Source organism: Phaethon aethereus, assembly GCF_964289735.1.
Source record: "Phaethon aethereus genome assembly, chromosome: Z".
NCBI classification, from domain to species: domain Eukaryota; kingdom Metazoa; phylum Chordata; class Aves; order Phaethontiformes; family Phaethontidae; genus Phaethon; species Phaethon aethereus.
This window is the reverse complement of record NC_138577.1, coordinates 26,853,415-26,914,362: the sequence shown is the minus strand read 5'-3', so window position 1 is coordinate 26,914,362 and position 60,948 is coordinate 26,853,415. Positions and strand designations below refer to the sequence as shown.

Below are 60,948 nucleotides of genomic sequence, written 5' to 3'. Positions count from 1 at the left end.
GTGCATTCAATCTTCATCACCCTGTGTAAAAAGCAGTGCAACTTTTAGAGACTTTCTGACCGCATTTCAAGTCCATCCTGATAGCGTTTTAACACAGCAGTGGAAGAGGAGAAAGGAATGCACACTTGTTTAACAGAAATTATACTGTTTCTATGAACAGTCCAATCCTAAAAGAAGCTTAAGGACATTTCAAACTACATTGCTGGTAAATCTTATCTGCTCATGTAATTCCTAAATCACTCTATCCTCAAATTCTGCTAATATCAAGTCTGGTCTTTATAATGATACTCAGGTGCTGATCCTAAATGCCAGCACAAGGAAACAGTATGACAAAATAAGACTGCTGTGATACATGGAATAATGAAAGATGTACTCATTTGCTGAATTCCAAGCAAAATATTTAAGGGCTTCAGACAAGCAGAAAAGGGGACACAGGAAGACTGTAAAGAGAAGTAAGGATAACCACCTCTGAAGACATACCCTGCCTACACGTTTTCACTAAAGACAGAGATTTATTTTCTTTGCAGTGTTAACACCCCAACACGCATAATTCTTTCTTAAACACACTCTTGACTCTTTCCAGTCAAGAAGTCTCAATTTACAGTTTGTTTCAGAAACTTGCCAAGTCACAGTTTAGCATTCTAAACCTGGACTGCTTCCTAAGGTCATGCACAAAGGTACAACTGGCTATAGTACATCTGCAGCTGTGTTATGCTATTATGAAAAACATAAGTAAATGACAGAACAACAGATCTTGAAGAGCTGAAGTTTAGCTCAGTGCTAGGACGCTCACTGATGAATTACTTTAAGCTTCAAACTATTACATTTGCAGTTATTCATACAAAAAGTATAAAAAAATTACTTTACAGAGTGGTTTTTTGATTTGGAGTTTTCCCAGGAAACAGAAACATGTCTGCAATTTTTCCTCTCCCAATTTCTCACTGTTAACCTGTGAATTTCTCTCCTTAAAAAAATAATTGTATATAAATTTCAAATGGTAACACCTATTTGTTCTGATGCGTTAAGTTTAAAAATCACATTTATATGCCAACACACAATATAAAACTTGTGTATTTCTGCTATCTAACAAAGTGTGCAAAAAGCATGACTTCATGTTGTTTTTTACTCCCCATAAACGTCTAATTTTTTTAATTCCAAGAGTCTTCAAGCCATGTTTGAAAGAAAAAAAAATTTAAGCTGATTATGCTTGCTTTCCAATATAAACTATTTTCATTTCCCACTGCTAACATGAAATTGTAATGATGTTCCATGTTTAAGAGAAAGTATAGAATATATGTGTGCTTATCCACAAGTTGCAAGACTTTCTATTAATAAACACCAAGTACAGTATTTAAGATTTCCATTATATTCACATATACAGCAAATATTCAAGTCCATCTTATTTCCTTTATAAAAGCATCTTGATCCAATTTTAATAAAGGTAGTATGCTTAAAAAAATTCAGATATATAGTACATTTGTTTCTGTACACATATGTGCAAGATCTCCTGACAAGAAGAAATACAAATATGGAATCCTATAGCTTCACCATTTACACCTCCTTTGGTGAACACAGCTTTGTATCACATGATGTAGGTACCATCTTTGTAGTATTTCATGGATTCCAGTTGCTGAGTCATTGCAAGGACATCCTGAAATCCTGTACTGAGTCCGGACATGTGTTGAAAATAAGCTTCCTTCTCCACTTGGACAGTTAGGTTGTTTACACCAGCATCTTTCAGAATCGCTGTAACCTGAACAGAACAGTATGGATAACATTAGTATTACCCTTTATATGCATCTCACAGTAACTTGCAATATTCTGGCTCTGAAATCCTGTAGATTAAAAAAATATAATCATAAAGAATTCAATTTTCTGGAAAGCAAAGACTAGCTTCAGAGGGTATGGCTTTGCAACTTCTGCATAACAGGTGATTCTCAGTGTCTTGCATAAGAAAGCAACTTATCTTCTTAAGGAAAGGAAAAACACAAGGCAGACAGATATCAGTAAGGCCGTTATAAACACATGAGTAGCATCCAGATATCCCTACTGTTTTGCAGCATGAAATCCTCCTTTTCTCAGAGCAGATATAGTGCCACTTTCACCAGTGTGGGAAAAAAAAATGCACATAACTTTTTGTTTAGGTTCTTTTTTGTTTGTTTTAGCAGGTGTTTCAACAACTCTATGCAACTAACTGCCAGCTGGCAGGCAGTTAGAAATTAGCGCTGAGTCATTAACTAATGACTATAAAAATAACCACAAACAGCAGCTTCAAACTTCAGTCTATGACTGAAAAAGGGCTACAGAGTGAGAAATTAAGACTTTAGGGTCTAAAAACCTTGCACTTACCTGCTGTACAATCTTCTGTTCCGTCACATCTGATACCACTTGCACATGTATTGTACCTGCCACAACACTTGCAGAGTGACACCAAAAATGAGGATCTCTGTAGGATATGACTCCCTCTATTTTTTGAATCTGTAAATAAATTACATTACAGAATCACAAAATAATGAAGGTTGGGAAAGACGCTTAAAATCATCAAGTGCAACCATCAACGCAACACCACCATGCCCACTAAACCATGTCCCGAAGTGCCATGTCCACACATTTTTTGAACGCTTCCAGTGATGGTGACTCCACAGCCTCCCTGGGCAGCCTGTTCCAATGCCTGACCACTCTCTCGGTGAAGAAATTTTTCGTAATATCCAGTCTAAACCTCCCCTGGTGCAAGTTGAGGCCATTTCCTCTCATCCTATCGCTAGTTACTTGGGAGGAGATACCAACACCCACCTCACAATCCCCTTTCAGGTAGTTGTAGGGAGTGATAAGGTCTCCTCTTAGCCTCCTCTTCTCCAGACTAAACAACCCCAGTTCCCTCAACTGCTACTCGTAGTACTTGTTCCCCAGACCCCTCACCAGCTTCGTTGCCCTTCTCTGAACATGCTCCAGCAACTCCATGTCCTTCTTGTAGTGAGGTGCAGCCTCACCAGTGCCGAGTAGAAGGGCACAATCACTTCCCTACTCCTGCTGGCCACACTATTGCTGACACAGGCCAGGATGCTGTTGGCCTTCTTGGCCACCTGGGCACACTACTGGCTCATGTTCAGCCGGCTGTCAACCAGCACCCCCAGGTCCTTTTCTGCCACGCAGCTCTCCAGCCACTCCTCCCCAAGCCCAAGCGTTGCATGGGGTTGTTGTGACCCAAGTGCAGGACCTGGCACTTGGTCTTGTTAAACCTCATACAGTTGACCTCAGCCCATCGATCCAGCCTGTCCAGACCCCTCTGCAGAGCCCTCCTACCCTCCAGCAGATCAACACTCCCACCCAACTTGGTGTCATCTGCAAACTTACTGAGGGAGCACTCGATCCCCTCATCCAGATAATCGATAAAAATACTGAACAAGACCAGCGGCAAAACTGAGCCCTAGGGAACACTGCGTGTGACCGGCCACCAGCTGGATTTAACTCTGTTCACCAAAACTCTCTGGGCTTGGCCATCCAGGCAGTTTTTTACCCAGGAAAGAGTATGCCTGTCTAAGTCATGAGCCGCCAGTTTCTCCAGGAGAATGCTGTGGGAGATGCTGTCAAAGGCTTTCCTAAATCCAGGTAGACAACATCCACAGCCTTTCCCCTCATCCACTAGGCAGGTCACCAGGTCATAGAAGGAAATCAGGTTGGTCAAGCAGGACCTGCCTTTCATGAACCCGTGCTGGCTGGGCCTGACCCCTTGGTTGTCTTGCACATGCCCCGTGAGCCCCCTCTCCATAATCTTCCCCAGTACCAAGGTCAGGCTGACAGGCCTGTAGTTCCTGGGATCCTCCTTCTGGCCCTTCTTGTAGATGGGGGTCACACTGGCAAGCCTCCAGTCTTCTGGGCCCTCCCCTGTTAACCAGGACTGCTGATAAATGGCTTGTGTGGCTTGGCAAGCTCCTCCGCCAGCTCCCTCAGTACTCTTGGGTGCATCCCATCAGACCCCATAGACTTGTGCATGTCCAGGTGACTTAGCAGGTTGTTAACTGCTTCCTGATGGATTATGGGGAGTTTTTTGTGCTCTGCATCCCTGTTTTCCAGCTCAGGGGGCTGAATACCCTGCGGATACCTGGTCTGGCTATAAAAGACTGAGGCAAAGAAGGCATCAAGCACGTCAGCCTTGTCCTCATCCTTGGTGACAATGTTCCCCCTCTCATCCAGTAAGGGATGGAGATTCTGCTTGCCTCTCTCTTTGTTGTCAATGTATTTGTAGAAGCATTTTTTGTTATCCCTTATGACTGTGGCCAGACTGAGTTCTAGCTGGGCTTTTGCCTTTCTAATTTTGTCTCTGCATGACCTAACAAGATCCTTGTACTCTTCTTGAGTTGCCTGCCCCTTCTTCCAAAGGTGATAAACTCTCTTTTTTTTCCTGAGTTCCAGGAAAAGCTGGGACTTAGCAACATAATTAGCAACAATTAATTTAAGAACACATTTTAAACTTGTGTATGTACAGGGATACTGGTGGCAAATACTTCACAGAGAAACAAAGCTGTATAGCAAAGCAGCTTTCCAGCTAAGCTATATACAGAAATATGTAGTATTGAAAGAAGACTGTTGTGGTTTTTCTTTGTATGAAGAAAATTTGCTCTATCCCAGCTGAAAACAGGATAATCACATTGCTACTATTGTCAAAGACTGGAAGCTAAAAGTCAAACTAAACGGAAAACACAGCAGAGTGCACTGCTAAATAGGATGAGAAAAAAATGATTTACTGTGCAGATTACAGTAACATCAATGGACAGACCAATCAGAAAGTTGGCTGGGCCTGTTAACTCACTATCCAGGATAAGCAGCTATTTAGTTACCAAATAGTAACCAATACCAAGTTCAAAATTTATTGTATTTTGAAATAGATCTTTGTACTGGGGCTGGCTGGGATGGATTTAACTTTTTTCACAGCAGCTGGTAAGGTGCCCTGTTTTGGACTTGTGGCTAAGTTTTGATAACGCACAAAGGGTTTTGGCTGTTTCTGAACAGTACTTGGGCACTGCCAGGGCTTTTCTTTTTTCCCCACTCTGCCCTCATCCCAGTGAGTAGGCTGGGGGTGGGCAAGAAGCTGGGAGAGGATACAGCTGGAACAGCTGATCCAAGCTGGCCAGAGAGCTATTGCATGCCGTATATCATGCTCAGCAATAAATACTGGGGTAGAGGAAGGAAAGGGTTTTTGGCTTCCAAGGTGGCTGCTGCCCAGAGACTGTCTGAGCATCGGTCTGCTTGTGGAAGGTGGTGCAGTAGTCATTTTTTTTTCCTCTCTCTCCTTTGCCTTTTAAACTGCTTTTACATTGCTCCCAGATTTTTCTTGCTTTTGCTTTTCCTGTTCTCTCCCCTGTCCCACTGGCAGTGGTGGTGGTAAAGTAGGGAGTGAACAAGTGGTTGTGTCGATGCCTGGCTGCTGGCTGGGGTCAACCTACAGCAAGCATATTGTTTTACTATGATGTATTTAAAAAAAAATGCTTTTCCTATTATCTTTTAATTAATTTCTCTTTCATTGTTTTCAAGAAGTAGTTTCTTCTTCCTCAGTGTCCCGGAATTGTTTTCTGTCTTCCCTCGTCAAAAAGTGACACCCCACTCTGCACCTGACTTTCCTTTTATTACGCAAGTCTCTCCCAACCAATTTCCATTTATTCTTTGCTTTCTCATGTAGACAAGATCACATCTCCCCCTCTACTAGTTGACAGGGCACTATCAGGATAAGTCTTCCTTGCCGCCTTTAGTTGATGGCTAAAAGAACACATAACTAGTTCTTTTGACAGAGAGGAGTTCTCCACACTGAGGTCTACACTATGATTCTGGGCAAGAACTTCAAATGAGCCAATAGTGAAGATGAAGTACAGCCTCAAAGTAGATACCGTACTGTAGCAGACAGGAAGAGAATGGACTAGAATGAAAAAGTATTTAGAAAAAAACAGCTTTACTTTTGCCATCTCACCTACTATGAACCAGCATGCTCTTCATGATACGGACAAGTAAAACCTTCAACGACAGGCTCAAGATATAATCCTGTAGCCTGGACTGTACACATCAAATTTATAAAGGCCACAAGCTTTTAGGAGTTGCTGCGTTACTTTCTTAGTACTAAGTACCTTTCCCATACCGTTACCATACTTGTCCTAAATCATGAGCTACCCATAAAAGCAAAAAACACTACAAGCATTTTCAGTTGCAAAACAACTTCAATCAGTAGAACTCCTAATCCTATCACACCTCTGCATAATATATATTTAATGAAGTTATCTAAGACAATGGAAGCTGTCAGACTGAACTACTTGAGTTTAATAATTATTAAAAAGTTATAGCTTTGTATGTTTGTATACAAAACATTTAGAATTGTAGTTCTGACCTTTTCTAAAGCAGCATGCAGATCCTTCTCCTGTTCTGGAGGTATTCTCAGCAAAAGCACCTGACAGGCATCTTTCAGTAGTGGGATAACACTAAGAAAAATCAATGTAGCAATAAAAAGAGAGCAGAGCGGATCAGCTATGAGCCATCCAAATTGCTGAATAAATATCGTGGATACGATAACACCAACACTGCCAAGAGTGTCTGCTAACACATGCAGAAACACACCTGAAAATAAAATAAACTGAGTGATTAAGTTGAACAATTCTGTTTAAAATGTACATATATGTCCAGTAACAGAAACACAGTAGGGTTTATTCAATATAAAAAACACTGCTCAAGCTAAACAGAGGCAACTATATGCCTAACTGGGTGCAAAATTAATAAAACCATTTGATTCTGATGTTTAATTACAAATCAATGTAAAAAACCAAAACATTTTTACTCTACAGTGCAATGATCTAGGCAGGCATTTGCAGATTAAACCAAACATGAATAGTCTTTAAATTGTTAGTGGGATTTGTACTATATAGCATAAACATTTAACTCCATATAGGAGGACTGATTGATCCTTAACAAAGGATAAAAAGATTGGTGTAAATGCTTTGGCCTGCTAATGTGGACAGAGCTTAACATATCATTTGGTTTTTCTATGCCAACTCTGCTCCAATTTATAAGACTATCTGCTACTGCTAGGAATAATCCCTTCTATAGCTTTAATGGTGGGTAGCATTCTCAGTGTGCACTCAAAGGACACAGAAAAATAACCTCTAACCATTCGTAAAATTAGTGCTAGTTAAGTGTCAGGATTTGAAAGAATATTGAAATAGTGCAGTGTATAGGCAGACTTCAAAAAAATGCCAGACAACAGAATAGCCAATTGAATTAGGACATAAAATAACCAATGAAACATGAGACTGTTAGCTAAAAAGCTTATGCTCTGACAAGCTTACACAAAAAACTCATTCCATTACAGATTTAAATATATTTATAAATAGATTTAAATAGATTTATAAATATAAAAATTTATAAGCCAGGCAGTTAGTAAATAACCACCTTCTAACTACTAGAGGGAAAATGATAAGAAGTAGCTATGCTGAAATTTCATACATATTACCCTTCTTGGTTAGCTTCTGATTTGAGATTTGAAAGTTTAATCTTTACCACCTTATCTTCTGAATCACAGATAGAAGCACATTCTAGATAGCTGGTCTGCATTTGTTCTTCTGCTTCTTATCCCCTCCCCCAGTGTTTTTACAACCAGCTGTCACATGATACCTAGAAGCACAGTAGTATCTTCATAGATAGAGATCTTGTACTTTCATTTCCAGATGAAAGTCTTTAAGCTAAAGCACGGTCTTTAAGCTCTTTCAATAAGGTTTCCAATGAGTGTTTATTAATGTTAATGAAGACTATAGATTAATGCTTTTTATTGGTCCTTAGGTATTACCCACATCTAAGAAAGCCATGCAAAGAAAAATTTCAAGTTATGTTTCTCAAGTTAAACTCATTAATGAAGAAACTGTTTGAGAAATTGACGTATACTACATCAAATAGCTGTCAGATCACTCCTGCAGATTTTAAGAATGAGGCATTGTATGGGGTCTGATTCTGAAAATCTTCAAAGTCTGCAGGAAATCACATACATCATTTACAATGCAACAATCTGTACTTGCCTCTCATGTTCGTATTCATGCCTCCTCCAGAAGACACGTGGGAATGTCCATGGCTGTGCCCATGGTCACTGTGGGAATGGCCGTGCCCATGGCTGTGGCTGTGCCCATGGTGAGAATGGCTGTGATCGTGTGAGTGACAACCTCCCCGAGAAGACCCATGGGAGTGCGCGTGGCTAAAGGCACAGATACCAACAAGGTTTACGATCAGCCCTCCAACAGAGACTGGCTGTGAGAGAGAGAAAAGTCTTTAACATCACTATGTCTTCCCAGGTATTCAAGTTTATTTTCTAGAACAAGGTAATCAGAAACACTGAGCACCTAACCAAGGAAAACTGTGGAAGCATTAGCATCAAACAGAAGGATTATTCTAAAGTGGATTCCTCACCATATTCCTTTCAGTATACAAGCTGGTTTCAAAGGAGTTCTCTTCCCCTCTCAAAAAAATCCAATTATCCCCAGCCTTCCCTAAAAACTCCACCCAAAAACCACCATCAAAATGCAAAATCTCATATCCACAAATCAGGATAAGAAAACAAATTTAGTTTTAAGATGTGGTGATTGATTTTATTTACTTTCAAAAAGAGATAAAGTAGTTTGAATACAAGACTTGTTTTGCTTTCATCAGAAAAAAAGAAAAAGTATATTGTATCTAGGACACACACACTCCTTTAAAATCGTACTTCAGACAGTAACTACTGCTTTATTGGTTGAGTTGTGCTTTTTATCAGTCTGCCTATTCTTCTACTCTCAAAAAGCTAGCAAAGCTTTAAGAGTAGTAATTCAAGAGTAAAAAAAGCTAATAAAGGAGTTAAGTAAGTCTTACTCAGGGGTTATTAGACCTTTCCTTGGCTATGCAGACTGTGGTCATGTAGAGGGGTAACCCCTCCTACCCTCAAAAAACAAAATCAGTAGTGAAAATGGAGCAAATACTGAACATTAAAATGAAAAAAACCAAAAAAACCCAAAAACCCAACCCTCCCGTCCCCCGGCCTTGATTCCAGCAATGCACATTTCTAATTAGGCCTACACAAAAATCTCTCTCTTTGTTACTGAAGAGAGGAGAGCACAAATTCGTGTGTGTGTGTGTTTGGGAGTAAACAAGTGAAAAATGAAGGCTTGGATTTGCAGAATTCCATAATAAAAAAAATTTAGTTTGAAGAAAATGAGCTATTGCATTTGAAAGAAAGGGATGGAAGCTTGAAAATTTAAGTGGGGAGTCCCTAAAGAGACTGTGGAAGGTAGAGAGACACAAGTATAGTTAAGATTAACTATGCACAGCTTCATGATTGTTTATGCCATAGTAACAAACTCAGCATAATGTTACAAATTCTGGCTGATTTTTGAGGTTTCTCAGAGACTAATACAAAATCTTTTCTGTAATAATTGGCATTGGTATACATAGCAGCAGAACCAAATTCAGTCTTGTACAGATTATTTCCTTAGTACCTTTTATGGCAGAAAGGCCACCGTCTAAAAAGATCGGAGCTGCAACAACTTAGAAAAAAATTCAATTTAACTGTATAATTAAATTATATTCACCCTTATATATTTTCACATCTTAAAACTAGATGTAGTTTCGATTTTAGAACATGTTAAAAAGTCAAGGCACAGTTTCGATCTCTAGTAGGCAACTTTAGTCTCCTTAGCTTTTTTTTTTTTAAATTAAGACAAACATAAATGAACCCCCAACTGCCAAACAGTATTCAAACAGAATGACTAAACTTACAGTTAGCATATTTGTATCTATGTCTGGAGGATCCACTAGTCTGGCCACTGACTCCATGAAGACAAAGAAAGCAATTACCATCAGAAAGAGGCCATTAATAAATCCAGAGAGAATTTCTACACGTCCATACCTGAAAGCAAACATAGGTACTTTTGAGAGTGAAGAACAGGTACTCTGAACAAATTTCAAAGTTATCATAAATAAAGTTATAATACATTTAATGTAGCTTTAAGATTGCTGTGATTTTTTTCCTCACTGACACAAAACCATGCCTTAATTTCTGGGTTATTTATTTCTGACCAAGAAGTAGCTAGTTTGCAACCGTCCAAACACCAACAGTGTAAAGGTACAATAATGTAAGTATTTTTTTATATATAGTGCACATTCAGGGCTTCAAACTGTTAAACTGCTAAGCAATTTAACCATATGAACTTTGATTGTGTCAGCACAATTGAAATCCTCATATAAACACTGACTTTCAACATATCTTTTTGTTTGACATACACATATATATATACACAGTGAGGCATTTTCTACATAATGCTCATGGTGATAAAGTTTTATCTGTGGAGATAAATGGAAATTACATTTCAGACCCTTTTTTGCTGGCCTAAGAGAGGAGTAGCATGAACGCAAACAGAACAGAAAAGAGACATAGCAAAAAATCCACAGAAGCATGCACGATTAAAACATCTCCAACATACCTTTATAGCAGGGCATTTTGAAAATAAGCAAGTACAATAATTTTCAGATAGTCCTTAAAGAACCTAATATACATACCCATAAGAAAATATGCGAGTTGCTTTCCATCTTGTCATCAGAGCTGCAAAAAGCCCCATCACTAACGCAGAACAATCAAAAAGCATGTGAAATCCATCAGAAATAAGACCAAGGCTATTGGTCCACACTCCATAAAAGAGCTCCACAAATGTGAAAGCCTAAAATGAAAGAGAGTTTGATTTTTTCCTCGAACATTAACCTGTAATTTGATGTGTTGGTAGCTAGCAGGGAACTCTTTTTCAGAGGACACTTGATAGTTTTCAAAGGTATTGTTCCAAGTATTTCTAGACCATTTTCTCTCTCCTCAAACAAAAAAAAGTTTCATTTCCAAGTCTATGAAGAGACATTTTTGAGTTTACCCTCCCAAAAGCCTTAGACCTATGAAAATAACCCCCTACAGGAGTAGATTTAAGTTTTCATTTAGAATTTTAAAATTACATTATGCAGAAAAAGTTTTAAGCAGTTTGTCATTAAACAATGTAACAATCTGATCTATTATTAGTGTAAAAGCAACACTGTCTATACATCTGTTCTGTAAAAATTTTCTTCACCAATTAGATGATTGTTTAAACCTTGTGAATTAGTTTTCAGAAGGGTACACACGGAAACATTTTTTATACATACATTTTTCCCTGTATGATTTATTATTATTAATGGGTCTGCCTATAAACTTTCTTTACCATCTTTCATATTCCATAATGGAATTCCTTAGAGTTATTAGGGATACTTCAATTTTCTCCCCCTATTTTCTTAGATAGTTGCCAAAGAATGAAGAGAGAGATCTTTGCAAATGAGGTTCTACCAATGTTGCTTACTGCATGACCTTTTCCTATTTGAGAAAGAGAGAAGCTAGAAGTAAAACCGGCCTACTCCAAAATGACACTACTCAATCCCACACTTACTATTTTGTTGTCTCGATCCTTGAAGTTTCAGCCTCCTAAATTTCAGCTTATCTGCTGGTAACTTTGAGATACCTCAATCTTCAGTATAACATCAGAGAAGTATTTACTTACTGGTATAACAGCTACACACAAAACCAGTGCCACACTGTGACAACAAATCAAAGTGACTTGCCACTTACTGTAAGATTAGCATAAGAATCTTCTATTTTAATGTTCCATCTAATGAAGCTACTTGTATCAAAGGTCAATTTAAAAACAATCAACCATAGGAACCTTTTAAAGAATAACTCTTTTTACTCTACTGTATATGTACTACTGTGATTGCGTCTGAAAAAAACCATGCACTCACCAGATTTAGGCACAAGAAATAGAAGATCTGCCTAGAATCATACTCCTCAAGGATTTGTTTCAGTGACTCCTTAATAAACCGGGGTAACGATTGAGAGCTCTGCTGTAATGCATCACCCATGAAGTTATAGAGAGGAGTGCCTTCAGGTGAATAGCCAATAAGGGTACCCTTCTGCCCTTTCCTGGAGGGGGAGGACAGGATATTGGCAGCTGCAAGGAAAGTATTGAGGTTTTTGTTGCTGTTTCTAAGCTTCATAGCTATTTTATAATGTCTTTTATCAGCAATCAAAGCTTACATGGAATTTGCAGGCAGCAAAGTGATTGTCAACTTCATCCTGAGGTTCATCATTAGATTTCATTGCTATGTAAGATTAGATCATCACTTCCACAACAGAGCAGATCTATTACATTCTCTTTTTTTTGTAGACAGGCAGTAAAAGAGCACAAAGTTACAGGCCGTTTTTATTCAAAAGAATCCATAAAATCTTATCCAAAAGAATTCTGCACACATCTTTCTGATTGGCTTCCCAGTCACACAGACAACAGATCTATTAAAAGATAAATAAGAATACGTACATAAAATGAAGAAGACAGCGCTCACTACCACCCCTCCAGAAAGAACATGCTCTGTGCTTTCATGGTGTGGTGGCTTGTTCATAGCTCGAAGCTGGTCTGTTATTGGATGTGTCCAAAAGTTGCCAAAAAGCAGTGCACTAATGAAAATAAGCAAGGATCCATATCGAGCACATGTGGAAGCTTCCATCTTGACAGAGCATATGGACTCCACGTAGAAATCCAGGATCACAACAAAAAAGATCACTGTCATGAAAGGCATGATGAGAGAAGACCAAGACTCTACTTTACTCTGCAACAAAAAATACATTTCAAACAGGATTGTTCACCATTAGATATGATTGTCTATATACCATTAAATCTAGTTCACTTTCACCACAAATGGTTTCAGCAATCCATCAAAACATAAATACTTTAAAACCAACATTCCAGCTATAGAAAGACGCATTCAGCTAATATGCACTACAGTTATCTTATTTTAAATGCTTTCACGTGTTTAAAAGCAATGCCATATTCAACACCATGTTTGCAATGGTCTACTCCCCTTAAGCATGCAGGCATAATGAACATGTCTTTAAATCATAGTAATCTACTCCTCAGGAATAAAAGAGCCCTGTATTTCTACAGTCATTAATACGTGTGCAATGTTAGTATATGAATCCAGGACATAATATCTGCGCTAGAAAGATGAAGTTAGCTAATAAATAGTTATCAGACAAAAGAGGAAATTAAGGGATCATGTGGATATACGTCAAAACATAAGAGGCAAAATTTCAAACAGAGCTTACTAGAAGAAGAAAGATGGCAACTTTTGTAATTTTAAAGATATTTTAAAGGAAAGATTTAAATTGCACTTCACAAGCAGAAGCATTACAAAAAATGGTTTCTTTTTATACTTGCTATCTTACCTCTGTTGTCAGAGAGAGAACAATGACCCATGGGCACAACAGAAGGACAGAAACAAGATGAGACAAAGCTTGAAGACGCTTGGCTCCACCTACATCTACAGATAGTTTTCGGGAAGCCATGTGAAAACCAACCTTACAGCACAATGCCAGTACCAGAAGCAGTACTCCTCCCTGGAAACAAAGGGATCCCATTAGCATTTATTGAGAGCCAAATACCTCACTCCAAACAAAGTGACACTTACATGAAAAAAGATTAATATGCTTTCCTTAACTTATCAACAAAAACAAAAGACAGGATATTTCCTCTAATTGTTACTCTAGTCAAAAACAGTAATATAGCATACATGGTTATATCTCAGCACTATTCACAACAGCCTAGTATGACCTGATGTTTAAAACTCTCAGTAGTGTTAACTGGCATACACATATTACAGAAGCGAACTGGTAGTGAACAGGGTACAAGGAAAAAGAAAAAACACACAAAACTGGGTTTGCCATCTTCCATTTTTTAAAAAAGAGTTGAAAGTATACATAATCCCCAAAAGTGTCATGTCACCTTGTCCGCTAATCCTTTCATAACCTTTTCATTCACTTACCTTAAATTGCACCATACCACATTTCTTCACAATATTTTCTTTCAAAATTGTTCTATAAATTAATCACGAGATACACACACAGCATCTCATCTCCCTTACATCACACTTGCTTTGTGCCCAGTTAACCAGTCTCTCTAACATTTGATTTATTTTTATATTAATACTTTCTCAGCTGCTCCATTTTTTTCCTGTCCTCAGTGCAGCCAATTTAGCAACAAGACTACGCTAACAGAACAATTCAATCAGCCAGGTCAATTCCATACAGTAAGATTTTGATACTCAGTTATTCATGCCACCAATCATAATGGGACTATACTACTGAGAAGTATCAGAATCTGTGTCTTCAAATACAAGCATCTAATGTAAAGGAAAGATTGGGGAAAGATAAGGAGACAGCAACAAAGCACAGACCCCCCAAGTGAGCAAGGAATATACTGTATGCAAAGCATTACGAACATCCAGAACACCAATGACATAGAGTACTTAATGATAATTTTAATGAGACTTTTTAGGTTACATATTACAGCAAAGTCCTTATTAGCTATACAAGTTGAATATTGTATGGTTTGCCTTGCTGTACTGAAGCTGCTTGTACTCAATCACAGTGAAAAAATTACAGTGCTAGTTCAGTTTCAATATGGGAATATTGAATATTGGAATGTTGAACTTCTTTGTTTTGATTTAGGCTTCGATTAACTCTAGGCTTGTGAAATTCTTACCTACAAAACTTGGATAAATATTAACCTACTAAAATATAAGTTCTTTACCTTGTGATCTGCAACACCCAGGAATGCAATAATTGTATACAGAACATGGGTAAGAGCACTGTCATGATGCCCCTCAGCTAAATAAAGAAAATAATTAAGGAAGAGCTTCATTTGGTGATTATTTAAAAAAAAACCAAAACCTAAGAACAGGTAGATGTAGCAGAAGACCATGGGAAGCAGAATTAAACAAACTGAGCTTTAAGGAGGTTCATCAGATCCTTAAAATTTAGGAAAGATGAAAATATTTCCCCAGAAAATGAATTAGTTAAACATATTTGGAGGAAAAAAAAAGCATTTTAAAACATGAGAACACAGAAACTGTTAAATACCACACAGTAGTCATGATACAGGACTTATGTTAATTTTGGCAACCAGGCTTCAAAAAAATATTCTCAACAGCATTAAAAATTAAATTGATTTTCACTAAAAGCACTTAAACAGTGTCTAAATTATTATCTACATCTTTCCAGTTTCTAAATATTTAAACAAAGAGTAATTGACAAGCACAATCCAGAAAATATTAGAGTAATGACAGATTTTGGGAAAACTACTAGAGAGCACTTTAACAAGTAATTTACTCACTGAAAACTCAGTGGATTCATCAATATTATTCCTGAATATACCATTTGCATCTGCGTTTCCATGTTTTCATCCTTAGTTGATATAGTTTACTTTCACTTTGTTTTTACTGCCCATCCTTAGATGTACCGCTTTTTGTCAGTACACTGCACTATGATGAGAAGTCCTATTGAAAACTTACTTCAGAATCACTTCCAGTTAACTCAGTGGCTTTGAAAGCATGTTAGCTACTTTACATTTGCAGTTTAAAGTCCATTGTCATTGAAGCTACTGCAGGCAATTTCAAATCACTTTTCAGCTTAGCAGATGAAGTGAGATTACTATATTTGCAAAAGCACAAAACAATCTTTCGGATATACCAAAAAGACTGCCAGCCAGGCTGTCGACCATTTACTGCACACACTTAGGCTACAACCATTATGTCTAGAATTTGAAAAAAATGAGAGCTGATCAAAAAAGCTTCTAGCAATCCTAACTTCTGATATGTGCAAATGGGCAGGGACCCTTTAACTACAACTTAAAATGTATAGCTGTGCCCTAAATTACCAACAAAGTAAGCAATGCCATCCATTTGGCTGAATATTAGTGTTTAGATGTCAAGTAAAATCTTATGCGATAATATTCTTGAAAGGTAAGATTCCTATTAATAAAAAGTGCATTCAACTCACATTCTGTCTGCTAGAGTAATAACAGGCACTTACTCTTACACACAGCAAAAAAGGATACGATGTTCTGCTATTTTAGCCATGAGGTCATCATTATCAAAAAGTAGTAAGCAGATGACAGCTATGATGAAAAATGCAGCACCTCTTGTCTGTAAAAAACAGAAACAAAAACACCCCAAAACCCCCAAATATTTTTATAACATTCTGCAACAGGTTAATGTAAAAAAAATCCAGGAAATCAGTCCCCCTCCTTCTCCCCTTCCTGATCAATGTAAGCATATCTTAGTTCAGTAAGAAAAACATGAGGAAAAACCACTCTTTTTTTAAAAAAAAGTGGCCTTGGCAATATAAATTTATATTTATTCAATTTTCAGATTTACCAGATAACTCAGGGCAAATCACCACGGTAACAAGCCAGAAGCCTGTATCTTATGAACTTCACGTGCGATTGCTTCCTTCTTCATTGTGTGTTTCTGCCTACCAGAATGCAGAGCTATTTAACCCTGATGATTTAGTATTTCGTAGCATCAAGGAGCTATAAACAAGATCTAGTGGACAAATTGTAGTATTTTGTCTATGGGAGCTAAAGGCTACAGGACTGTTCAAGGGCTCTGAGAAAGCGAAGCCTCAGTGTTTTCATGAGGAAGGGACAGAGGTCACCATGAAATCTCAGCTCCCAGAGCTTTCACCACACTGACTTAAAACACTGCAGTTTTGGTATTCATCAAACAAAAACACTGAGCTCTACAGCTAAAAACTACCATTACAATTCATCTTCTGAAGCCAAACAGAGCTATCACGTTCTTAGCACCTGACTCCTCTTTGCCACCGTTCACTGCATAAAGTTGAAACATTCAGAGGGCAGGGTTATCACTCCCTTGTTTCTGCTGCCTTAGACATGCAGCTTAACTGCCAAGCATGTCACTAAGATACAGATTGACAAAGAAACTCTCTGAAGCTCTACATTTCCCTTTTTATCTTCTAGTTGAAAAGTCTGATGCTGGATGCCCTAACCATCCCAATTGTGTGGAACCGGGGTAAGGTGTCAGAGGAAATGACTGTGCGATTCACTCTAAGGCCAGCCTAAAAGTAATCAGGGGACTCCAGCAGCAGTTATGAAACAGAGATTCCAAATCCCTTCTGGGCTGCAAGCAGACATTACTGGCTCATGTCCACCTTTTCATCCACCAGTACCCCTAGGTCCTCCTGGGCACGGCCGCTCTCAATCCCTTTGTCCCCCAGCCTGTACTGCCCCGACCTGGGTGCAGGACCCTGTGCTTGGCCTTGTTGAACATCATGAGGTTCACATGGGCCCATTCCTTGAGCTTGTCCAGGTCACTCTGGATGGAATCCTGGACCTCAGGCATGTCAACTGCACTACTCAGCTTGGTGTCATCTGCAAACTTGCTAAGGGTGCACTTGATCCCACTATGTCATTGATGAAGATATTGAGGAGTACTGGTCACAATATGAACACCTGAGGGACACTGTTCATCACCAATCTACATCTGGACATTGAGCCATTGACCACTACCCTCGGGATGCAACCATCCAACCAATTCCTCATCCACCCAACAGTCCACTCATCAAATCCATCTCTCTCCAATTTACAAAAAAGGATGTTGGGTGGGACCATGTCAAAGGCCTTACAGAAGTCCAGACAGATAATATCTGTAGCCCTTCCCTTGTCCACTGATGCAGTCACTCCACCATAGAAGGCGACTAGGTTGGTCAGGCAGGACTTGCCCTTGGTGAAGCCATGCTGGCTGTCTCAAATTGCCTCTCTGTTCTCCATGTGCCTTAGCATAGCTTCCAGGATGATCTGTTCCATGATCTTCCCAGGCACAGAGGTGAGGCTGACAGATCGGTAGTTCCGAGAGTCCTCTGTGCTACTCTTTTAAAAATGGGTGTACTGTTTCCCTTTCTGCAGTCTGCAGGGACTTCACCTGACTGCCAGGACTTTTCAAATATTGTGGAGAGTGGCCTGGCAACTACATCAGCCAACTCCCTCAGGACTCTGGAATGCATCTCATCAGATCCCATAGACTTGGATATGTTCAAGTTCCTCAGGTGTTCTCACACCTGACCTTCTCTTCCAGTGGGAGGGACTTGGCTCCTCCAGTCCCCATCTTGGAGTCCATCCCCTCGAGAGGTGTGGGAAGAGAGACTGCCAGTGAAGACTAAGGCAAAGAAGTCCTTGTGTACCTCAGCCTTCTCCCCATCTGTTGTTACCAGTTTGCCAGTCTTGCTCATCAAGGGGCGTATGCTTTCTTTGACCTTCCTTTTCTGGCTGACATACCTGTAGAAGCCCTTCTTAGTATTCTTTGCATCCTTCGCCAAGTTTGGCTCCAGCCGTGCCTTGGCCTTCTTGACCCCAGCCCTACACAACCAGGCAGTGTCCCTGTACTCTTCCCAGGATGTCTGTCCCTGCTTCCACTGCCTGTGCATTTCCTTCTTGCCCTTTAGTTTGACCAGCAGGTCTCGACTCAGCCATGCTGGCCCCTTGCCTTCTTCCTTTCCTGATTTCTTATACCTGGGGATTAAGAGCTCTTGCGCTCTCCTGAAAGTGTCCTTAGACATCTGCCAGCTCTGTTCTGCTCCCTTGTCCCTGAGGGCAGTTTCCCAGGGAGTCCTATTGACTAACCCCCTGAAGAGCTGGAAGTTTGCTTCCCTCAAGTTCAGGGTACTGACTTTACTCTTTGCCTGCCCCATATCCCTCAGGGCTGCGAACTCCACCAGTGCATGGTCAGTGCAGCCCAGGCTGCCTCCAATGTTGATGTCACCAATTAGCTCACATGCCTTGGTGACCAACAGGTCCAGTATGGCTTCCCCTCTGGTAGGGCTGTCTATTGCCTGGCACAGGAGGTTATCCTCCATGCACTCCAGGAGTCTCCTAGATTGCCCGCAGCTCACTGTGCTACTTTTTCAGCAGCTGTCGGCGTGGTTGAAGTCCCCCAGCAGGACGACAGCCCGCGAGCATGATGCCTCCTATAGCTGGACTAAGAAGCCTTCATCAGTAGACTCCCCTTGATCGGCTGGCCTGTAGTAGGCACCAACCACAAGGTTCCCTTTGTTGCCTGGTTCTCTGATTCTTACCCATAAGCTTCAGAGCTGCTTGTGGCTATTCTTCAGAGACAGCTCTTCACACTTTATCCATTTCTTCATGTAGAGGGCAATGCCTCTGCCCCTCCTTCCTCAGCTGTCCCTTTTGTACAGCATGTAGCCATCTATAGCTGCACTCCAGTCATGGGATTCGTCCCACCAAGTGTCACTAATGGCAATCAGGTAGTAACTTTCCAGCAGCATGGTGGCTTCCAGCTCTTAATGTTTGTGGCCATGCTGTATACATTGGTGTAGAGGCACTTCAGCTGGGCTGTCAGCTGTGTCACCTTCTTAGAAGAACACCCCTTAGTTCCTTTCAGGTCTTTCACTGGCATTTCCCTGTTGGCTCCTATTACCTCCAGAGCCCCTGGCTCTCCTCCATAAGACTTCAAGTATGCTGCAGTATGTAGCCAGCATGTCTCAGAGCAACAGGCTCTAGCCCCCCGTGCCTCTAACCTTGGCATGTTATCCCACAGCTTGTCACAGGCAAGCCTGACATTATCCTCTACCTCCTTTAAGTCTAGTTTAAAGCCCTGTCAATAAGCCCCATGAGCTTGCAAGCAAAGACGCTCTTCCCCCTTTAAGAAAGGTGAATCCCATCTAATGCCAGCAAGACTGGTGTTGTGTAGGCCATCCCATTATTGAAAAACTGAAAATTGTGGCAGTGATACCAATAGACTGGACCTGTCTGTTTCTTCCAATGTCACTGCCCACAACAGGAAGAAGAAAAAACAATCTGTGCTCCAGATTCCCTTACCAACCATCCACAGGCCTTGAAGTCTCTTTTGATCACCCTTGGACTATGAGTTGCAGCTTCATTGCCACCCATAGGGAAGAGCAGAAGTGGGTAACAGCCCAAGGGCCGCACCAGGCTAGGGATCCTAGTGATGTCCTTAACCTGTGCCCCGGGGAGGCAGCAGACTGCCCTAAGGGGAGGGTTTGTCTGGCATATTGGACTCTCTGTTCCCCTGTTCATGTATTTATTACTTCAAGTAGTACATCTTATCACTTCACCACTAATTAAACTAAAAAAAAGCACAGTTTCTATGAACATAGATCCAAAATGCTGTTTGTTCTGGGTAAAGAAGTACTTGGATTTATAGCATTCGGTAATTTCTTCATGTGGTAAAATAAATTTTTAAATACCTTTGCTGGTCCTCCACCTGAGCTTGTGAACAAGACACTAAGGAGTGATAACACAACCACATCACTGTGCTCAAACAGCAACAACGTCCTATAAAAAAGTGAAATAAACACTTATGTCTGCTTACAAGAGGTCTACCTCACAAGCTTGATATATATTATCTCAGCTAAAATTCAATGAGACAGCAGACAAAGATTCATCCTGTGATTTCAACAGCAAGTTCAAACAATTCAAAAGGATAAATTGAAATCCATTTGCCTTCACCAGCAATACATCTATCTGTGGACAGCTAGACAAACCAAAAAAACAAAGAACTTCCTAACTCAAAGAACAGATTAAAATTATTCATTTACAGATTACTTTTAATTGTACTTTGTTCTAGTAACACAAGAAGATACAAACTTGCTCAAGATGGAATTATTATTCCCATTACAATAGCTCCTCTAAACCAAAGTTTCTGGCTCCCAGAGAACAAGAGCCCTGTTCTGTTGTATTACACCCTGTTTATTGAGGTGTTGATGGTCTAGTAGTTTATGCAACCTCAGAACTTCTTAATTGCTGAAAATAAGAAATTCTAACTTGCACACTATCTCCTTCAGATAGCAAAGGCTGACTAACAAGCTATACTGACAGCTTTCCAGAGCAGAATGAAAGTAATAAACGCTGTCAAGGGCCCATGTTACTGGTTCTGTTTGGGAAGACTGCTAGGATCCGGAAAGGCACTACAGTATTTCTTATAGAAATCCTATTATTCTTAGCTATGCCATCTCCTGTTGAAGGATAAAACTTCACCTTCATAAAATATAGCATTTAAGGCTTTACTTTCCTCCCTCTAATGAAAGATGCTTTCTAATACATTAACCTTCGTTTTTGGAAGTATGATGTTATTCTTTTATAGTTACTCAGCACTGCTAACTAACAGCACAAGTTTCACTCAGAGTATATGCACTAATGCTACCCAATTTCAACACAGCATAGGCATATGACCAGATAAAGCAAGTGCCTTGCAATAGATGCATAAATTGATTCTAGTCACCTGGCACAAGAATACAAGCTGCTATAACTAGCTGTTAAACCATGGACTTCAAAAAGTGAAATAAACAATTTGGATTACATAAATGAGACTAGGGAAAGGATGAGAACTACAGTTAGTAGAACAGTCAGTTATCTTGTATCACTCACATCAATAGTTTAAGCACTATCAATAATTTCACTGGCATGTTGTCAAAGAATGAGTGAAGAAAATTACAAGTTCTACAGAAAACTGTATGTAGTTTTTCCCAAGCACAAGAAGTTCACAGAAAAAAGCATAAAGATTCATTTAAAATTTGAAAAAATAAAGAAAGAGGCTGGAATCATGGGCTGCTGGACAGAAAACAAGAAACAAAGGAAGAAGACAGGGAAAGATCACAAAAATTATCTTACAAAGAGAAAACATTCTTTACAGTGAATATATATTTACCTCAGTGGTCCACAAAGAGTAAGGCCAAAAAACCACAAGAGTGAAATGATACATCCCACAACAGCATGCTTAAGAATTTTGATCCACTACAAAAGAAAAGTATTTCATTATCATTTTCTCAACAGCTTAAAAAGAAACACACCATTATTAGCATCCTTTTAGCACAGTAGCTGTAGAAATAGAGATATGCAGATACGCTCTCCAACTTCTGAAAAATTTGGAGTATATCTATCTTCTTACCTATTTTGCCAGGCCAGTAAGGTTTGTTTGGACATATTATGAAGCAGAATAACTTACTTCTTTTCTACCACAGGACTAGATTCTATAGTACAGTCTGACATCTCTTCAACAAAAAGGCTGAAAAAAAGGCTGAAAAAAATGAAGTCCATTGACTTGAGCAGGCGGTCCCCATGTGCCATAAGAAGAGCTGGCAGGGAAGACAACTGGCCTGGCTGAAGAGGGAGATTTTGCTGGGACACAGGGAAAAGAGGAGAGTTTATCACCGCTGGAAGAAGGAGAAGGCAACTCAAGAAGAGTACAAGGATCTCGTAAGGTCATGCAGAGACAAAATTAGAAAGGCAAAAGCCCAGCTAGAACTCAGTCTGGCCACAGTTGTAAAGGATAACAAAAAATGCTTCTACAAATATATTAACAACAAAAAGAGAGCAAAGGAGAATCTCCATCCCCTACTGGATATGGCGGGGAACATTGTCACCAAGGATGAGGAAAAAGCTGAGGTACTTAATGCCTTCTTTGCCTCAGTCTTTAATAGCCAGACCAGGTATCTGCAGGGTATTCAGCCCCCTGAGCTGGAAGACGGGGATGGAGAACACAATAAACTCCCCATAATCCATCAGGAAACAGTTAAGGACTTGTTAGGCCACCAGGAGACCCACAAGTCTGGCAGAGGACCTTGCCAAGCCATACAAGCCATTTATCAGCAGTCTTGGTTAACAGGGGAGGGCGCAGAAGACTGGAGGCTTGCCAGTGTGACCCCCATCTACAAGAAAAGCCGGAAGGAGGAACCCAGGAACTACAGGCCTGTCAGCCCGACCTCTGTACCAGGGAGGATCATGGAGCGGTTCATCTTGAGGGCACTCATGGGGCATGTGCAAGACAACCAAGGGATCAGGCCCAGCCAGCACAGGTTCATGAAAGGCAGGTCCTGCTTGACCAGCCTGATTTCCTTCTATGACCAGGTGACCTGCCTAGTGGATGAGGGAAAGGCTGTGGATGTTGTCTACCTCGACTATAGGAAAGCGTTTGACAGTGTCTCCCACAACATTCCCCTGGAGAAACTGGTGGCTTGTGGCTTAGACAGGAGTACTCTTTGCTGGGTAAAAAACTGGCTGGATGGCCGAGCTCAGAGAGTTGTGGTGAATGGTGTTAAATCCAGCTGGTGACCGGTCACAAGTGGTGTTCTCCAGGGCTTGGTTCTGGGGCCAGTCTTGTTCAACATCTTTATCGATGATCTGGATGAGGGGATCGAGTGCTCCCTCAGTAAGTCTGCAGATGACACCAAGTTGGGTGGGAGTGTTGATCTGCTGGAGGGTAGGAAGGCTCTGCAGAGGGGTCTGGACAGGCTGGATCGATGGGGTAAGGTCAACTGTATGAGGTTTAATAAGGCCAAGTGCTGGGTCCTGCACTTGGGTCACAACAACCCCATGCAACGCTACAGGCTTGGGGAGGAGTGGCTGGAGAGCTGCTCGGCGGAAAGGGACCTGGGGTGCTGGCTGACAGCTGGCTGAATATGCAGTGTGCCCAGGTGGCCAAGAAGGTCAACAGCACCCTGGCCTGTGTCAGCAATAGTGTGGCCAGCAGAAGTAGGGAAGTGATTATACCCCTGTACTCAGCACTGGTGAGGCTGCACCTCGAATACTGTGTTCAGTTTTGGGGCCCTCAGTACAAGGATGGTGAGGTGTTCAAATGTTCCAAAGAAGGGCAACAAAGCTGGTGAGGGGTCTGGAGCACAAGTCTGGTGAGGAGCGGCTGAGGGAACTGGGATTATTCAGTCTGGAGGAGGCTCTCTACAACTACCTGAAAGGGGGTTGTGGAAACATGGGTGCTGGTCTCTTCTCGCAAGTAACTAGTGATAGGATGAGAGGAAATGGCCTCAAGTTGCGACAGGGGAGGTTTAGATTGGATATTATGAAAAATTTCTTCACTGAGAGAGTGGTCAAGCATTGGAACAGGCTGCCCAGGGAGGTGGTGGAGTCACCGTCTCTGGAAGTATTCAAAAAACATGTGGATGTGGCACTTCAGGACATGGTTTAGGCATGGTAGTGTTCAGTTAATGGTTGGACTCGATGATCTTGAAGATCCTTTCCAACGTTAATGATTCTGTGATCTGTCAAAGATGCTGTTTATTTTGTAATCTATTGTATATATCTGACAAATATATCGAACTAGATAAAATATCCAAGATAACAAGACTAAGACCTTAAGTCTTATGCTCACCTTAAATTCTTTCTTCAGGAGGCAGGTTATAATTCAGCTATACAACATTATTAATTTTAAATGCAAGCTTTCGAAGAAAAGTAATTAATTTTGGAAATACATTAAACAAGACAAAGTGCTATGACAAACATCGTATTTTCAAAAGCCAGAATTTAAAAATTTTTAGCAATAAGGAAACCATAAATGGAGAGATTTTTCTGAACACAAATCAAAGATGCAGTTTATTCCTGGTCAAACTTTAAAATTCTGCCACACGTGTCTAATCATGAAAGCAACTGAAATTTGGAACACTTCTGAGGCTATCCTTCAGAGTCTCTCTACTTTGCACATACACTGATTAACACGATGCATGGATGTATGAATCAAGTTTTCGTGCATTCAGTTACATAAAACCAAGATGAATATGGAGCATGTGAAGATAATTTTTTTCTTATAAAACAGCAGGTTCCAACCTGGCCCTACTCTAACATCTTGGGATACAGGGAACTCAAGACAGGTCTGAAGAGCAGTTACACTAGCCCCCTCATCACAACGCACCATGCAGAAAGCACTCTTTTGGCACAGGGGACATGACTGGAGCACTTCGACATTCTGGCAGTCCAGAAATTGCCCTTCTAAACTGTCAATGTCAGCTAAGCAGACTAAGCTCTTTTTGCAAATCCAGTCTTCAAAAGAGACGGTTGTATGGAGCCAAGGATCAATCTTTCCATGACGCTCCCAAAAGGAGCTGAAAAAAGCTAAATATGCTGATTGGTGTTTTCAGCGCACTAGACACAAAGTTAGGTACATGCTTTTGGAAATTGCAACCACATCTTCCAAGTGGAATAACCTTTGTTCTGCTTCCATTTTTGGCAAAAGCAACATTGTCAAGAATATCTACAAAGATGTCGATCACTACTACATATGTCAACTCACCTGATGTTTGGTTACCACTTTTCCAGAAGAAAATGGTTTTTGAAACAAAACCATAAAAAATGCAGACCTGTTAAAAGGAGAAAGTTTTCTCTGTTAGTGTATTATCAGTCAGCTTTTCATTCAAACCAAGTATGTTTGAAGCTCTAAGCAATTAGGTCTCTCATATCAGACTCAGTTTACAAAACAGCTTCCTCTACATTTTTCCTTTTACTGACCACACTCACTGGTTTTACCTTCCCTGCTGCATTACATGTGTCAGATACTAGTAAAAAGGTGACGACAAGTGAACTTCAGTTCTGGTAAACTTTAAATGCAAGTTCTTCAGAGAATGGCTAATGAGAAGTCTACCTGCGATTTACAAAAATCAACTTATGTCAGAAGTTTTGACAAGAAATCATACTATGTTTTTTATTAGCAAGATACATATACCCAAAGGCTTATTCACATAGGGAATGCCCAATACAGAGTCATTAAAAATGGTAAGAAACAGCAGTCATCTTCCTCAACCAGCATCAAGAGTAAGTTATTGGGAAAAAGACTATGGTGCTTGGGAACATGCAAGCAAGAAGCCCAGAAATGTAAAAAAATTTGAAATAAAAGGAAAAAATGAGGTTCCGAATGTTCCAACTCTGCCAAGTTTATTACAGAAATGCTCTTCTACATCATATCAGGTAAACATGAAGCAAGACTGTGTCTGCAAAGGTTGTTTCTGTAAATTTGCTATCAGTTTCTACACTTTAGCTCTCAATCAGGGAAAAATAGCAGTCAAAGCTCACAAGAACGACAGGAACAGAAATTATAAGGAAGAAAGCTTATCTTCAACACCATTCTTAAAATTTGGACACGTCTGAGTTTCCTGTGATCAGTACTCTCACAGTATAACCAATTTTGAAGTAGCAAAACCACTCAAGTTTCTCGAGGGTGGAGAGGCCTTCCAGAGAGATCTGGACAGAGCGATGGGCAATCACCAACCATATGAAATTTAACAAGCGCAAGTACTGGATTCTCTACCTGCCACAGGGTAATCCTGGTTATATGTACAAACTGGGGGAGGAGAAGCTGGAGAGCAGCCCCACAGAAAGATATCAGGGGTTTTGGGTTGATGGCAAGTTGAATACGAGTCAACAGTGTGCCCTGGCAGCCAAAAGGGACAGCTGTGTCCTGGGGTGCATCAAGCAATGCATAGCTAGCCGGTTGAGGGAGGTGACTGCCGCACTCTGCACTGCACTGGTGCAGCCCCACTTCAAGTACGGTGTATAGGTTCGGGTGCCCTATTGTAAGAAGGACATCAAACTATTAGAATGTGTCCAGTGGAGGGTGACCAAGATGGTGAAGGGTCTTGAGGGCAAGACTTAGGTGCAGTTGAGGTCACTTGGCTTGGTCAGCTTGAAGAAGAGAAGGCTGAAGGGTGACCTCATTGCAGCCTACAACTTCCTCACGAGGGGCAGTGGAGGAGGAGGTTCTAATCTCCTCTTTCTGGTGACCAGCGATAGGACGCAAGGAGATGGAATGAAGCTGCATCAGGGGAAGGTCAGGTTGGACATTAAGAAAAGGTTCTTCACTGAGAGGGTGATTGGTCACTGGAAAAGGCTCCCCAGGGAAGTGGTCAGAGCACCAAGACTGTCAGAGTTTGAGTGTCTGCGCAACATTCTTTGTCATATGGTTTAGTTTTAGGTAGTCCTGTGAGGAGCAGGAAGTTGGACTCGATCCTTATGGGTCCCCTCCAACTTGAGATATTCCATGATTCTGAAATTATAGTGAGCAGAGATATCACAGAAACACACTGCTATGAACAGAGTACTTCCTGGATCCACTGCCTATGCCTTCTACTCCTTGATTAATCTATAAAACATAATGCAGAGTATAAGCTTCACACTGACAAAGAACATCATAGAGAAAGCGTGCTGGAACGGTGGTGAACAAGGCTTCATCCCCTGCACACTCACCCCAGCTGCACTATAAAGATAAACTGCACAAGGTGGACCGCTTTCAGAAGATCATAAGATTCAAATAGCCCCACGGCTTTCAAGAACTTGGTGAAGCACAGCAGCACGATGTACCGAGTCAGCCTGCAAAAGGGGAGAAGGCAGTTTGCACCTGCGACCACGCGCACGTCGCCACCGTCCGGGCCCAGGCCGCCCCGCCTTGTCCCTGTCCCTCCCGCTCCCCGCCGCCCCCGGAAGGCTGAAGGGTGATGTCCGCTGCTCCCCAGAGGGCGGGACGGCGACGAGCCTCCCCCCAAAGCGGGGCTCGCCCCAGGCCCCCCCTCACCCAGAGGAGCGGCCGCTCCCTCCCCGGCCCCTCGCCGCCGTTACCGGGCGCTCGGCACATCCACAGGCCCCAGCAAGCCGCCGGCGGCCAAGGCCTGCCCGCTGTACTTCTCCTCCATGCCGGGGTGGGCGAGCGGCGCAAATCCGCGCCCCTGCGAGGGAAAGGGGTGCGAGCGCTCAGGCGCACCGCGGCCCGCCTATCCCGCCTCGGGGGCACCTCATCCTCCGCAGCCGGCCGGCCGCCGCTACGGGAGGGGGACGGGAAGTGAGGCCGCCCGACCGCCCGCGCTCATGCGCCGCGCGCAGTGCGCAGGCGCCCCAGCGGGCGAGGCAAAGCGGGGCCGGAAGCGCTAGAGGGGGGCGAGAGGGGGCGGGGCCGTTCCTTTCCCCTTAGGGCGGGGTTCCCTTGCCAGGCTGGAGGCGGCAGCCATTTGCAGTGTGTGGCACCCCGGAGTCCGTCTTGGGACGTCACGTGCCCGGTGGCGCCTGTCCCGTGTGGGCCCTGCCTTGGGCCTGTCTTGGGTGACCGATGCGAAAAGAAACGTTGTGATTTTGCACTGTGTTGTTTCACAGAGAACCGTTTTTCCGCCATTTAGTGAGCTGCGGTTGTTTGTACGTGGCGCTGTGTACCTGACAGCGTTGCACTGGGGAGGGAAGCCAGGGATTGCCTGAGCACAGGCCAACAGGCTGCAAGTGAAACTGAGCTTTAAAGATTGTACAATACACTGCATGTATGCTACGGAGGCATTTGCCATGTGTTTTTTGTGACTTGCTTTCCCAACACACACTCGCATTTTCTCCTTTCACTGTGCTTTGAAAGAAGCATACCTGTCTTCAGACTCGTGTATGATACATGCAGCCTGCCTTACGGTGGTTTCATTTACGGTGCTGTGGAGTAAGGCTCTGCCAGGGCTCAGCATGTTTGACAGTTCCCGGTGCTCTGAAAATGGGGCTGTATCATAGTGTCTGATAGTGGAAATACACTGCAGACATTCTCACTAATAAAATGGTACATACCCATAACGCTCACTTTCAGAGGACACAGCTGGCAGGAATCGGTTAGGATAGGTAGCAGGAACTGGCTGCACGATATTATGTCACCCCTTTCCATCTGAAGAAGCTGGTTATTGTATAGAGCCTTGAAACTTGTTTCCATTAGAAAGAGGTGAGTTGTGGAATTGCATTTTTTTAAATGCAAACCTGTCCATTTTGTATTATTTTGTATTACTATGTGCAAAGCAGTGGGAGAGGATTTCCCTGCTGATGGCTGCAAGCCTGTAAGCGCTTCCACCAAAAATACATTCTGTCTTTTAATTTTCTCAGGACCATTGCAGTGCATCCTTCACTGGGTGGCTCTTCTTTTTTTCCTTGCACTTCAGAAGTCTGGTGCGGTCCTATTTTCCTAGATGAATTTCTAATTATGCAGATTGTTGGGATCAGATTTTTTGTTTAAAACCTATCAACTGAAATAGAGTCCACCCCCAGCAGCCTGGTGATTCAGTGGATGAGCCAGAAACCTTGGCACATGTGCCTTTTGAGTTGCCTGCGAGCTTCCGTTGCTTTGAATAACCAGTTCTTGGTGCTCCCACCTGTGGCAGTGTTTACAGTCAGCCTCCCTCCCTTGATGCCCCCACTTTTTTGACAAGGCAACAACATGACCATGCTTCTACCAAAGCCTGATCTTCGTCATGAAGCCATTATATGTCTGTTTCTTCATGCATGCACTAGGTCGCTCAGGATTTTCCTGTAACGGTCACAAATCTGGGAAGTCCTCCACATTGGTGAGTTTTGGTATTTATCCTCAGTGAACTACTTGACACCCTGACACTCAGCTGTTTTCACCCCACCTCCAGTGCATCAGTAGGGTCTCTGCACAAGGATTGCTTCACTCATAGGTAAAGTGGAGCAACATTCTGGATGACACCCAAAGAAGAGCAGAGGACACTAAAATGTCCAGTTGAAACTAATGGGGAAACTGAGGCAGAAGGTTGCAAATGTCCTTTTTTTTTTTTTTTCCCCAGCCATATATCAAACTTCCAACTTTCCATGTGTCAACTTCATCCCAACACATGATTTTGGTGGTTAGTTCAGCACTGAGGCAGGACAAAGAAATCAGAAATGAACTGATGTGAAGGGAGGTGGAGCTGGGGAGGAATGGCACAGGGAAAGGGTTACAGATCAAGGGTCTCAGAAGAGACTGGAGGGGTGAGAAGAAGGGGAACTGTAACTGCTGGCCTTGCCTATTTAATTCCGCTTCTGCTAGCATCAGGTGTTGAATAAGTCTCCACAATGGCCATCTGCATCCATGTTGGATTTCTTTGAAGTAACAAGTGTGGGTAGACTTTAACAGGGAAGAGATGGAGGGATGGGAGCACAGAGGAATATGGCTGCTGGCAAATGAAAATTTCAGCATTTCACTGGTCAGAAATCAAAGATTTTTTTTTTCGTTTGCAGATTTGCAAATTATTCCCAGTGCAGGTGGGGACCTCTGCATGACAAGTATAAAGCCATTAAGAGAAATGCTGGCTCTGCTATTTCAGCTGCCTTAAAAGTTTGATCCACAGGTTCAGCCTCCTGTCCAAAAACCCTCAGTTCACAGCCTGAAGTTCCCTGAACCCCATGGGTCAACCAGAAGGTGTTGGTAACATTTGTAGGCAGGAAAAAAATGTTTTGTTATGTATGTGCCATGTGCAATGTGTCCGGGAGATGGAGATGTTGGCAAACAGCACAAGGGAGAGGACTGCAAACCAGAGGCAGGGGTGTGTGGAGCGGAGTAGGGAGACCAAGTGCTGTGAGAGTGGGCAGAGCGTGAGAATCAACCCATTGGGTCAGAGCCATGCAGAGGGGAAAGAGAAAAAGCCTAGAGAGGCACAGGGGAGAGCTTTCTGGGCACAAAATTGGGAGAAACACAAAAACTAGAGATGTGAGTTAAATGTCAGCATTGCAAAGACCAGGGGATACGGATGTGTATCCTCATTGCTTCCTAAGGGTGGGAATATGTGGCATGCTGGGACAGGCTGCTGCCCATCAATGGCTCGCCTGTGACTCTTGGCTGGTGACAACATGCACAAGCCTTGTGTTGTCCCAGATGCTGGCCTCCAATTCACTCAGCTGGCCCCTGCTGAGCGCCTACTCAGCATATGTCTCAAGCACCCATGCCTGGTGGCATCTTCGTGGCTGCTGGTGGTGCTGGGTGTCCTGGGCTGGAGTGGTGGCAGGGCACCTCTGCCCAAGCTGTGCACGCAGGCAGGACCGCTGGCTCAAAGGAGCCCTCCAGGAGGACATGTATCCTGCCACATCAGTGGTCCTGCCTCACCTGTACATACAGAAGCATACCTAGGACATGACCTTACGTGCATGTGGATCTGCCTGTGCTCTTAACATACTGGAAATCCACCCCTGGCTTGTCAGCCTACTGCAGTGCTATTTGGTTTGGCCAAGGGGTGTCTTGGCTTCAGCATGTGAACTCTCCTATGTGTGAAAACATACCGTGTCTCGAGTAGCTGTCAAAACACACATTACTAGACCCTGCCAGGGTCATTGTGAGGGCTGCTAAAAGTGGATATTCATATATGCAAGTGGAGCACCACTGCACACGTAGATGGCCATTGCCCTGCTTTAGGGCAGGTAACTAAAAACCAAAACTGCAGAAGGAAAAACACCTAGTGAAACTGGTTAGGATTTTTCAAGAGAATGGTGAAAATAACTAACTATTAACTAAGGCAAAGTTGGAGTCGGCAAAGTTGGAGTCTGCAGGGACAGCTGAAGGAGAGAGAATCTAAAGGCTTGGAAAGCATAAACCAAAACCCAGAGAGTTTATGATCAAAAAGAGAAGCCATATGCAGGAGGATGTGGAGTTCTTGAATAGGATTTGAAGGGGCTCTTATTTAAAGCCTGCAAAAATGGTGAGAAAATTAAGATGTAAAATAATGTATAAACATTTATTGTTTCTTTTAGTTCTAAATGTATATTAAGCTAGGCGTGTGTGTTTGGTTGGTTTTTTTGTTTGTTTTGGGGTTTTTTTTTTTGTGAGGAGTCTTGTGAAGCCTGTGTTTCTGTTTGCTTAAATATTGAATGCTTCTGAAGACCTGAGTTGTGAAATCAGAGTATCAAAAAGGTTAGAACTCTGGGGAAAAAATGTAATTGGAGTGTTATCAGTGGTCCTAGGGTATCTGTGTTACTCCTCAATGAATACGTGACATGGTAGGAAGGAGAACACATGCCTAAGAAATGTCCCTGTGGAACAATAAATCTGATTGTTGCTGCAGCCTGGTGAGACCAAGGGAAACTCAGAAGAGAACTGCTGAAAGACATTTGGGGGGATAATTTTTTTAATTTTTTTCACTAAATGAGATCTTGATGCAAAAAAGAACCTGTGGCACTTTCTAAGTACTTCTTTTTGCTATTTCAAGATTACACTTAGCTATGATAGATTTAAAAAAAAAAAAAAATCTGCTCCCCCTGCAAGCAAAAGTACTTAAATTTGTGCTCAATGAAGAGTTGCAGAGTCATTTCAAGTTTAGTCTTTTGGTCTGTCAAGAAAGTTCAATAATTTTCCTTCTGGGTGGAAGGAGGTGATGTGTGTAGGTGACACCGGATGCAGGAATAGTTACCTGGAGCAGGTTCTGGATTCAGTTCTGTGGGGAAGCACACTCTGGACGGTGGCAAGTGTCCTGGTGGGGGAGCTCTGGCAGAGCTGTGCTGCCGGTGGGCATTTATTCCAAGTTGTGCTTTCATTACGAGTTTTGTTTAGAAAATAGCTTAATAGCTTTGTATTTATTGAGTAATGGTGACACAGGTATCTGTTCCAGGAAAAGCTCACTGGGATTAACTAAATAATTGGAATGGCAGAAAATGTCTTTTCTTTCTGATTCGGCATGAGAGGACAGTGAGTTTGCTAAGACTTGGCTTCTGCATTTCATCCTTCTGATTCTAATGCAAGCTGTGCTCTTTCATTTTTCAACTGAGCAGAGAGTGGCTTTATTGGCAAGTGTGCAGACATCAGCGGTCCATGAATTTTGGTTCAGTCATGATACTAAACTGACCCACAGCAATTTGCAGAAAATTTCAGGATTGGTGTCTAAGGAAGCGAGGAAAGGAGGGCAGCTGTCTCTGAAATAATGTAGTGGGTGGGATTGCTGTGAATCTCCGTCTCTTCTTGCACTGCTGTTGTATATCTATGTATATCACTATGTAAACTAGTGAAATTACAATGATAGGTGAGAAAGAAAAAAAAAGCAAAAGCCTCTGTTGTAGTAATTCAGAAAAAATAAATGACATAGCAAAAAATCATTGTGACTTTAAAATTACATTTTCCTGTTATAAAGTTATATTAACTGTGTAGCAGGCACGAGAAGGGAAAAAAGGGCTGATAGAAAATCAGAAAAGCGCCTGAAAATCAGGGTCATGAGGCTTTCATGATTTCCTGTTATGTGACATAAACCATCTATTGTGTTTTTGCTGGGAAATTTGTATCTGAGGTCAATGGAGCAGAAAATAAAAGTTGAGAAAACATACACAGGGTTGCTGGAATGAGGGTTGTGTTCTTTATCGAACCAGTCACAGAGGATGCTGCCTGTTCAGATTTACATAAAACAAATGCTAAAGTATCTGCTAGACTGTATTCTAACATGTTTGTTTCTTCCTGTCAGTTTAATTTTGCATTATCAGAAAGCTTTTGTTTAGATATAAGCAACTTTTGTTACTTGGACTGGTTAACACAGGTCTCTGGCGATGGACTTTCCTTCTCTCCCCACTGCGGGCTGTCGGCACCAAGCAGTAGTGCTTGCTGTGGCCCCAACTCTGTTTTCCGAGCGTGGTTCTGGCTCTGCTGTGCTCGACACGGACGCGGCTGGTGGTGGAGACCTGACCGGCTTCAGCACCTCTGGTCTGGAGGGCGGTCAGCCTCCTCCATGTAGCTCAGGCGCATGGCCCTGCTGAGAGCTGGGCCTGCAGTCTAGTCTCGGTCTGACCTCGGTTTTCCCCGAGAAAAGCAAGAAACTCCAAAGATCGCTCCTTCTTTCCATGTTCCCCCTGCAGTGTTTGGCCCTTTGATGGTGCGATGCATGCAGAGAGCTGAACATCTCCCAAGGTCATGTGTGTGGTGTGCTGGAAAGATTAGTGGAGGGAACACATATAGCCAGGGCCAGCGAAATGACGCGGTTTCACAGGGGGCCGAGTCAGGGGCTGAACCTCAGTCCGAGGCTGGTGGTTTAACCACAAGGTCAATTCCTCATTCATTACAACTTATTTAATAATAAAGCTGAAATAAATACTTGGAATTGTGTCAGAGAATTTTTTGCAACCTTCCAGTCAGAATTAATTAGGTGCTATGAGTGGAGCACCTGAACCATTAGAAATGATTCACTGCTTTCCTTCCTATGGATGTAAATTAACATATGTTCTGTTTTGCTGATGGAGTGAATTCTGCTTTAGGAAAGTCATAAAGCATGGCTAGTGTGGGTAGAGACAAATGCATGATGCTAACTTTCCATCTGAACACAACAGCTTCATTTAGTTTTGTATTGTCTTCCCTCCCCTGTGACAGTCCTGAGTAACAAGGAACACATGCTGCTGAGAAGCTGAACCACACAAACCTATTTTAACAGCATGTTGCCTCAAATTTCCCCCTTCCCCAGCATGACTGAAGACAGCAATTACGCAGTCACAATCACGTGAACCTCAGCAGTGAAAACATTGTCCTCTTCAACCTCCTGGATGATGGTGGAGATAAAAACATTAATGGTCGCTCTACACCAGCCCACCTACATTTTCTAGCACCATTAGCAAACTGAAGAGAGCTGGTAATGCAGGCAGGAGAGATGATGGAGACATGGTGTATTCAAGGCAATAGATGTTCTAAGCCCTGCCACCTGCTTCACCGCCTGCCTGCCTCCTCCCTGGATACTGCTCAGGGGCTTAAAAAACAAGCCCCTGGATATGTTTTAAAGAAAAGTATAATAAAATATGCTTTAAAAACCCTGTATCTTGGCTATGTTCTAGTAGACTGTACTTCACTGTATCTGGCTTTGTGCTGGTGTAAGCTGTATATGGCCCATGAGTAAGCGCTTGGACCTCAGGCTTCTGGCTGTGGAGCACTGCAGATGTATGGTCTTGAAACGACGTGGATGGTGGGCAAGCCCAGCCTTGGGAACAAGCCTGGCCCAGTGCATAACTCATAGTACAGGCATATTCAGAAAGCTCTCTGTGCTGACAGAGATAAATGGAAGCTGTAGGAAAGTGATAGAAAGCAGAGTTCAGCCTACTCTCTGTGGGCGATATTCCTCTTCATGTTTTATTTCCAGTTATTTTTAAATTAAGCCATAAATTGAAGGCAGAATTCACATTACGCATTCATCTTCTTTTCTTCAGGCCTCTCGGGGACAGCTGGTCTACTTTATCAGGATGCAGAATGGAGGGTTTCTGACCATTGTTGAACTCGTGTGTGTATGTATGTGTACTGCTTGAACAGGCAGGTGTTTTCTTTTGTGTTGTCCTGGGATCTATCATGCTTCTTTTCCCATACTGTTACTTGTTAACACCCACACTGGTATTCCTCAGGTCTTGTTTTGACAAGATGTATAATAGGGCCCGGTCCCTGGAGAACCAGGACATATGCTGTGGATGCATTTTTGCCCATATTGGAACATAGGGTTGAATGAAAGACTTTTTTTGATTTAAAGAACATCATTATGAAAGCAGGTAGGGTGAGGAAAAGAGGGAAGAGAAATAAAAAAAGACACTGTGAACAAAGGAACATTTTTGTTGCCAAAACCATAGCTATTAATATGTAGGTTGTCTAGAATAACTTTCTAACCACTGAATTATTAATTAAACATGAATGAAACTTTTCCTGCTATTGAGGCATTTAGAATGATCTTAATCTATGCGAATTCTCTATTGGCAAACTCATACTGAAGACTTTTCCCTAGTGGGATGCCAGTCTAGGTGTCTCTTCTCCACCTGGCTGCATAATTTCACAAAACTCTGGGAACTGAATGTCTCCAGGACCTCTACTGCTCTGTCAAGTAGCTAAGGCTGGCCATCAAGTAAAAATATCTTGGGAGGGCATGAATACAAAGCCAATGAAATTACCTGTAGGCAATGCTTAGGAAAGCAGGTTGGTAGAAAAGCACACACCCAGCAGCAGTGAACCTAGCTAGGAAATTAAGCGGTGAGCATGCCTGGGCACTGGACTGAAGTTGTGAAATGGTTTGTGACTGACTTGTAGCACATGTGGCTGTGGACAATGGGTTCCCTTGGGTTGTCTTGGGGTATGGGTTTGATTCTCACCCCACGGAAGCTCATCAGCATGACTACTCACAGACAATTTACCCTGTGAGGTCTCGTGGGTTGGTGGCAGGGTGCAGTGGCAGGTGGCTGGCTGTCTTAAGAAGGGAGGTGTGTGGAGTTGCAGGGGGCCACATGAGGTAGATTGTCCTGGTGTTGTGGAAGGAAGGGAACCCAAGTGGTAAGTCCTTGTTGGAGAAGCAATGGAAATGGAAACCAAAGGAAGAATTGCGGCAGGAGGGATCACAAGGAAAGGAGCAGTCGAATTAAGATGAATATGCTCTGACAAACTACTTCTTGCTGCTTTTTCTTTCATTAACTGGTCCTGCCTACATCTCTGAGCTCATGTTTTTGTACTCCCCAGCTTGCTCCATCTGCTCCCACTTGCTCTTTGGCAAAGCTGAGTGTTTTCATGGCTGGGCTACAGAGTACCAGGCTCTTCGGCACAGCTGGTGGCTGGGATCAAGGCTGACATTGCATTCTGGCTTGGCAGGCCATGCTTCCTCTCACTGCAAATCCTTTTGGTTTTTGCCACCCAGGCTTGTTCTTCCTGACAGAGTATAGCCTCCCTCCACCAAGCTAATGGTGCAGCATTAGCCTCCCAGCAGTGAGCATTAGCCCTTGTAAGCCACGCTGCTTCCCTCTCAAATGGACCAAGAGAACCCTGTGGTGCAAAGGCTACAAACATGTCCTTTCTTACCCGACAAGTGAAAACCAACATCTAACAGAGCTTCCTTGCCTTTTAGCAGGGTCTAAAGCACTGCAGCTCTATTTCACCAACCTTCTAAGTTTCTCTATTTGTTTCAGGCAGTAAAAAATAGCAAGAAAGGACATGGTCAGCAAGACAATTCCTCTGATAATTGTGGAAACGTGTTTAATCTTATGTTGTTGTGAGCCCATTGTTTGTTTCTTGATGCCAATAGTCAGAACATTTATCATAACTGCTCTGAATTATCTCAACATGCCATGATGACAGGCAGGGCAAGAGCCTGCTTTGAAGTGGCCTTTATTTCAGTAGGTGGATTTAGCAAAGAAAAGGAGAAAGGATTTAGTCAAGGTTATTGGAACAGCCTGAGATCACTGAGCTCACTTGGGGTGGGTGCTTCGGCATGAATGGTTGCTTTGTGTGCACTTGGAAAGCAGCAGCCGATGGGTAGCCCTGTAGGATCATGGATTATAAAGGGCAAGATCTGACACTGGCATCCGCAAGTGTGGGTCCACTGAAACCAATGAAGTGGCCCATTGTGCCAGGTCTGGATTTGGTAGTGAGGGTAAAGACAGATGGGATGTGGAAGAAGGTGATTACCAGAATTCAGGAAAAAGCTCTGGGCTAAGTAATTCGTCCATACTAGAGATGATCAAGCTGCTCTCTGTCTCCTGATAAACAATTATTTGGATTATGAGCTGAGGGACATAACATGTCTCAGTCCTTCTAGTGCAGCCTTTTACCAAGGCTCATTTTTCTCATGTCTGGAGCAGCTGGAAGCACTTCAAATGTGCCATGACATGGAGAGCTTGAATCTTACAGCTATTAAAACACAGCCACAGGGCAGGCTGGAGGGATGGTCCTAGCTCTGCCTATTCTCAGAGCTGGTTGGACACCAAGCAGCTCAGCCTGAGCGTGCTGTGGTGAGGGGCTCAGCCAGAGCAAGTGCATGCTGCATGCGTGCAGAAGGATTATTATACTCAGCTCAGCATCAGGCTAATGTGGCCACACACTTCCCAAGATGGCATGGCTCACGTCCTGCCAGGGAGGCAAATCAGGCCAGTTCCTTTGATCTGCCCTGTAGACACCTCTAATGTGTCTGCAATGATGCTGGTACAAAACTGACTTCAGCCTGGCAGCTGCTGCAGATTTCCCCATGCAGGTGGGGATGCCAGAGGATTGATGCACCCTCACCGAGGAGATATGTTGACCCTATAGCCTCTGGAGATGCAGCTGCTGATGAATCCTGAAGCTGCAGAGGGGACAGAATGAGGAGGCAGGGCTCAGAGGAGCACAGGCATCTGAGCTGCCAGCAGAGAGAGGATTCAGCTCTGATGGCAGCCACATTGCATGAGAGGATCTGAGGAAAAACATGGGGATTTAACTGGCATAACTAACACGTCTCAGAGCTTGATATCCTCTGCAGCATCAAGAGAGCAATATACCTTTACTTGTATGTGTTCCCATCACAAAGTTTAGGATCAGTACCAATAATGGCCAAGACCTATCCTTTTTGCCCTTTTCCCCACAAAAAGAGGGCTGTTGTAACCATGTGGAGTGCATCTATGTCTATATGCTTGCACCTCTCTCCTGGATCTAGGGCTAATTTCAGCTAGAGATGTAGAAGTATTGATTTCAAATAATTTTCATGAAAATGACAGCGTGCAAAGAGAGGAGAGATGCCATGGAGGGCTCCTTTGAGGGGCCTGTCTGTATTCAACCTGTATTGAAACCCGTAGAAAATCTACATGGGAAAGGGACCAGGATGAGCTCAAGAAGTGGGCCCATGTGAACCTCATGAGCTTCAACAAGGCCAATTACAGGGTCCTGCACTTGGTTCGAGGCAACCCCCAGTATCAGTACAGGCTGGGGGATGAAGGTATTGAGAGCAGCCCTGCCGAGAAGGGCTTGGGGGTCCTGGTGGATGAAAAGCTGGACATGAGCTGGCAATGTGCGCTCACAGCCCAGAAGGCCAACTGTAAGCATGGCCAGCAGGTCAAGGGAGGGGTTTCTGCCCCTCTACTCTGCTCTAGTGAGACCCCACCTGGAGTTCTGCATCCAGCTCTGGAGCCCTCAGCACAGGGAAGACCTGTTGGAGAGGGTCCCGAGGAGGCCACAGAAATGATCAGAGGGATGGAACACTCTCCTGTGAGGACAGGCTGAGAGAGCTGGGGTTATTCAGCCTGGGGAAGTGAAGGCTCCGGGCAGACCTTACTGCAACCTTTAAAGGGTTTTTTATAACCCGCCCCCCACTTTAAAGGGAGCTTTTAAGAAAGGGGGGGACAGATGTTTTAGCAGGGCCTGTAGCAATAGGACAAGGGTTAATGGTTTTAAACTAAAAGAGGGTAGATTTAGACTAGATATAAAGAAGACATTTTTCACATTGAGGGTGGTGAAACACTGGCGCAGGTTGCCCAGAGAGGTGGTAGATGCCCCATCCCTGGAAAAATTTCAGGTCGGATTGGACGGGGCTCTGAACAACCTGATCTAGTTGAAGATGTCCCTGGTCACTGCAGAGGGGTTGGTCTAGATGACATTTAAAGGTCCTTTCCAACCCAAACTATTCTGTGATTCAGTAATTCTATGATTCTATGATTTTGGATGTTCCTCATAAAAGAAAGCTGCACCTGGAGTTTCTGCTTGATTAGAAAGCGTGAGAGGCAAAGCAGCAGGAAACCAGGCTCCAGTAGCTCAGTGGCTCCAGGTGCTACTTCTCACTCCCTTGCTCCCTTTTAATGGACATGCAGACCTGAGAGTGGGTTTGACTGGTGGCGTGCCGGCATCCTGGCACTGAAGGAGCTGAACTACATGGAGAAGCTCGCCTCATTTGCAGCATGCTGCTGTGTTGGGGATGTGCTGTGAGCTGGGTTCAGAGGTGCTGGCCCAGAGGGAGAGGAGGACTGGGGGTGAACCTGGGGGATGGAGCAGGTTTTGCTACTGAAGTCATGGAAGCGCCAACCACGTCCTACAGGCTCATTTCCTCCTTCAGGGGTGCTCCTGTGAAGTGTAGCTCACTGAAGGGCATTGTCCCATTTGCCTAAATGTTTTGACAGTCTTAGTTATTATCAGTTTTTATTGGTGCTCTTTGGGGTTTCGTTGCTCTTTCGGTTCATGGAGACCAAGCCCTCGGGGCATATGACAAGGGATATGAGCTAGAAAAACAAGCAGGCTTGTACTGCAAGAAGTCACGTTTCTTTACTGTAAACATGTGGAAATTCTTTGCTAAAAACACAATATGGGAAAAGCAAACTTTGCTGAAAACTAGATCAAGGAATGACTAAGCCAATACAGTTCATACGAAAATAAAAAATAATACTCAAACTAAAGAAAGCCAGAAGGTTTCTTGGCTGTCTTGCAATGATTGCAAACATTTTAATTGTGAATGCAATTATAATTGCATTTTTCATGAGGTTTGCAAAATTCTAGTTAGCCTTTTTGTTCTCCTTTTTGCATCTCTTTACACTTCTTGTTTTTAGACATTACCTGAGGAGAAAGTGTTACCTCAAAGGTTACCACGTGTTACCTCAAAAGAACCCACATGTTATGAGAAAGATTGGTGTTACTATATTTCTGGCCAGACTGAAATGAGGAATTTTCAGAATCCTTCCTAGAAGAGAAGGCATGTGATGTTATTTTTCTAAATCAGGTAGTTTTGGACACTTGAAAACTATGCCTCAGGCTACTGGTTGCTCTGCAAATAAAAATGCAGGGCTCTGTATGCTGGAATATTCAGTTACTTGTTTTGCTGAACCCTACATTGCACGTGTAACTATTTAATAGCGACTGAATTCACAGAGCCAACTTCCCATTTACATTACAGTCTCTTTGTCACCTTGGCAGTGCACTCGGATACTTGCACTGACATACATACATATACACATCTGCACACAAATGTATGCATGCGTTTATCCCTAAAATGCATACACGTTATATCTATATTCAGTTATATTTTTTGCAGGTGAATCCAGACAGCAGGTATGAAACTTCTGTTTTACATGTAATGATTGTGGTGGTCTCCTGTTGACACCAGTGAATGATTGGTCATGTGAAGAGTCAAGGGTCAGCCCTTTTTGTGGTATCTATACTCTTAATACAAACACCCTAGTCTAAATCCTGATTGTATGGAAATCAATGGCAGTTCTCTCATTGATTCCAGAGCAATGAGGAGTTGGCCCAAAATTTCAATTTACACTACCTTCTTAATAGTTTTGTCTATTAAATTTAAATTGCCGGAGACTAGAAGATAAACATTGGAGGTAAAAAAATGTAATAAAATGGTTTAATTTATTTCTGGGTCTGTCAAACATTTGTGCTGATAGTATTTTTATGTTCTTAGTTTTCATTTTAAAATAAACAATAACATTGTGATGGGAGAACTCCTAATTTCCTGTTAATAGAGTTTAAATTGAAAAGCATTTTTCAGTGGGAGAGCTGCCCATTTATATTATGGATGGCAATTTTGTTCCATTTTTAAGCTCTTCTCTTCTGGCTGGAGATCCTTGAGTCATAAGGCATTTATAGCTTCTTTAACAATACATAACAACAACAGAACTGACACTTCCATATACATCTATAAAGATGTTAAAAGCGTATTATGGTTATAACAGAAAAGGGCAAAATCAACAAGTTACGAGAAAGAGTCCCACTCACCTACATCCCCTCTGCAGCCCTGAAACCCATGTCTCTCCCTTCCTTGTGGTCGTGACTCACTCACAGAATCACAGAATCATTAAGGTTGGAAAAGACCTTTAAGATCATCAAGTCCAACCATCAACCCAACACCACCATGCCCACTCATGTCAGCCCATGACCAGACAAGCAGAGGACTACACAAACTGAGAGGCCCAGGAGAGCCATGACCCTCAGTGAAGGGAGGACAGGAATGTCCCTATGGCCCTGGCCACATATCAGACCTGTGGAATCTGCAGTCCAAGTCCCACCTAATTTAGAGCAGAGGGGAGGCAAAACCTGGGGACCAGGAGATGACACCTCCCCGGTGTCCTGATGCTCTGAGGTGGCCAGGGCTGTGCAGCTCAATCCCTGAGCAGGATAACTGTGTGAACTAATACGGCAATGGGACCTAAAATATTTGAAATCTCTGGTTTAGGTGGATATACTTCATCTTTCCCTCCTTGGAATCAGAGATATACATACATACACACATATGCATATCCGTATCTGTATCCATATCTCTATCCATACTCATATATATATATATGAGCTGTCTGCTTAGTAAGAGGGAGGAATTTCTTGCTACTGATGGAGCTGTGGGGATGTCTGATGGGCAAAGGGTTGGGAAGAGCAGGTAGTGGGCAGAGGCGCAGGGCAAGAAGAGGCACTGCAGGGCTATGCCAAGCCACAGGCACAATAAAATCTGAGTGTGAGGTCCAGGCTGTGCTGAAGTAAATGGAAAATCTCACACTGGCTCTAGAGCCAATATTTCACTCAGTATGAGCAAGATATTAAAAAGGAACTGATTAGAAGGGAGAAACCCTGGTAACCAGTGACCATGGAAAGGAAAACAGGAAGAGTACATGACATCTTAATGAGGCTTTAGTTTAGCAACACGTTTTATTCTCCTAGGGACTGATGCAGTGTGAGAGTGATTCCTCAGCTCCAAATTTATCTGCTTTATTGGTTTTGTGTCACTGCCATATTATTATCGATTTATTTTTTTAACAGTAATACCATAAGAGGACTCTAAGGCTAAAACATATAGCGAGTAAACTCTTCTATGTTCGTTTTACTTTGCAAGTCAGGCTCCTATGTTTAAATTTGGTGTTTCAAGGTGCACTTTGAGGCTTGTTGTAGCTTTATAAATGGCCATTATATGGGAATAGGAAAGGCAGAATTCTGTCCTCAAGGCTCATTTTTGATGTCCCTCTGATTTGAGATTATTACCACAGCGTGTTGCATCAGTCATGTTGGATATGCAGTAAATGACCTTGACTGTTAGGAAGCGATTAATCAACAAATCATCAAGAAGATAAAACTTGGTGTCTCTTCTTGTGCCTTTGGATGTGAAGGACAGCGCTTGATTGTTCCCGAGCTGCTATAATCAGAAGAAAAATGCTGCTGGCTTCCTGGTGAGTTAGTGTGGTTTTGTTTTCCTGGTACCACGTTTTCCTGGTGAGGATGTGAAGTCCTGCAGGCTTATATCAGAGGATGTTTTGCTGGCTGCTCACCCGTTGCCAAGGACATTCAGAGGCTGGAATTTCTTGGTTTTATGGATGTGAACAAGTTGTTTGGGAGAGCTTGCCTGGGGCCTCAAACTGAAGGTGAGTGCACCAGCGGCTTTGCTTGAAATAGTGATTTTTAGGCATAAACAAACAGTGTAGTATGTGCTTCTGCTAAAGCATTTGAGAGTTATTTTCTCTCCCACTCTGAAGAGGTGCAGGACTACAAGGGAAGCACGTTTTACCATCCTGGAGTGGGAGAAGTTTAATATTTACGATCCATCTTGGTGTTGCTGGTCTAGAGCTGCTTCTGTGATTCCCTTCATTATGGCTCCAAGCTCAGTTCATTTTTCCATATTTATTTGTATTTTACCTTTAGCAGAGTTAGATCTTAAAATAAGTATTGGCTTTTGCAACGTTTCTGCTGCTTACGAGAATGCTTTAGTTAACAGATATATCTGATAGAAGAGAAAGAGTAGTGGGAAAACTTGCCTTGAACAACCTTAAAATGAGGTATCCAAGCCTGTAACATGACCCAGTGACATGAACTCACCCATGATATATTTTTAAAACACTTGAGAGTCACTCTCATCTGATGGCAGCTCTGTGCAGCTCTTTCTTACATTTACAGTTTGTGTTGCCCGTAAACACATGCTCATGCATGCCAAACTCTAAAGAGGTCCCCTCCATCCTTCCTGATATCTTTAGATTTCATTCAGTACTGTACAGTGTAGAAGTGAGACTCAAACTCTGCCTTGCCTGTGCTCACGTTACGTTTCTTGGAGGAGCCAGATTCACCAGGTAACTGATAATCTCTACAACAGAGGGGATGCGGAGAATTTGTCCTTTGTTTCCAACAGGAATATACCAAGGAACACACCACATTTTGTTTTCTAAGTACCTATATCTCACTTGCTTTATGTAGTTAAATGATTTGCAATGAATGATAAGTATAATCCACTTTATCTGCTATTGTGTGATGCATTGCAAATGAGTTAGCAATTTTTAGGGCAGTGACTGTTGAACAGTTACGTGTGAGCATACACCATGTAACAGGATGGGGCATGGTTTCTAAGGGTTACCACAGTAAGTATACACTCTATGCCTAGTAAAGCTGGGTCTCAAATCATAATATTTACTAAAGAGATAAAACACTACATCCATACTTCTGTGCAGGAGACTTCTGGAACAAAAACACAACATGACAAAAACAAACACACCTTCTTTAAAGGGCACTTATTAGGTACTTTTTTGCATTACACACATTAAATCCATGATATATAGTACTGCTATATACCCATGTTTATGTTTGGTGATGATGAGGAGAGAGGCAATTAAGGCTTCTGGTGGTAATTGTGAGGGCAAAAGTTTCAGTTTTGTTAATGATGTGCTGCGTGACTTGTGAAATCCTACTGTAAATCAGGGAATTGCATATGTCTTTGAGTGCATGCATTAAAACAGTGAAGGCCTCAGGCAATATTATTGGGTTGCCCTACGGGATGGTAAACCTACTTACTCCACTGACTGACATGGGAGCTCAAGGACATCGGTAGGAGGCAGGAAAGCTAAATTGTGGTCTTGCAAACACTTCTGCATGTGCTCAACTTTAAGGCTGTGTCTGACTCCATTGGTGTTAATGGCACTCCTCAAGGGCTTGGAGATGGGTTCATTTCTAAAAGCTTGCAGGTCTGTAGGCTAATAGCATCCCAGAATTGGACCATAGGAAAAGAAGGAAAAAAATGTATCACAAAATGTGCTGTATTAATTCAACAAATGTATTTAAGTTTTAATTATTTATAAAATTTCAGAGTATATTAGTAAATGTTCTGTAATGTATTGGTAATAGTAATGAAGTCTGAGTAATTCAAGATCTAATTACATCATCTTGCTATTAAGTTGGGCTTAGAAGCAGAAGAGAAAGCACCAATATGAGTTCAAACAACAAAATATGATTCATCAAAAAAGTGCTGGTTGCACTGGATTTCAAAAACTTTCAAGAAGATTGAGTAGTAAGTATTTCTGCTTGTCTTAGTAGATGGGATTATTTAGGTTAGTTGGATAACTTGGAGTATTGGTTTACTCACAGTATATGAGGTAAAAGAAGCAGACTGTCCTACAATTTGCATTTAAAAGTTACTCAGAACCCACCAAAAGCCTCCCAAACCTGCTCCCTGTCACTTTATTCATGGAAGAGGCGTTGCTACCTTGCAACCTACCGGGCTGGCATAGCAGGAATGAGACCTGTCATACACATGGTGTTGTGGGATTGACTGCCACAACTGTAAAGGCTGGTGCCAGCACCGGATGTGGTTTGGCAGGGACACTGCTGGTGGGTCTAAAGGGCTTGTCCTGGCTGGCCTGGGTGATGAGGGCCATGAGGAAAAGGTCTCTGCCACAGCGAACCAAGGCCTGATCCCCAAGGAGGCATCCTGATTTCCCACCGAAATACCAGGACGGTGAAGACGGTGGTCGTGGCTGATGGGCAGCTGTGTCTGAGACGGCTTTCCCTGCTCATCTTGCACTGCCTACTTAGTGGTGCTCTCCTTTATTGCCTCCCTAGCGCTCTCATGGAGAGATCACCAACACGTACCCCTTATGAACGGATCGATAGACCATAAAGGATGATCATTAGGAGATAAGACCTCCCTAGCTCATTGGCAATTATTTTATGATATTTCTGATGAATGATTCCATTTTAGCCATTTCAGTGCTCAGCAGTTTTCATTTGTTAGTGTTGATTATGGGAGTCCATGCCTTGCCTGAATTTGAGTTATTTTGACCAACAAATGTGAATTAAAATCAATAGAAATGTCATTAGCATCCCAGTGCCGTGAAAGATAATACGACCATTTCTCATGCATTCAGTTTATTAAAATTTGCTAAAGTGTGAAATATGTATGACAAGTAATGATGTTTTAATCTTTCGCCAAGGTAACAATTCAAAGCTGATTGATTCCATTCAGTAATTATAAAATCAAAATGATGGAAGATTGTAATCAAGAAGGATTCTGTCTCATACTTTGTCACGCCTCCATGCAAGATAAAATTCTCATTTGTAACATCTCTTTTATCTGAAAAGAAATCAAACTCTTATTTGCCCCAGTTTAAATCTCATGCCTAGTTAGATAGTAAACTTCTTTTTTTTTTAACTCTGATGAGAAGACAAAAGCAGCCTGCACCCACCAAGGGGTTATATCCCCATGTGTGCCATGGTAACTTAAAAGGTCTTTCTCTATTTCCAGGTATCCTAAGACAGGACAAGGCTGAGAGGACGATTGCGTTGCATTGTTGGGGTGCTGGTAGTTATTTCAGTCTTAGAGAGACAGCCGAACAGCCTGTCCTTCCTCCTTCCCCTCCAAAAAAAGGCGATGTTGGCTTCTAAGACAAACCATGGAAAAGTCCTCAGAGCCTGACAGGCTACATCAGCGATGCCTGACAGAAACATGCCATCCCACCGGCTGCTCTGCATCTCACTGGCTATGGAGGCACCCCAGAGACACGAGCCCCGAATGAGCCAGTCAAGAGGCTGGACCTCCAAAACTACCCATGAATGTTTTGCTTGAAGTTACTCGAAAGAGATTAAATTCTGCTCTCAGTTGGCATTTCACTGTAATAGCAAGGTCCAGTAAGATGACAGGGACTAGGGAGACCTGGCTTTGTTTCTGGCTCTGCCATTCATGTTCTGCATGGCCTTGGGCAAGTCCTTTCCCTTCTCCATGCCTCCCGTTGTCCACACAGCCCTCTTCTGAACTGTGTAATAGCAGTAGAGATGACTTACTGCAGTGCCGTGGCTGGTTGGGTCTACATAAGTAAATAAAGAGTAAAGGCAGAATGGCGTAATTTTTTAAAAAAAGATTCTGCTTGGCAAGATTTTCTGTTCACTAGAGGTGGAAAAAACGGTGGTATGTTGAGGCTTCTCCACTTCTACCCTCTGCTTAACTTTGGTGGAAAAGGGAGACTCACCGTCTGGGGTACACAAACAATAGTAGGTGGCAAGTCCCAACCTACCAGTGCAACTGGAGGATTCATTACGAAGGGTCTAAAACCCAAGTAGGGAGTCAAAATAAACCCAGCTTATCTCTTCACAGTAAGAGTAGTCTGCAGACCAGACAGATACTCAGAGATGTCTTGGAGCAGAAAGCAGTCCCCTTTCTGGACTTCTCATTTTTGACATCCAGACTGGGGAAGCACTCAGCTATTTGCAAGTGTAGAAGCACGTCTCTGTGAAACACTGACGTGTTAGGGTAGGCTGAGTGCTCTGCAGTGAAATCCCAGATGCAGTGCAGTCAGTGGGTGGCCTCAGACAAATTTTAATGAGCTTTGGATTCGGGCCTAAGCATATCCAGCATATCCCAAAGAAGAAGAGAAGGAAGCTTTGGTTTAGCCAAATCTCTCAGCATGTGCTTAACCATTGAAATAAATGAGAATTAAGCATGTACTTGAGTCTTCTCTTCTTCTGCTGACCTGTGCCTTAACTACTGAGTAACAAATACTGACCTGCAGAGATTCCACATAAAACAGGGATATGCCTTTTATATGCCCAAGGGGGACAAGTCATTTAAAATAGCAGATTTCTTTGATTTTCTAGTGACATAGCAAAAGCAGAATTTGGCCCTGTGCTCCTTGGAAGAAGGAAATTTGAAGTTATTGTCAACTGCAACTTCTCACTGCAACATTTTGCATGATGCAGGTTCATGGCTGTCTGCTAGAAAGGAGGACTTCTCTCTTTCAGTCATCTAAAAGGATTTTTGCCATCCTGCTCATTAGAAGGGTTATTTTCTTTAACTGTATTGGTGTAGGAATGAGTCTTTTAAGTATCCTACTGCATTATTTTGACACAACCTTCATATCTTTTCAGCCTATAGTTTCTGGAATTCTTTCTCTCCTGATAAGAAGTGATGTTGCTGGGTGTGCTTTTTCTAACAAACCTTGATGGAAGATCAGGAAAAAAAGCTAATATATCCAATGGCTTGATAATTTCACGGTCAAAACAGATTTTAAGCGTTGGTCTTCTTGCACTTGCTGATGAGTCTGTTTGACCAAGCAGCTGGTGTATGAGCTGTAGCTGGCAGCACACAGAACACATTAGGAAAACAAAGAGAATGTGAGATTAAACTGAAAAGAGGCAAGAACAGCATTTCCTCACTGTTCTGCATGAAGGCAGAAGATGCTCCGAGAGGATACGCTCAGTTCTTATTGGACCTATGGCCTCTTCCCCCCCATCAGATTATTCAAAGGTAAATTTGCTTTTCACTCTCTCAGACAGACCATTTTCCCCTCACTGGTATACTTATTTATTAGTAACATTATTTGTAAAATGCTAACTTCATTGCCTGCACTGTTATGATGTTATCTCTATGTGCTTCTGTGAGAATGTAACAATGTCATGAAGAAAAATGATGTAAAAATTATGTGGGTACATAAAATAGGATTGACAAAATGTAATAAATCACTGCTGGGCTGAAGAACAGAGCTGCATGTGTAATGAAATACTTCAGCATTACATCATCGTTTATGTAACATCTGGCAGAGCCTTGTATTTCAGTGTTGCTTTGAATCAGGGTAATTTTTTCTTTCTGAGAAAAGAGAAAAACAAGCCACTAGGTTTTGCACGTAGAAAACTGGGAAAAAAAGAAAAAAAAGAGAAACCCTTGAAATATCCATGTGAAGTTCCCCGAAGATGTTCTGCCACCCCCATCTTGACGCAAATAATATAATTTCTGAGATGCCTACAAAATAGTCAACATCCAAGCTGGATTTTTTCAGTTTTATAAGAGTAACACGTCTTTAATCTGAAGGGGATTTTTTGAAGCTGCACAGTCAATTTCTCCAAATAAGAGTTTTTCTAATTTGCATCATTACACATACCCTGGGGCCAGACTTCTAGCAAAAAGCAGGTGTGAATTATATGTACGTGAGTGTTTTCCACAAGGATTTTTTTTTTTGTTTTCCAAAGGAGAATTGAATTCTCTTTCTGCCATTGCGGACCCCCGGTCCTGTCTCACGTGTGGGTGCTCTTTCCTTATGGACTCCTCTGCCCCAGGCTGCCAGCAGAGTCTTCCTCATCCCTGGGGTGAATCGCTGTGCCCAGGTTTACCTGGGGTGCCAGAGAGGACAACATGATGTGCTGCCATTGTGAATGTTAATTGAAATGTATTTAATTAGCTGTTGCAGTAAATGAAGTCAGAAGTGGAAGCGTCTGCTACAAAAGTCTCTGGACGATACCCCGACCTGGCTGAATTCAGCAGTTTTGCTACTGATTTTGAGGGGACGTGGCTTTTTCCCTGTGCCTCTGGCCCCTGAAGCCCCTCAGGCGGCGGTGGTGCGGCGGCCGCGGTGCGGTGCGTGTTGCCGCAGGGACGCAGGCTGCCAGCCCTCCCGGCAGCGGTGATGCTCTCCTTCCCCAAACCTTCGGCGAGCGGCAGCTGCCCGGGACGCGGGAACGGGGCGTTGGCAAGAACTCGCTGTGTCTAAAAATAGGCTTTTTGCTTGCTTTCTTCAATACTCTACCGTTCAAGGAGGAAAGGGGACAGGTTGCCAAAGAGGAATCACTGTTTGTTTAGTTCCTTTCCAGTTAATCAAATACCATGCAGATAAGCCACTCTTACTGTAATCGCTTTTCTCCCAGGGATTTTCATAGAGTATATTTATCCAGCAGTATAGGTCTGGCTGATGCATACATAGAGCTGGTTGTTACAGCTATTATACTCCCCCTCCATATTTTCCCCATGTCGGTGCAGAATGGTAGATCTTGATACACTCTCGAGTAAAGTGCGATATACGAGTTTGGTTTTTCATGGTGGAAACAGCAAGGGGAAGCGGAGCAGTTCAGATGCAGCAGCTACGGCTCTAGAAACCCAGTGCTGGCATCTGGAGTGCTTTCATCCTTTCTAAGCAATTGTTAGGGTTACTGAAAAGTTCGTCTGTTTCATTTTTTAAACCAGCAGTGACTTCTGTTGATTTTCGTTTGGAGGAGGGAAGTGCTGTAGAGCATGAATGTCGTTGCAAGCAGGACAGGATAAAATTGGCAAACGCAAAAGAGGGAGGCAGTGGCCATATGGTTGAAGTGTAAGATTTGGAGTCAGGATGTCTTATTCCTATTTCTGATTTTCCTGCAGGTGACCTTGGGAAAATGAATCGCTATCAGGGCTGAGAGCTGGCCATGCACAGGGCCACAATGACTCTTAATAGCAGCAGAGGCAGCAGTGGGATGTTTTAGGATGAAAATCACCCTTTCCAGCACCTGAGGTTTTTGGGTTAACATATTTTTCCCTTCCTTACAGGAGTGTTATGGCAATGTACAGCTGACCTAGGGACTTCCAAGGGGAAGGAGAAACATTTTTACATCTCAGAGGAATGTCCATGACATTTTTGATCATGGACATTGCAGGAGCAGAAGCAGACTGTCACATCAGGGTGATACTGGGTAGGAGCGGACTAAGGTTTGAGGACAAGCACTGATAGAAGCTAAGGTCATCTCGGGGTGAAAATGGAGTTGTGATGATGCCATCTCAACCAACTCCCTTTCCTGTGAAGAAAAATGAGTTGCCATGGCTTGAGTGATGGGCCTTTGCAGTGAGGTAGAAACAGATGATGCACCTCCACAGGGATTTCTGCAAGATACCGAGTGAGACCTCCAGTGAGCTTAGCTGTTCCTTTGCATTTACAGTTTGTACCTGTGCCCCTCATGCTATGTCACAGCCACCATTTAAACAGGGTAATAGAAGACTACATTATCTAATGCTAATAAGGTTCTTTCAGTTCAATTCCTTGGGAAGGATCACAAAAATATGAGCTGGCAATGCAGGGATATCTATGAGCATCAGTGAGAACTGGCTTTCAAGGAGAGAAGAAGAGTTTTTACTCATTAAAATATTGGCCAAATGGCAGGTGAGATTTTTTTGATGTCTGGCTGCTTCACTTTCTGCAGCCCTGTCTGTGAGGAAACCTGGGTCCTCTCCTGGGCTGAGATGCTGTAGTCATAGAATAGTTTGGGATATCCTGGTTTTAACCAGTAAAGTCCAAGGAAAGGCACGCAGCTTGCCTTCTTTTCCATGCATAAACCTGTTCCTCCAGTGCTTCAGCAGCCAGGAGTGTTGGCCCTTAGCTTCATTCCTATCCTCATGGGATCAGAGCTCTGGCATTAGGGCATGCCTCCTTGTTGCAGACTGAGCTGTGTGTCAGTAAAAGAGAATGAAAAGACCCTCTCTCTTGCTGTTCTTAATTTTGCCCATTGCAAGGGCATGAGCTGGTACGGAGCTGTTGCTCTTTTCTGCTTTCTCAGAATAATTGCCCCTGCCTTCCTCAAAAACCAGGATGGGATCAGCCTCTTCCAAATGTATTGCCATACCCACTTTTGTTTCGTCTTGGTGAAATGGTTGATGCTTGTTGGCATCACTGATCTAACCTAAATGCCTGAACAATATGTTGGCATGCATCTACATGGTCACAGACCATGCCTGATGCAGTGTGTGGCAAGGATCTCAGCCAGTCCATTACCGTGCCAAGCAGGAAAGAGCATTTTGCTCTTTAACGGACCAGTAATGTACTCAAGTTTTATTCAAGCACGAGGGCAAGTACTAATATGTACCACTGGGACAAGAACGAGTATGCCCAGTCTGCCAAGAAGATGATAGCATTTCTGGAGAAGCGAGAGCAGTCACTCCCAGCGGGGAGGGATGAAATGGGCCCAGGGGCCGTGCTGCCTGGGTGGGCAGAGCTGCCTGGGTGGGCAGAGGTACCAGAGCTGGCTCCCTCCTGCCAGTGGCCCAGGGACAAGTCCCCATCCCCCAGTCACCAAGGTCCCGTGGTGTCGCAGCAAGGGCAAGATGCCCTTGTGATTTCATGCTGCGCAGCAGGAGATGGAGCATGGGTTTTTCCCTTTCTATAAGCCTCTGTCCATAATAAGCTTTGCAACCGTGCTGCCTCTTGGGATTTACAACTACCTTACTCACATCTGCTTGCATAATGACTTGACTGAAATTAAGGGCGAGTTGAGGCTAGGATCCAGGCACCTCCAGGCTGGCAACCCTTCAAATGGATCCCTCTCCTCGAAGGCAGTGCCCGGTGCGTGGCTTGACGTCCCCCTCACCTGCACCAGCACCTACGCTGAGCACGGGCCGCTGTCACCATCACTGCCACCACCGTCCACCCGGACGAAGGGCTGCGAGGGACCGGTGTGGCCACACCAGGCTGCGGGCGGAGGGACAGTAGCTAGCCAGCTTTTGGCCATTGCTCAGCAATCAAAGCTTTGAATAAACTTAACGAGTGAATTCACCACATCGCGAATGTTTCCCTGCTGGTGTAACAGACGAAGGAGCCGTAGCGGTTACAGGGAAAGAATTTTGTATGGGCATGCATAACAGTGTCATTTCAAGTTTGTTTCTTTTTCCTTCTTGACAGCCGTTTAGCATTACACAGACTTACGTATCGATAATTTTTCCCATCATATCTACAGCATGAAGCTGCACTTATTTCCCAGATCTTCTATTTAATTCAACCAAGCAATATTCAATTACCTATTTGAGCAGGAGGTTGGGGACAAACAAGGCTGGTCTGGAAGAAGAATTGGTTGGTAAAATCACAGCTGTGTCTGTGGAAAGGTGCCTCCAGCAGGCTCTGCTCCCTGCCTTTCTTCTTCGTGATTTTGGGGAGCTGTAGGGACAGAAGAAAGCAGAAGGGAGGCAAATCCTTCATCTCCTACCCTGGCCTCTGCCCAGGCTCCCTGTTCCCACCAGGCTGATACTGTTTGGCAGAACTCTTCTAGCAGGAGAAATACTAAAATGAATAGCTATCATTGTCAGTTGGTAGGCTGAAGATTGCCACTGGCACACCATGTCAATTCCATGCAAAATATTCGAAGAATTTCTGCTGCCTAAAGTTGGTCCTGCCTTGTTTCTTCCCCATGCTGGTTGTTCTTGGCAACACTTATTATTGGCCTATTTCTGATTGCTCTTCAGTGTTTCATTTGCTTTGAGCTGGTGATGTTTGGCTGACACATGCCAAGTTATTCCTGATTTATTGCAGATGAGGTCAGAATCAGAACCATTATTTGAAAACAATAAGTTTGGGATATATAGTTTGGGTATTTTTTCCCTTTGTTCTCTGCTATTAGATGGTTTGCTTCCAATGTTCCTTCCCACTGACTTCCAGTAGAGGTTTCTTGCTTTATAAACAGCTGGATTGATTTCCAATATGGACTTTTACTTCCTTGAAAAAGGATCTCCTCAGGGGAAATGGGCAGATCTCTCTGTATATATTTTCTTATTTGCATTTACTCGGAGGGGTTTGGAACCCAGAGACAAGATTTACGTCAACAAATCTCTCTCCCTCTTATCCAATTTAGTTGTTTTAACATAATACAATCATTTTCTAAATCAAACTGATGGAGCGGTTCCTAAAGGCATTACACCAACTGTATATCTGGAGTCATATTCGCCTTCTTTTATTGCATTAGCACCAGGCTTGAACTTTTCAAATTTGCATTGTGCTTTGCAGAAGTTCTCAGGATATTTGAAGCAGTTTATGGCTGGAATCTGGTGTCTTTTAAACAGAGACTGGAGAGTGAATTATAGAGCAAAGCTTGCGTAGAGATGGATTTTAGTTTTGTGGAACAAGTAGAAACTGGAATGAGAAAGCAAGAGGAGTATTTCATTGGCTGGGTGGTTTTGGAGGTGCAGCAACGTGGGTGCTGTGTTACAACACTGATTCTGGGTGTCTCACCAGACTCTAAAAGGTTTTATTTCTTTCGTTTGAAGAAGGTGCTGAGTAATGTTCTGACATACAGCAAAGGTGTATGAGCAGAGGGTGCCCCGGGGAATGCACTTAACACCTGGGATTGTAATCCAGTGATGCTTCTGTGCTGGCTCTTGGCAAATATGTCTCTTGTTATTTGAACATTGTGGGTTTTTTTCACCACATGGGCTGCTGCTATCAGGCATCCTTCTCAAGATACACTTGTAATACTAATGAGAAGAATTTTCAAAGATTGAGGTTCTCATGCTCATCTGTGCTTTTGAATATCTCCTGTTGTGGCTTAGCCCCAGCCGGCAACTAAGCCCCACACAGCCGCTCGCTCACTCCTCCATGGTGGGACGGGGGAGAGAATCGTAAAAGTGAGGAAACTCATGGTTTGAGATAAAGACAGTTTAACAGGGAAAGCAAAAACACACAAGCAAAGCAAAACAAGGAATCCATTCACCACTCCCCACGGGCAGGCAGGTGTTCAGCCATCTCCAGGGAAGCAGGGCTCCATCACGTGTAATGGTTTCTTGGGAAGACAGATATCAGAACTCCGAACGTCCCTCCACCCCTTCCTTCTCCTTTGTCCCAGCTTTATGTACTGCGCATGACATCGTATGGAATGGAATAGCCCCTTGGCCAGCCTGGGCCAGCTGTCCTGGCTGTTCCCCCTCCCAGCTCCCCGGGCACCCCCAGCCTGCTCGCTGGGAGCCCAGCAGGAGAAGCCGGACTGCCCTTGACTGCTCAGCAACAACTAAAAACATCAGCACCTTATCAACATTGTCTCATCCCAAATCCAAAACATAGCTGCACACTAGCTTCTGTGAAGAAAATTAACTCTACCCTGGCTGAAACCAGGACACTGCTCCCTTGTTCTTGCGTGGTTACTTCAGTGCTGTTTCTTGGTCACCCGGAGCAATGTGTAGTTTGGAACAAGCTGACTAAAGCAAGCTGTACAGAAAATAAGCCCACGAACATATAATGAAGGTATGAGGGGAAAGAGAAAGCTCAGATGACATTGGTTTGGGCAAATAACTGAGTTCCCCAAGCTATGGGACGGAGAGGTACATTGATGCAGCGACCCTCCGTGTGAACAGGACCGCGGTGCCTCTGGTCCCAGGGGGAGTTTGCCTGAAACCCACCCTCCCAGTATCTTGGGGCTGGGGACATAGTTAAACATATTAAACATTGGGACATAGTCAGCCCAGCTGACTCCTCGCATGTTACTGAGATCTGAGTGTCACTTAGATGATGAAAATCCCAACTTGCTCATAACTGGATGCCTCAGGGCACTGTTAAAAGGTTGTGGAAGTGCTTGATTCCAGTCGCATGTCATTTGGTACCTCTTCCCACCTTCCACAGCAGAGACCAACTAATCCTTTGGTAAGTCACATCCCCTTCACACACGTTGGCAGACAAATGGGTGCAAAGGAGGTTGTTGGGGCACATTACGGGGTTCAAGAAATCACCTTGCAGAAGAGGAGTGAGTCAAGGGTACTTGCAATTGCAATTCCTGTACAATGAGTCTGGCCCACTTAAAAAACATTAATTTCCACTCCCCTTCCAAAATACCACAACCAGCTATTGCACAATAATGTAAAAAAAAAAAAAATTAATATCAGGATTCTGAATAATGAGTGGGCATAAGATAGCTGACAGCTGGAGAACATTCTCTGTTTTAAGTGCAAACCTTACCTTTTAATAAACAAATAAAATAACAATAATAAAATCCATTTTGAGGTCTGTACTGTAATTCTTGGAACAAGATTACTAAAAAAAAATAGGAAGTCCATTACCTGCAAATGGCACTTTGATGAACTTCAGGGTTCCCAGTACAGACAAATAAAAAGAGGCTCTTCGTATTTTTTTCTTCAGGGCAGATCCTGCTAGGTGTGGCAGGCATTCCTGGGAGATATGAAATAGCCTCGTGCCCACTTGAAGGATCAATGAAGCCTGTGTGCTGGCCTGTGGCCAGGGTTTTTGGTGGTCAGGGGATAATTTCTGATGGTTTGATGACCCCTTCACAAATCCACCGAAGGGGAAGGTGTGTGCTCAGCAGAGGATGACCAGGGAAGGTAGCCAGCCTGGGTCCTGTTGGTAGCAGATGTTCATGACATGGGTGGTTTGGGGTCCACTGATACTTTTACCTCTTTTGCCCTGCCTTCTCTGCAGCAGGGCTTAGCTCCTCACTCCGGAGGAAGGACTGGGCATCCTGTACTCTCCCTGCAAAAAGAACTTAACTGCTGCTAAGTTCAAACCCAGTGCACTACATTTTTCCCAAACCTGAGCAGTCTGTGGCGTGGCAGAGGTGTGTGGTCTGAGAAGTGGTTCCTGCTGACAGTGCACTAACCCTGGTCCCACTGGTGGCTGCAACACCCTCTGCAAAATGTTAATTGTTATTTAGAGTGTTTAAAACATCCTCTCAGTGCTTGCTATTGACTGCCCACATGAGCAATGTTACTTACAGCCTACTCTTTCCTTTACTGTCGATTATATTAGGAAAGAGATGAAAAATATGAAACCAGTGTTGCAGAGAATAGGCCAGTCTATTAAGGATCCCTCTCCAAATTGGCTGTTTTAAAATCCAATAGATTAACATAGAAAGCTGATCTTAGTGAGAAAAAAGCCTTCACACAGTTCATTCCCTCCGATTTTTATTGTCGGGCTTTCCAGGGGAACCACAGAGCTGAAGTATGCTTGACCTCTTGCCAAATGATTAGCAGTGTATTTTTACCTCAGATAATCACATTTTGTGACCATTTCAAACTGCAACAAGTTGTTGTTATCTCTCAGATGGATTTCTCCTTGCCATGTATCATCAATGTAGTGTTTCTCTGGGTATTTTCAAGAATCTTTTAGCTCAAGACCCTAACACGGGGTACTTGGGGTTAATGCAACGTATAAATATTGAAGGGGCTCACAGAGTTGTGGTTTTGAGGAACCCCTCCCTCCCCAGGGGCAGTCCCATACAAATGTGCTCTTCTCTCCCGCGTGTGGCCAGTGGCTGAAAACAAAGGCACACCACCACAGCATGGTGCTCACGGCTGTCGGCAAGGACTGCTGGTGGCATTTTTTAATTTGCATGGTCTTGATGGAGAAAGGTAATAGAGGTATCCCTCACCTGTGCTTTCTCATGGTTTTCCTCTTCTGTGTCATACGTCACGGATAACTGAATGGTCGGAACCGATGGCAAAATCCCAGGGAGGGTCATGATGAAGGATTGCCATCCTGCCCTGGGGCATGATCCTCCTTGCTCGCAGAGGGACACCGCACTGATTGCCTTCCAGTCACACACCATCGCCAACCTGCGCCTAATTGTCTGGCTGCTCTCCCCTGCGTTTACTTCTACCCTAAATGCATTTTCAAAGTATTGTCCTAACCGAGTTGGTACATCAGTACGTCTGCTGTAGTAGGACAGAAATACAGAGTCTGAGGAGAGCAGTGTTTATACCCAGCACTTGGATGACAGCTTGTGGCACAAATGGTAGGCCAGGTTTGTGCCTCGTATGAGAACTTGATGTTCATCACACATGCAATGCACCTGGATAATCAGTGTGTGGACAGGGGATGGGGTTTTCATGCCAGGGACGAGGCAGCCCGTGAGATTGGTGCTGGGATAGAGCAGAGATAGAGGGTTTTGGAAAACACGTTGTGCAGGGGATCTTTCCAAGCCTGACCTGGGCTCCAGCCAGCATCCTGGGGAGGGGTCTGCAAAGCACAAGTCTCATGGATGGGCAAGGGAGGGTGACAGAGGGGTGGCTACTGCCCACAGGACACAGTGTGTCCTCTCCTTCCCTGATCTCCAGCCTGAACTCCCACAGCATCTTCTTTTGACTTACATTGTAATGTCACCTCTAATGTTCAGTGGGTTTTAACTTAATAGTTAAATCTGCCCCAGGAAATCAGCAGCAAACGTTCTAATGTGATTTCCCTAACCTGGGGACCTCGTTCACCCCCGTCTTCCCAGCACATAGATTTTCAGATGTCCTTGTTCCTTTAATGCAGTTACGAAAGGACGCTGTTTTGTATAACCTTAAGGATCTGCTGACAGGGTAGAGAAGAAACCCAACGCAAGCCAAATTTTGTCATTTCTTCTCCAGCCAGAAATTACTTTACCAGCAGAGGGCTCTCTCATGAGTATGTTTTTTTTTTTCCCTTTGCCAAGGTTATCACCAGGTTTAAAAAAAAAAGAGAGGGTATGAAGCTGTCCATGTTCCCACAGTTTAGGGCAGAGGTAGGGTCGAGGTGGGCTCTGGCTCTCTAAGTGTGCCAGGGGTCTCATTTCTCCATGTGGGGCAGCTCAGGGAGGTGTGGGGCAGTGCTTGGCGGTGGGACCCATGCTCTCCTGGCGCTTTTCATGCCAGGGACGAGGCAGCCCGTGAGATTGGTGCTGGGATAGAGCAGAGATAGAGGGTTTTGGAAAACACGTTGTGCAGGGGATCTTTCCAAGCCTGACCTGGGCTCCAGCCAGCATCCTGGGGAGGGGTCTGCAAAGCACAAGTCTCATGGATGGGCAAGGGAAGGTGACAGAGGGGTGGCTACTGCCCACAGCTCGTCCACCAGAGCCAAGGGACTCAGTGAGCAGCAAGGGGCACCTTGGGGGTGGCAGAAGCGGGGGTGTCCCCGGTGACCCCCTGGGAAGAGGCTCTGGCCCCAGCTCTCCTGGGGCTGCCCCACTTCGCAGCAGGCAGGGCACAGAGGCTGGCATGGGGTGTCCTCTCTCTTCCCCACCCTGAGCCCTTCACTGTCACAGTAAATGCCACTGCACGGCAAATACTGCATACTGCCACAAAGGACGGTTATGTTGTGACAAGCTTTTATTACTAGAGCAGTTATATTTTTGCCCCTTACTGGTGTGGTGGGAAGGATGTTTCCCTTGCCTTGCCTGCTCCATGCGGCTCTTCATGCTCTTGGTTGGTGTTGTTGAGGTAGGCTGTTTGTGGTAGATAGAGCACTGCAAGTGATTTTGCTGTAATGGTGCTCTATAAAGATCCCAGGAGGTAGTGGCCACTGGGATCCTGTTGTCATCCAACTGTTGTCCTTTTGTAACTTAAAGTATATAGTGAAATAAATGTGTACATACAGGCACACTTACATGAATGTGATACCAAATGATTACAGGGTTAATAATCTGTGTGAATATATATGGATCTATTTGAAAATAAGCTGTATGAACTCTCTGTATGAACATCTTTTTTATGTCTTATGAAATGCAGTGATTCTTCCAGTGGTAGAAGGTAGGATATTTATTATTTCAACCCAGTTCTTAAAAATACAGATCAGAAATGAAATCAAGAGTAAAAGTAGAGTTTTCAGAGAGTTTGCACAGATCACAATGTTTATTCTTTTCATCTTCATAGTGTAGACAGTCTTCCATATCTGATCTCTTTATCCTTTTGGTACACATAGAACTATATCCTGAGTGGAGCCAAACAACAGGAATTTAATTTATCAATTAAATCGATATTTCAGGGGAAAAAAAATCTCACTTTATTGTTTTTATTTATGAAATGTGAAAAGTAATGAGATTCACTGGATTTTTTAATGACATTATAACTCGCCCTAGTGATCTCAGAGCCTGTCTTATAGCCTTGGCTGCATAAGCACATGTAAAACTGTCAGGATATAACTAGGCCTAAGTGCTCGAACTTTCAGAGGTGGTGGTCAGCCCTGGACCAGTTGCTGGCTGAACAGTAAGAGTGGGAGCTCTGGGGGCTTTTCTGGCCTTCAGCGCTGGTGCAGGTGAGAGCACTGGAATTTCTGGGTTATTTTGTGCTCTGGATATCACTGAGATAGTGGCTCTGTTTGCATAGGTGGAGGATGAGTCACAGAACAGGCTAAACAGTTTATCTCCAGGAAGTTTGTGGCTGAGCTGAACTCATGTCTCTAATACCCCAAAACAGTCTTCAAGCCACTAGGCTGTCCTGAACATCCACGTGGTGCCAAAAACATGATAATTAGAAGCCTGCAACCTATCTAATCACCACTGTTGTTTGGAAGTGCTGTGTTTCCATGGTCAATATGACCAGAATAAAGACCCTTTGCGGTGGCTTGGTGCATCCCTGTGTTTTGGGTGCACACCACGCTGGAAGCGGTGAGTTCCTGCGATGGAAAGGCGCTTCCCTCCCACGAGGGACAGGGAGCCCTGGGGTGACCGCTCTGGGCAAACAGACATCCGCCACCTTTGCTACAGCGCAGCGGTGTCCGCTTCATCAGGAAGATTGCATCTCACACGGGGTGAAATTTGAGGCCTTCGATGCCTTGAAAAAAATGCTGTGCCAGAGTGGAAGTGTTGCCAGAGAGTGGGCACGGCTGAGCTGGCCGCGCTCAGGCTAAGCCCACCCTTTGTGGATGGAGCTTAGTCAGGGCTGGATACGGGTCACAGCTCAACCCAGCAAGTTAACCTCCTTTTTCTAGTATATATATGTATATATGTATACCGGCACTCGGCGTGTGGCCCATGTGGGTATTTGCCAAACGACAGACTCTGCCTCTTACCACGACGTCGGCTAACAGAAAGCATTTTGCCCAGTTTTGTTTGGGTGGCTGACACAGGTGTTGCTGTACAGACCCTCAGTCACGATGATAAACCTGTTGCCTGTCCGCTTGGGATATTTCATGCTCTTTGCTCTTTCTCCACAAGACCTGCGTCTCTCCCTCTTTCTCCCTGTCTAAACCAAGATTTTTAATGAAAGCATAGATATGATTTTTTCCCTTAAGATGCAAATTGTAATTCAAGAGTAAAACAAATCTACCATGAGAAGAAAAGTCCTTAAAATAATAGATTCCTTTAGCTAACTGGTAGCAAACCCTGCACATACTATATATCGATTTAGTATTTATACATAGTAGTATCAAGCGAGGGAGGCCAAGTGCTATTCAGACAAACACCCTTTTCCCCCTGTCCCTTCCCCATGGGGACCACATGGTGAGCTACACCCCGCCACCGCAGCTCTGGCAGCGTCGGCTGCACTGTCAGCTCCTGCTCTCACCCCTGCCCCACCGGCACGTGCGTCCCTGCTGCGTCTTGTACATCCATCTTTACAAGCACAAGCTCAGGGTGCAAACGACCAGGGGGTGCAATCAGCCAGGCAGAGCCCTTGCACGGTCTGGGGCATCGCTCGCCAGCCGCTGCGGGCTGCGGAGCAGCGGCCGCAGGGAGCGAGAGAACTACAGGGCATGGGAAGCTGACAATGATGTGATTAATTACTTTGGCTACTTAGCTGCTGGATGTTATGATGATTATTAAATAATGTTAGAAATTGGGCCCTGGTGATTTGGCTTCCAGATCCTCAGCTTGCCTGGGCTGGTGTAGCTGTACAGAGGCAGGGAGGGCACACTAATTTTATACTAGCCCCAGATCAGCTACAAACCTTGTATGGAAAACAAAGGGAAGAGATGTCATGTTTGTGTGGACATGTGGTTTTAAGAATGAATGACAGCTGTCAGGCTGGGTACCAGCGCAGATCTTAGAGATGGCAATGCCAAAACCCAATCCCCTAGAGCAAAATTGGGGATCAGTACACGTAAGCAGATAGAGTTGACATCTTTGAATGAATGGAGTGTGGACATCAGCCTCATCTCCCTCAGGCACATCTACACCATGTTCTGTAGTGGTTTTGTAAGTGACTGTCTGCTGTTGTGTGTACTGCCACCGCCGATAGAGGAAGATCACGTACATTCAGGTGATACCCACCTTAGCCAAACAGTGACAAATGAAGACCAAGTCAAACTATAGATGCCATTTTTAGACAGGTCACTGGATGGAACTTGATCCTGGTCAGAGTGTCTCTGT

The 60,948-nt window shown here is 43.4% G+C and overlaps 1 protein-coding gene across 1 annotated transcript; it reads right to left on the bottom strand.

Moving 5' to 3' along the window:
* Positions 1-1,582: 1,582 nt before the first annotated feature.
* On the bottom strand, positions 1,583-27,361 carry SLC30A5 (solute carrier family 30 member 5; the record flags this gene model as incomplete). Its single annotated transcript, XM_082012940.1, has 16 exons — positions 1,583-1,753; positions 2,350-2,478; positions 6,374-6,600; positions 8,049-8,274; positions 9,775-9,904; positions 10,555-10,712; positions 11,806-12,014; positions 12,381-12,669; positions 13,286-13,456; positions 14,649-14,725; positions 15,954-16,041; positions 20,141-20,228; positions 21,601-21,686; positions 24,973-25,039; positions 26,919-27,041; positions 27,288-27,361. 16 exons carry the CDS (start codon positions 27,359-27,361, stop codon positions 1,583-1,585), a joined length of 2,313 nt encoding a protein of 770 aa, XP_081869066.1.
* Positions 27,362-60,948: the final 33,587 nt, after the last annotated feature.